Consider the following 66,770-nt stretch of genomic DNA (forward strand, 5'->3'; position numbering starts at 1 on the left):
GAACTTCAGACAGCAAGAGATTAATACATCACAGTCCAGAGGGCAGCTCCTTTTAGTTCACACTTAGGCCAGGGATGGTTTTCATGAAAAAAAATGTTCTTTCTGAAATGCAGAAGCTGCTCCAGTTTCCCCTACTGTGTTCAGATCTGTGACAGCTTTCCACCTGCCCACCTCTGATGTCCATTTTGGGCTGATCAGAGGATGCCAGGTGACATACACTCAAAGAGCAGGAAGGCTTCTTGTTTTAGCTGTCCTCCCCCCACCCTTGTTCCTCACTAAAAGGGCAGAAGCAACAAGCGTCTAATCAACTACACAAGCTAGAAGCAATACCGCAGATAGTGAGAGAGCACTGTTAGCAAATAAGATATTCAATATATTGAACCTCACAGTGCTACAGTTAGATTCCATAAGTGAGCCACCTAAAAGCAATTTCCTTAGCTTTGCTCTAGTTCCTACGCAAGGCCTGTTTCTTTTTTGCTTTGTAAAGATTGGGTTGATTAAACAGTGGTCAAAGTAAGGTATTACAAATTTTATAAAAAAAAAAACAAAAAACATATACTGCACAGGTATAAGTAAAAACATATGTGGCTGGGAAGTCAAGCCCTTCGATTTTATCTGCTCTTAGAAAATCTCTTCTTCATGCCTCAGACTGTCCAAACAACTCCCCAGTCTCTCCTATCTTTGCATCTTGCAGGTGCTGCATAATGACAGCTGAACAGTCATCACAGGCATTTCTCACAGCAGTGGTCAGCACTGCTCCTAACATTTTCTACAGAGGACTGCTGATGACTGCAAGCCGTGATTTAAAGACAACCAAGAACTATGATAGTCCCCTTTGCATCCTCCAGCCTTAAGGAACCTCTCTGGTAAGAGCCCAAAAAAGGGAAGGTCTTTGGGAAAGCCTTAAAACCTTCTGTCTGTGAAGGTTTAAGAAAGCAATGGTCTCTCCTCCAAAGGAAAGCATGAGCATGTATCTGGCTGAAGCCTGTTTTAGGGCCTATGTGGTATCACTGTCTCCCAAAACATTACCACAGATCAGTCAGCATTTCCATTCCCTGCAAAGGCTGACATTTCAGTAGTGTTTACTTCCTCCAGTGTAAAAACTAACCACTTTGATATAGCATGTCAAAAGGAAAATCCTGCTAATTTTTCATTATTTTTCTCTCAGGGCTGCTTTTGGCCAGGCTTGCACCCCCATAGGTGCTACCAGCAAGGTAGTAAGTTTTCATTTCAGTAGTAGATCAAACAGTGGGAAACCTTGGTGGCTTTTTTAAAGATATCTCAGCAAAGGTGGGACTTAGCAGACACCCAGTCTATTGGGTCTTAAATAAAGGTGTCAGCTGCATGTTATTTTAATTCTATGGAAAATCAGGAGACTTTTCAACAGACCTTCACATGACACATTTAAAGGCCTTCTTTTTAAAACTTATTTTTGATACCTGCTGGTAAGTATCCTTGCAACTCTCATCAGTCACAGTGACCATGCCACCAGAGTAAGCATTGGTAGACTTGGCTTGATCTTCTTGACTACTCTGTGCTGATGTTTTCCTCCTGTTAATTTGATTACCTTGTTCTTTATACCAGGAATGGTGTATTATTACAACACTGAGAGTATCATAGAATCATTAAGGTTGGAAAAGGCCTCCAAAATCATCTGGTCCAAACATCCCCTTACCACCAAGGTTACCCACTAAAGTACTACCCTTACAGTGACTATAAATCCAATGGGACTTCGTTGGAGGATGCAATGCTTTCACTTGACAACACAAAGGGCAAGGTTACACTTACAAAAGTGCTGGGGAATACATGTTTTTAGGCAGGGAGGAGGGGCCAGGAAACTGATTTTCTTGAATACATCAAGAAACTACACATCTCCCAGCACGAACAGACTGCAGAGAAGCTAGGAGCAGCATGCTGCAGCACTGAGACCTTGCTACCATACCCCAGATAGCTTTGTATGCACCTTGTATGTGGAGGCATTTTGAGGTGCTCTTTGCTCCTGTTTTTACCAAGTGCTTCTGAGGGCGGTATGACATTTTACCACAGATCCCGACAAAAATCACACCAGCATCTTCACATGACATACACAGCACAGGACCCTGCTACTCCTCTGCTACATAAAAAGCAAAGTGATTTAGAAGGCACAGAAGACCACCTTGCAGTTATACTGGTCCTCATTACAACTTCAGAAGGATGCTTCAGATACCACCTTATTCTTGGTGAAAGGACTAACAGGCTGCAGAAAAACATCTTCTCAAGAATATGATTCTTTAACTTAAATGCCCAAATGCCCAAGCTCTACTTGTAGGCATAAAGTCTATGCATATTAAAAAATTAGACTAGTCTCTAGTTACATCATAACAATATCAAAAAATAAAAAGTAAAAAAAAGCTTCAAAAGAAGAAAGGAAGGAAAATGCAGCCCAGAAGTAAATATGTTCTGTGAGAATTGCCAAAAAATGCCATGCTATATCTTTCATAGCACTAATCAGAAGTCTTTAAGCCTTCAGATGCCAGCTTATCCAACATACTACTTCTCTGTTCAGGATATGTGAGGATACCCATAGAATGCAACACAGATGTTTTTGCTCTTTTCAGATTTAAACATGAAACACTAAACTGGTGAGATGAGTAGATTTTTTTTCAGCCACCAGACTTAATTACAAAGCAGATGAGCTTGTCTGGCTGAGTTGGGAGAAGGGAGGAAGCAACCGCTTGTGCTAATGAATACTGAAACAGATTTGGCAAGTAGGCATACTTCAAGAATATTTTTCTCTTACGCTAGATTTTAAAATTGGATCATAGTCCTCCATCTTCCCATCCAGGGAAGTCTTACTCTAAAGTTAATTTCAGGAAGGTAACTTCTGCTGTAGCTCCTGACTCGTGTGGTCCATAGCAAAACCACAATTTATATCAGCTATTGGAGCCAACCCGTTGCTAGAGGGCTGCTGAGAAGGTGGTTAATCTGAAATTCAAATTCCAACACATTTTCTAGGTCTGACTTGTCTCCAGGCTCACAGATGTGGGGATGCCAAAAAAAAGAAAGAGCAAGTGAAAATAATTACTGTCATTATTTCTTGGCAACCACTTTTCCGGCTATATCACTTAGTATATTTTTGTATTTTACACGTCTACAGATAGCTTTAAAGGTATTATGTGTGTTTGACATGTGGAAGCAAAACAGATGCTTTGGCTTGGTACCAATTTCAGGTTTTTCACAAGTTTCCCACTTCCAGTAAAGGCTGTGACCAAGCAGATGTTTGCGATTGCACTACAGCAAGAGAAGTGGACTACACTCCAAAATGCAGGACACCATCCTTAGGATGATGTTCTCCATTGATTAAAGGTATATGGGGGTCCTCCTCAGCACTGCTGCCCCCCTCACTCCCCAACAGGATCAAACCATGGGCACGGGAGCCAAAACATCTCTGAGCACAGACCCTTCCCCTTTTTCTTCAGGTGGATGCAATGTAGCTGAGGTCATACAGTTTTGAACTGGGAGTACAGACACTCGCTTTTTAGTGCTAAGTTGATCTTCAGACTACTGAACAACACAAGCACCCACATTGTTGCTCTATGCCGCAGTTTTCCTTTCTAGTTTCCATCTGTGCCCTCTATTACACCAAAAACCTCAAGCAAACATGGTTTCTGCCAGAGGCTCTGGTTGTTTTGGTGATGCAAAAAACAATTAGTAAACCACAGAACAAGTCAGGAGTTTTACTCCATTGCCTTTGATACTGCCCTTTGGGTAAACAAAATCCTCACTATGTTAGGCTGATGTTGCATAGCAAGGTAACTTCTTCACTTGCAGTACAAAGATTAACACGTGTAGTTACTGCATACTGGGATAGGCTTTTTTCCTGCAATGGCTAAATCCACATCAGTTTCCCCTCCTCCTCCCCCTTTCTTTTTTCCTAAGAGTCACAGTAATAAGAGCACAGCTCAGAAAATACTGAATTGGCATTTCTAAAGCCTCTTGGCTGTGCCGCTTTTCTCTAGAGCAGCTATCTTTTTGGCACTGCCCTACGGAGACATAGTATGCATTGCATCACATGCTAATAGCCAGAAGAGCAACATTTATACTACTTTGTATGAATGAGATGCGAAGAAAAATAAAGTGTCTTATGGATAACTCAACAAGCTATTCATCTAACTGGTACTTAATTTATTTGATCTATAATAACAAAATATTTCCTCCTTTAATTTCATTATTTAAATTCAACAGATGACAGGAGAATATTGTAAGCAGAAATTCTGTACTAGAAACCACATTCCAGTGGTATTGAGAAATCACTTTCTTGTGGTGCAGCTAGAAGCCTGCTCTTGGAGATGCAAAGATTTCTTTTTCTCTGCAATAGTTTTCAGCATGGTTGAGATGTAGCGTACACTACAGAATAGACCTTATTTTGGATTCCAGTGAACCTCATGGGCAGTAAATCTTTTTTCTTAAGCAATTAAATTTCTGGCTTTAATCTTTCATTCCCTTGATAGAAGTGGTTTCCTGGATCAGGCTGAAAGCCAGAAAATAATCTGCAAAACAAAGGTTCCTCCCAGTTCCAAACTACATTCAATATTTCTCTTTCACTGCAATCATCCCTACTGATTTCTTTTTAAATCTCTTTTTTTCTCCACTATACTGTAAGAGACTAACTCTCATAGCTGGGAAAAATGAGCAAGTTTTGGGGCATGCCATTTTAAGAGATACAAAGTATATTTTACACTACAAATTTTGCCCCTTCCATTATTAATCATTAAGGAAAGTGCTAAAACCAGAAGGGATATTCACAGCCCTCATGCCTTGCTCTCATCTTCAGCATCTCACAACAACTTTAGTCTAGAAGGACCACATCCATGTCTGGTTCTCCTGTCTAATCTCTCCTTTCACATACATGTAGAGAAACCCCACTAAAACCTGATGTAGTAGTTGTTCCCTCATTTTGTAAATGAAAGAGTGCTGTTATATACCCACTGACCTCCCTCCCACCCCTAAAAATCTTGCATTATCCCATGCAAGACAGCATAGGAATATTTAAATATTCCTCTTAGTTTAAAAAGTTCTCACTCCATTACAATTTTAAAACTGTCTAGAACATTCTGGAACTTGACTTTAGGAGACAAGTTTTCATCAGAAAACAGTATTTGAGATATGACAGCTCTCACACCACATGGCAGTTCTCAGACTTCTGGACTTTGCATTGTGGTTTCTACTCACCTTTATACAGTTGGTTTCTGTTTGTTTTTGTTTTTTCCTTTGTTTGCTTTTTCCCAGGTGTGATTCAGCAAGCTGCTGTTTCCCCTCACACCTTTTCTGCTTTCACAGTACAATAACTTCAGCAAGATTAGTAGGTATTCATCACAGCAAGTCTGATCCCACACACCTTTAAGTTGTTGTATGAGCATTTTACTCTTGGGATGTTAAAGTAGGATACCATATAAGCTACCTGCATTTCCTCTTCATAGCCCCTTGTTCAGTTGCACAAAATGAGACCATATTCCTACAAGCATAATAGAAGAACTTAAAAGATTGTTAGACTGCAGAGGATGAAGGACTGTCTAAGATGCTACAACATACTTCTTACCAGTTAGAGTTTAAAACTCTTCAGTGTCCTTTCCAGGCTCTCTCTCCAGCATCAGCTGCAGCCTCAAAGTCTCTCCCTTACAAGCACTGATTCACCCAAAACATTTTTATGAAGGAAAACAACTAGGAAGATGCTGAAGTCATTTCCTAAATCATAGCCAAAGAACATCCCACTACACTTGTTTACAACCAGTGAAGGTACCTGCAACACTGCTGGCTGGATTTACTATTAAAGGAGGTGATACAATTAGATAAGTAGGTTTTATTATCAGGAGGAAAAGCCTACTGACTTCAAGAAGCTCAGACACTGACAGCAGGATAATTGCCTTATTTGTTTAACAATTTCAAGAAAATAAATAGTTGTCCTGAGTGCTCTAGGATCTGAGAAACTGAGGGAGCATGAGCAGCCATCAATTAGAGGAGCTCCAACACACACAGCACCTTGCGCATTGCCATGCTCCCACAAACAGTAGACTGAAGAGAAGCGGTACTCCAGTTTATCTATCAATTTGCTCAACACAGAAGATGCTGAGAGGACAGTCAGAACTGCAGACCATGAGCTTTTTTTTTTTTTTTTTTTTTTTATAAGGAAAGCATGGCTCTAAAGAGGTCAAAAAAGTAATTGGGCAGTAATACAATTGTGTAAGATTATATTAAAGCCTACAGTTATTCACTTTATTACATTTTGCTGTAAGCCAGTGAACCGATGATCTATCTAGCTTGAGTTTTATTTGGTTAAGTTTAGAAATATACAGAAAATGAACACTGTAGTGCTGTCTTTGGCTTCTCTTAGCCAGGGCAGAGTTCAGGATACTCTAGGCTAGATTTCCAAGCTATTGAGCCTGCAGAACAGAGTAGGCAAATAGGTGCTCAGAAAGCCTAACATTATTCCAGGTTAGATGCTGGCTTAAATACAGACTCTTTCTACACATCCCCAAAAGGACTATTGTTTTTACAAAAGCACGCTGCTCTCTCAGGGAGCTACTCTGCTGTGCTGCAGCAAGACCCAAGCCTGCCAGGAGATGTTCAGCCACCAGTGCTACCAAAGAACTGGCCACATGCCACCGGCATTCCAGGCTCTGCCTTATTCTGTCAGCCACTGGCAAAACATGGATTTAATCAGAAAATACTTGCTTCAGGTGACACCGTTGCAATGAGGAGAAAGAAAAAAAAAAAAAAAAAAAAAAAAAGATGGACAAGATAAGCTAAGACAATGATTGAGGAGCAGAAATATTTTCCACATTTTTTTTTCTCCTCAGCCAGAACAAAGCTAAGCCTTATTTCCAGGGAGGCCTTCATTTTATTCCCCTCAGCCTTCACAAACCCTCTTCTCTAAAATCAGCATACATGCAGATTAGGCAATAAGCTCAATTATATCAAACAGCAGGCATTTAATGTTAACTACCAACTTAACCTACCTTTTCTTACAACACAGTATTTTGTGGTCTTCTTGAGGGGACTTCAGAAGAGAAATAAAAGCAATTGAACACATACCAACTAGAAAAAAAATAATACAACCCTAAAAGGGAAAAACAGACAAGTCTGCAGAACCTGCATTCAACTCAGAGCATCTCAAGAGAGATGTTTTGCCATTCAGAGGCATTTTACCTGCCTGGAAGAAGCACAGCAGTAACTATTTGCCAGCTTTCATATGTATGGCTCCTGGCTACTCTTGACTGTGTAGGTTTTTCTTTTAAGTCATTATGCTGAAGGCCAGTACCTTGGCATTGAACTGTGGTTCAGTATGCCAGACCTCAAGAACCATGATCAACTCAGAGTGGGTTTTACAAGGCAGGATTGTTTTCTTCTTTAAGGATGTTGTCTAGAGTTTGGGAGCAGTTATGCTGTCCATCAGTCATCAACAAGATAGTCCAACATAGCAACTAAGTGGAAAGTAGCTACTGGAAGTTACATGCTAGAATTAGACCCAACAGCTCCTCTATCATCTCTAACAAGGTGGGATAATCTGAAAAAAAAAAAAAAAGAAAAAAGAAAAAAAAAGTCTCTACTCACTATACATCTTCTCTTCTAATGCAGTATTAATCTTTTTTCTATGTGAAAGGTTAAAAAAAAACAAAAAACAAACAAAAAAAAACACACTCTGCAGGAGTTTGAGGGAGGTGTTATGCATAGTAATGAAAGTATTGTCACTTTTTCCCAATCATCCTGTTTCTTTTTCTCCATCTTCACACAAAGAGCCATGTATTAGCAAGTAACCCATTCATCTGCAGATGCTACCTTTCCCACCCCAATGTTTTGCCTGGAACATAAGTAATCAGGAATTGTTGCTGCTCTGAATAAAGGGTATAAAGTCCCACAAACTACTGCTTTCTGGCTGGCATAGATGTTTAGGACATAAAGGCTGAAGAATATGCTCAGCACATTCATAGGCACACAGTCTACCAACATGAACGCGCGCAAACAAAAAAAAAAGTAAACCAAACATCTCTGTGATGTCCTCTCTCATCACTCAAGAGAGGGATGTGAAAACTCCACTCGCAATCTTTGCCTCAATGATGACAAGAGCATTCACCTTCTGTTCCTGACCAGTGGTGATTTACAAGCCCAGAGCGACCGTCCTATTTACCACACACAGAGACAGGCTCAGCATTTAGACTTGTGCCAGGCTCAGCTCCAGGACCCCAAGAGGGCTCTCAGTTCCCTGCACAATGGGAGGTCAAATAACAAACCAAAGATGTCCCTAGCAAGATACCACTGAGCCACATGGGAGAAATAGGTTAAAAATTCTATATATCAAGAGGGTTCTTGGTGTTTTCAAACCAGCGTTTTAAATATGCTGTTCTTTGAACTTGGAGGTCAACCTGAAACAGAAGTGCATGCTGAGCAACACTATGCAAATAGCCTCAGGCTTCACAACACGAGCCACCCCTGTCACTGATCCATCAAAATTAAAGCCCTGGGAATAAAAGCCAGGCGAGAGTCATGCAGCACGAGCCCTACCCCACTTGTCTGATGGCTTAAAGGCAACAAGAAGCAAACATAAGTAAGCTTCCTGAACTCCAGTGTTGTTACACAGAAGTGCAAAATTGGTGAAGTTTTTACGCATGCAATTCAGAAGCAAATTGTGCTGCATACACACTACTAACAAAAAATAACAGTGTGTCTCTGGAAAGGGCTGTTGCTAAGGTAAGGGCTTTTCTCTGAGACCAGTCCTTCATTCTTCTCTCCCTAAACAGCAGAGTCAGCCAACTGTTTGGTGTGAAAACAAATTCTCCCAGTGTGGCCACAAGCTGAGCTAACACAAGAAACATTTCCTCTTGCCCAACTTCTGCAGATGATGGGACTTGGTCCCAGGGCATTGTATTTAGTTTCAGCCTAGAGCTGCAGATCAGCCCAAGGCTGGGAATCCCACCCTCACCCTGGTATGAAGGAAACAGTGTTGAAAGGAAAGCATTTGGCTCCAAGAGGGAAGACTATTTTTAAGGACTAAACATTTAGCTGTTTAGGGTATAAACTGTGTAGAGGACTTTAACCAGAACGATGTATTTAACTAGAGGAATAACACAATTTCCCTCATTATATTGTAATTACTTTTGTTAACAAAGTTAAAGAAGAGTAGCAATTTAGTAGCATTTAAAAAAAAAAAAAAAAAAAAAAAAAAAAAAAGGCCCATATTTTAACAGAGCAATTCAGATCTGATGAAGTGTATATACATTTGTTTACTTTTGCCTTGGTACACTACTCAAATCTATCCAAGTAGCCATACTTCCGGATAGCAGTTCTGCTGTGGAACAGACATGCACAAGTCTGTGCTGAATTACAAAACAGGCATCAGATTTTGTAAAGATATGGGACATACTCAAAGAGGTCTGGTTTAATGCCCTTACTACAAAACAAAGATAGCATTCAGTGCTCAGATAAGATCGCCCACAGGCAATATATGGCACCTCCACGTCATTGCAACACAGAGCACATTCACGTAACCTTGTGGCTACCCGTGGCTGCACGACCCCATCTGACCACCATGACAAAAGTCATAGCAGCTAGAAGAGCATTTAGTGTTCTTCCTTCACATACAGGATGTTTTTGCACATGTCCCAGTTACCAGGGAAAAAAACAAAAAAAAAAACAAAAAAAAAAACACAACACTAGAACACAGAAGACAGCCTCAAAGTACCCATTTCTCCTACCTTTGGGGACCACCTAGCAGGAAAGCAGCTCTGCAGGAGAGGACCTAGCAGCCCTGGAAGACACCAAGTTGAACACAACTCAGCAACATGCCCTCACTGCTAAGAAGGCTAACAATAGTGTTGGCTGCATTAGACAAAGCATCAGCAGCAGGTCAAGAGAAGTGATCCTTCACCTCTACTCAGGGCTGGAGAGGTCACACCTGGAATGATGGGTCCTATTATGGGACCTCCAGAAAAAGAGTTGGACCACATGACCTTCAGACGCTCCTTCCTACCTTAGCCTTTCTGCGATACACAGGCTTTTCACTTTAGAAGGAGAACACACAGTGAATTTAAAGACTTACAACTATTTTAAAATTTTTGGGGGAATTTAAAGTGCCACAGCTGTAACACAAAGAGCACCCAGACAACTTAAAACCAGAACTTGGAGAGTATTAGGTGCCTAATGGGATATTGGGGAATGTCTAATTGTGTTATGCCTATACTACGGTCACTACCATAATTGCAGCAGTACTCTAATTCAGAATTCAGCTCAGTAACAGGATTTCAGCATTCAGTCTTTGCTGAGCTCCGACCTAATTCCTGCAGGTACCTGGGTAGGCAGTTTACAGTTCAAGCACAGCCATAGCGTACTTGAAATGCAGCAACAATTATAAGAACATTATAAATGGGTCTCAACTTCCAGTTCCTATAAGGAACCAATAAGGAACACTTATTTTCAATAAGGGGAATTTATTCCCAGTAAGGGGAATTCACATTTATAGTTTTTGAGAATCAGGCACCAAACTGAATAGCTCTTAGTTTTCCCTGGTGTTAACTGAGCTAAGCAAACAAAGGGCTGGACAAAAAATAAAGCTCACACTTTCATTAAATCTACATGTTTTTTCCCCCCCTCACCTTCAAATAGGGAAGATTTCTGTTCCCAGTGTTCTGGAACATGTGATGGGTCAAACAGGACAAGTCATTTTATGTATGTACAAGGCTGCCACCTTATCCAGCACCCACATACAGAGGCTCACTGGACCAAAAGGAAAGACCCTGCTGACACTAGGACTTGCAGGCAAAAGCCTTCATCACTCATTCTCCTGGCACCAGCCAGGAGCCTAGAGTCCTCAAAAGTTTATTATTCCTGCTTCCCAGTACACGGTGTCTCACCTATGTATTTAAACAACCTCCAGTTCAAAAAGAAAGCAGCCGCATGCTTATCACTGCAGGGGTGTGATGTCAAACTAACACCAGCCAGTTCTGGGGGAAAGTCCAAGCCTGCAAACACCAAGGGGAAGGAGCAAGGGAGGAACCATGCAACAAGTCCAGCACAAGCAACACAACTCCCAGGGGAGGAGACAGCCAAGACAGAGCTCACTAGAGGCATTTTTTTTTTTTTTTTTTTTTTAGCAGCCAGCTCTGCTGAACTAAACTGAATGGCCTCCAGCACAGCTTTGTCAGCTGTCCCTTTTCACTTCAGCTCTGTTCAAGTCTGAATTACTGAAGCGTTTCCTAGCTACTGAAGGCATCATGGTGGGATGGGAGCTAGACATCCAGGTGCCTTTGAGAAGTCCTAGCAAGTGACTTCAGGCTTCATATTACTGATTTACTTCCTTGTGCTTTGTATTTCCCTGCTCTGTCTCAAAATTGTTAGTTGCCCAATATTTTTACCCCCCCTCCTTTTCAGGAAAGCATTTGCTCCCCTCTCTTACCAGTCTCCACCAGAGCCAGTCAGTTTTCCACTTACCTCATAGCCCCAGATGGCTTCGCACAGTCATGCCAGTCTGCCCTAACAAAGGAATGGCATCCATCAGAAGATAACACCTAACTCTCCTCACCTATATATATATTTTTTTTTCTTTTACAAACTTTCTAGAGCTGCCATTTCTGCTTACACCCACATACAGCATTTTGCCCCTAGTCCAGGGAGCTCTAACACCCCAAAAGTTGTACCTATCAGCACAGCCCTTGAGGCCTAGAAGTTTCCTAGCACTAACTCAACCCAAGCTGACCCAACCAACCCCACCACCCACCACCCCTTGCAGACCCAGCAGCATTAAATCCTCTCCTGCCAGCTGCACAAAACCCACAGCCCCCCTGGCTCCTAGCCTTCCTATAGGCTCCTGCCAGGGCTGTGCTAATTCATATCAGCTGTAGCTGGGAACCAGCTTTCTCCCAGCTGATGCTTTTTTCAAGTCATCTCATCCTGAGATAACAGAGCTTAGGAGATGCCATTAGCACTTCTGACTAATATGTTTCTTCTTATGAGGGAAAACATATGGTGTCATCCTTCTTTAGGATTTTCTCTGGTTTACTATCCTGTATTGGGACCCTTAAAGGAACCAAAGCAAGCACTAATTCCTGTCCTAAGACTACACCACAGTCCTCCGTATTACCCTGAGAGGGGAACTACTGCTCCTCCTTACAAAGAACAGAGAAAGACTCCAAAATCTCTCCTCTTCCCAAAAGGATGGGTTGACTTGCTGAATAAATACTCTAAGGTCAGAACGTATCAACACCCACCCCAACTGAGGAAAACTGTTAATCTTACACAAAGGAGATACTCGTTCTCACTGAAGTCAATAGGATCAAAGTGCGCAAGTATCTCTGAAGCAGAGCATTGAGGAGACTGAGCCCACAAACACAAACCTTTGCATACCCAGTGGCAGAATTTGAACCTGTGTTTACATACTTGCACAGCCCTGTTTCAGCCAGGCTGCTGTCCGGCTACTAAAACACTGCTCTAACAACATGAAGAGGGGTTTTGATAAAACTTGGATAAAAATTGGGTCGGAGCTGAAGGAAATCCTCAGAAGTGTTGCTTTGAAAGGGTCTGGATGACTGAGATTTTATAGTGGATGATTAGAAAAACAACACAGCACTTCAACAGCTAAAATAGTGCCATTACATTCCCAGGAAGAGTAATTCAGTTCTGTGTGAGCCGGTACCAAAGGAAAACCATTTTCGTGAGTTAAGAATCATCCAGTCAACTTTCATGTACAGGATTAAGCTTTACATTTGCCATGACAGACCACAAATGATAAAAGAATTGTTCTGTGCTAGGATCACCATACAGAGAAGTTACTTTTCACCTATATTTCTTAAATTATTGTGTTTACCCAAGGTCATTCATGGGAAAAAAAGAATGTTTAGTCAAATACATTACTTAGCTGCAAAAATAATAGGGAATTTTGAAAAGGTGAGAAATGGAAGTACTGGGACTCAAATTTATTTGACTTTAATTTTCTCCTCATATGGGAAAACAAATGAGTATTTACATATTGTAAAGTCGAGTGTCTAGCCACCAAAATAATGTCATCAAAAAGTCATCAGGAGAAAATGTTTTATTATTTGGATAGATTTTTTTTTCTTTTTGTGGTTCTTTCTTCTTGAAACCTAAATAAACACTCAGACTGCAGCCACATTCCATCTATTAGAAGCTAGGGGAGGTTGTAAGCCCACATATTTAAAGTACCAAAGTTTTTGTTCTGGTGTGCACCAGAAGCAGGGCCCCAGGAGAGATTTCAGGGCCCCAGAGAATCACCTTTTCAGGCTGATTAAGATGGGACGCTGTGGGAAGACAATCCCAAACTTCCCTGGCTGGAGCTGGAGAAAAATAAGCAGTGTCAAGTACACCACCAGAAGGAAGAGGAACATCCATCCCCTGCCCTTGTGTGATGTACACCATTAAAAGCATGGCTGGACTGCAGCTACAGCAAGATGCCCAAGATACCACCTGGGAGATGCCACTTGCAAGTCCCAGCTTCAGCAAATCATCAAGAACTGCTGCTTTTTCTTCTGACTGAGAATTGACCCAGGTGACAGCAATCACACCAGCCAAACCTTGCAGTGACCCTGCTTATCATCCAGGTGAGAATGAGCTTTGCAGCTTGCAGTCTGCTGTAGATTTTCATGTAAGACAAGGCAAATGGCAATTGTCTTACAGAAACATCTTCTTAATTAGAAAATTTCAATAGGATTTTTCCCTCCTAGTGTCAGCTAGATATAAACATTGTGAAACAAACCCTTCCAGACATCAAAGCGAGAGTGATTGTTTCTCAGTTTCAGGCAAGGCAAGGCCTGAAACTGGATCCAGACCAGTAGTTAGACACATATTCTTTCATTTTTAAGAGCCATTGCCCAATGTAATTTCTCAAGGCCTCAAGTCTAGGTTCACATGAGCTTCGTCCCCCATGTTCCTCTCAGCGGCCAGTCCATTGTTTGTGAATGTCTCCAGTAAGCTGTTGTAAATAATTTACACAACCCTCAGCCAAACACAGCAGAGAGGGTACCACCACAGCCATGTGAAGAGCCATCTGAAGTTATAGCTGGGTTACTTCGCACATGATATGAAATGAAAAATAAAGCCATGTGCATTCCAGTCATACCAACTGCTCTCCCGACAGCACTTTTAAACAAATCTCCACTGTTCAGAGGACAGAGCAGAACTGGAGTCTGTCTGCTTCGATTTAAATCTGTCCCTGAATGATGTCCATGAGTTAACAGGGAGAATTACAAGGAAAGGAACAAATAAACATTATGAAAAGAAAAAGAAAACCAGATTTTTTAAACACTCAGAGGCCTGGACAGTTCCCAGGCTAGCGTCCATGTGTTTAAAAAAAAAACAAAAAACTCAGCAGCACTGAAGTGTTAGCTAGCTGTCTAGTCTATGAATCAGGTATAAATTTTCCAGGATAGAAGAGAAGGGTAAACCCTGCCACATGCCCATCCCCTGTGCTTTGTGTTATCAGGTGACAGGACACTGCTCCCTGTGGGCACATGAGCCCTCCTGCTGGGGCTGGCATAGTGCTTGTTCTCTCCAGGGAAGGGAGAAGATGTCTAGGAAAGAGCTTTTGTCTGTCAGTAGGGGCAGTAGACATGGTGGTTTAGTCAAATACAAAGAGCTTGCGCTACTGTACGTGAATGAGAGGTCTATCCACTACTGGTTTCTAGAAACAGTTCTGCCCTTCCTTTCTACTAAGGCAAAGATGCAATGAACTTGGTTCTGGACGTGCCTAACCTAAAGACTTTCTGGTTTTAGGGGAACAGCCCCATGGTTCTGTTTGTGCCCAGACTTAAGCTACTGCAAGACAAGAAGGCAGGCTCTACAGTCCCGGATTCCACAACAGGAGACATTAGAAATCGAAGTTCAGAAACAGAAAGAGCCACTGCTCACTGGTTGATGTTAATGTGCAGTGCTGAAACATAGCAATTCCCCACCTAGTGACCAGTAGGCCACTTAAAGGGTGTCTAGCTGGTTCCACGAAAAGCCATCTAGTTTCCAATTTGGCCCAGATCTTGTATTTACGTGGTTCAAATTTATGCCCATATTTAACGCAGGAATTTTAGAGCTCGAGTACAATTTGTTTGTATTTCTAATAGCTCTCTAGAAAATGTTAGACAAAGCCAATAAAATGAAAAGCTTTGCTCTCTCTCCTGAAACTCCTCTTCAGCTTAACCCAATTTTCCAAGTCACTTAGAGGCCTTTAAATAAAATGAAATCCTAATGATGTCGCTGCCATGAATAATTAATTGTTCTAGTACAATCTCTCAAACAAAATCCATTCTCATTAGATTAGAGTTTTTTTCAAGACACACGAGTTCATTATACCATTTTTACATCCTTCTTGTCTCTAACATTTCTTTATCTTTCTTTATCTGTGCCTTTTCTTTTTTGTGTCTGAGACCCAAGACTCCATCACCTCGGTAGCCTCCAAACCGATGTGCCAATGACCAGGGGAGAGGTCTCCTGTACAGCCACAGGCACACAGCAGCAGGGCTGGGACAGCAATTGTGACTGTGGCTTACAGGCAGCCTAGTGAGGTAGGCAGTTCACTGGGCACTCCGCTTCCCAGAGTTCAAGAACTCAAGCTTTACCCTCTGCTAATAGCTCTTGCCTTGAATAGTTTAAGAAGCACGTTTCAAGTTTTGTGCAAAATCTTTGTTAAAAGAATTTTCCATGTTTTAAGTGATAGGAGGTTAAAGAGCATTGCCATATTGATATTAATAACCATGTATCTTTTTTTTTTTTTTTTTTTTTTAGCCAGCATTTTAAGCCTCAGAGTAAAAAGGCTAACAGCTGAGCTAAGGATAGAGGGTCAAATCTACTGCACACAGGAACTGATTTGTCTAACATCATTTCAGCAGGCAAAATTTCAAAGACACTCAGAGCTTCATTTATCCAGAAATGAAAAACTGTTTTAAAGAGCAGTCATTCACAGTATCATTAATAATAGACTTTGTTACATGCAAAAAAAAAAATATATATATATATATCCATGTAAACACAATCCAACTTAAACTGCTGGCACCTAATAATTTTTTTCTCGAGTCTTCAACAGTCCAGAAAAATCCAGTGCCAGCCCAAAATATTCTTTTGATAGGGACAATAGTTTGAGGAATGAAAGTTCCCTGAAGTCCCCAAAGCAACTATTATTAGTCTTTTTGAAGATGCATAAAAATAAAATAAAATAAAATAAAATAAAATAAAATAGAGAAAATTGAGATTCTTCAGGACTCTAATTGGATTTTTCAGAGAAGTCTTACTTACTTTTAGTACTGAGGATAGATTCCAAGTCTGACACTTCACCTCTCACATGAAATATGTGACATATCAGTGGGATATGGTATCACTGGTATGATTCGTCGCAAACTCTGTAAGCACACACCAGTAACAGGGCACCAGACCAGAGAACTGAAAGGGACTTCTGCTCTGTCACAGGATTTCTCAAGAATCATGCTAAATGTACCTGTAACCTTCATCCCCATCACTCTTTTTAGGATGACACCACTTTCATAGTTAAGAATCATCTTCTGGCTCAAATTTTCATCTTTGAGTTTATATCCATTTCTCTTCATGACAGGTTTGCCCTTTACACTACAGGCTGTTTTCCCTGCTGGAGTTTATTCCCTTGATGTATTCACAGGCAACAACTGTGTCATTTCTCAACATTCATATTAGATGATTTAAACTCCTTAAGTCTCTCATGGTTAGTTCTCAAAATTCTCCTGGTCATCCAAGTGCCCCATCCTAAGTCTCATTCCAGTTTTGAGATCACCTATGGTGAAAGCGGGTTATGGGAACTGTATGCACTGCAAATTAACATCAAATTAATAGTGGTGTTAATAATTCCTGCCCTTCTGTCAGTATTTCATCTCAGGTATCTAAAATATCAGGACCACGGATACTTTTTTCATGGTTACTTCACACCTATGATTCCTTGCAAGCCTCTGATCACCTAACACGCCCAGCATTTTTTGACGGTTCCAAGCTGATACACTTTCTGTTTGTAACAGCAATTCTTGAAATTATCCACTCAATTCTTCACTTAACTCTTGGCATTGCTGCTTTTCATCCCCTGTTCTCTAGCCCAGTCCTCACTGAAGAGTATCACCAGCTTTTTCATGTTGCTGATGCCTCGTAACATCATGTCAGGAGCAAGTTTCATTGGCACTCAAGCCTGGCCACAGACATGTTCTGGCTAGGACAACCCTAACCACAGCATACAACCTAGCACTGGAAAAGCGAAGGAGACGTTACCGCATTATCCCCTGACTGCCCATGTTAATCTGTCCTTAAAGACGCTGCTAGTTTTTATGCAAGATCATGAATTGAACTATTCAATATGATTTTATTCCTCAAGGCTATGTTTCAAAACATGTCTCCAGCCTTGTGATCCCCCTGTCAACAAAATTTCTTGTTATCTCTTCTTTATCTAGCTGTTGTGTTCATCCCTATCTTATCCATCTAAACCAATAAATTCTCTCAAAGCACCATAAAATCCACTCTGCCAGACATGACATTTCATGTTCCAGCTGTCTCTGTAACACTTCCCTATAAAGCTCTTTTGTTCAAAGTCAAGAGAGGTTCCGCACTTCTGATGTCAAGTTTCAGTACTCCTCTACAGCCAAGTCCTTGAGCTCAGTACCCATAACACTCCATACTCCAGAAGTCACCTTGGTCCATTCTGCTGGGGAATGGGCATGAAATGGAACCTGCAAATTTTGAGTGCCCACCACTTCATCCGATCCATGCCTGAACTACACCTCTATACCATGAGGTATCTAGAATGTCAAGCAATATTTAACAGACAAACAACATAAGGATAATAAAGACACCACAGGTTTAGTGTCCAGTCACCCTCACACAAAATTCATTACTCTGGTTGCTGCCCCCCCCCCTAATCTGGAATAACTTGTCTTCATGTTTTTTGTGCCAAGGTCAGCTTCATATCTTCATTGAAACCAAGCAACTGACTGCTCACTTACTGCAATTAAAGGTTAAAAAAAAAAAAAAATCTCAGTGTAGACCCCTACAGAAAGTCACAGCAGATTCTGCTGATGTATGCAAGCAGACTGTACCGAACTGAACAGTAGCTGCTTCGATGTATGTGCAACTCAATGTGAGCCTATGTGACTGTACAGAGTGAGTCAGTCTCTTATCCCTACAAGGAAGGTCACCATAGCTATTAAATTACAATGGAGAAAAACATTAATGTAGCCATTAAAAATCAAAACCAAATTGATTTTTAGAGATGATCGTTATCCATATTTGCAATTACAATTTTTCCCTCTTAAAAATGGAAAATCCTATACAGACAGAAACATAGTGCAGTAAACTGGAATTTTTCTGTTAAATTTAAAAACAAGAAAACACCATTAATGCTCCTTGACCTAATTTCTTTGTCTTTTAGCATCACAAGAGCCAGAGAATATTAAGCTGCAGCATCGCCTATTAAGAAAGGCTGAGAGGTGGGGCTGTTCAGCCTAAAGACTCCGGGGTGACCTCATTGCAGCTTTTCAGTACTTAAAGGGGGCTTATAAAAGAAATGGAGAGCAACTTTTTCCTCAGTCAGATAATGGCAGGGCAAGGGGGGATGATTTTAAACTAAGAGACAGGAGATTTAGATTAGAGGTTAGGAAGAAATTCTTCACTGTAGAAAGGTGGTGAGGCACTGGCACACGTTGCCCAAAGAAGCTGTGGCTGCCCCATCCCTGGAGGTGCTCAAGGCCAGGTTGGATGGGGCTTTGAGCAACCTGGTCTGGTGGGAGGTGTCCCTGCCCATGGCAGGGGGTTGGAATTAGGGGACCTCTAAGGTCCCTCCCAACCCAAACCATTCCATGATCTGTGATGTGTACGCTAAAGAAGCAAGCTCTCAGATTAAGGACAAAATAAATTCCATGGTACTTCTATGGAGTCAATAAAGACCTACAAACTTGTTTCAATGATGCTACTACTTGCTCTCAGACACCTGATTTAAAAATAAAATTAATTGCATCTATGACCTTGTTATTCTTGGTACTGTTGACACATTTCAGATACTCAGTGATGGGCAATTATACCATATGAACTGGAATACCCTCACCAAGAAACACAGAAATGGAATAGAAATGGAATTTAACCTGATATCTTATGGGAGGTGCTTTCACAATCTCCCTCTCAATCAGTGGTATTTCATATTGCCAAACCCTTCACAATAGCCCTGATACAATTTAGAATCACTGGCAAGCCCAGTTCTTGAACTGACACAGAATTGCTGGGAGAGAAGTGGAGAGCAGAGGGAAAAGCACAGATTTTTCCAAGAGATCATTCAGTGCTTTCATACATCACAAGAGCCAACTCCCAACTTTTCAACAACAGCTCTGAACACACAAAAGAAGCCAGGATCTTTGTCCACAGTAACAGAGGCCCCAACAGCAGTATGAAACACTGTGCTAGCCAAAGAGAAGTCACCCTGGATACATGCAATGGAATGGAAATGCAAAGACAGCTATTGATTATTTTCTCTTTATCACACAGAAAAAAAAAAATAACTACCGTTAAGCCTACTTTTTTTTTTCCACAAGTTCTTCAGTTTGCTGTTTTCCTTCAATAAATACTGCAGTTCTGCTTCAAAACAAAGATCTCTAAACACAGCAAAAAGGAAAATACCCTCCCAAGAAACAGTTCCTCCTCACTATTCCCTAATATTCCCTAAGCATTGACATCTGAAACAGTTTTTCCACAGCTGCCGATGTTCAAGCTGCACCAGCCTAACAAAAATTAAAAAAAAAAAAAATCAAAGGACAAGAAAAACAAACCTCAACTGTATCGTTATCACTGCAATCTATGCCTCCCATTTTACACACAGAAGGTCCTTAACCTGCAGTCACAAAAAGGGAAACTAGGCCAGTAGAGGGTGGCAGAAGAAAATTTCCCGTTTCCCATCTTTTGGGTGCTTGTAGTCACCTGTAAGAGGACATAAAGCCCAACTCTAGACACAAGCAGTCCAAGGCAGAGAGAAACCAAAGGATATAATATTTCCTATATATACAAAGTTATGTACGTGTCTCATGCTTAGACTGTATTAGTTCATCTAAGCTTAACATTTGGGGGCCAGATATTTGCACAGTACAAGCAAGCCCAAATCCACATAGCTTATTAATTGGCATCATATAATGCACACCCACCAGATGAAGAGGGCAAACAGTATCAGGATTCTGCCTACAGTTTACTTACACATATTTCATTTGAAATGCAAAACTAAGATGTTGTCTACACCAGTTTAGTGCCTTAAAAATGCACTTTCCTTGTTCCTAAATTGGACTTTGGAACAATGGTTAGTTTCATAAAACAGCATCTTTGACAGCAACATCCTTTGAAGATGTTTCTGCTGCTAAGCAGTGCTGATGCCATGACATGCTGCCCACCTCCATTGGATCAGAAGATCTGCTCATGTGCCCAAGCTGGGAATTCCCCCTGCACTCGGCTCTGGTGAGGCCACAACTCCAGTGCTGTGTTCAGTTTTGGACCCCTCACAACAAGAAGGACATTGAGGTGCTCAAGCGAGTCCAGAGAAGGGCAGTGAAGCTGGTGAGGGGTCTGGAGAGCAAGTCTTATGAGGAGCAGCTGAGGGAGCTGGGCTTGTTCAGCCTGGAGAAGAGGCTCAGGGGTGACCTTATTGCCCTCTGCAGGTACCTTAAAGGAGGCTGTAGCGAGGTGGGGGTTGGTCTATTCTCCCATATGCCTGGTGACAGGACGAGGGGGAATGGGCTAGAGTTGCACCAGGGGAAGTTTAGATTGGACGTTAGGAAGAACTTCTTTACTGAGAGGGTTGTTAGGCTTTGGAATGGGCTGCCCAGGGAAGTGGTGGAGTCACCATCCCTGGAGGTCTTTAAAAGACATTTAGATGTAGAGCTTAGGGATATGGTTTAGTGGAGGTCTGTTAGTGTTAGGTCAGAGGTTGGACTCTGATCTTGGAGGTCTCTTCCAACCTAGATGATTCTGTGTATCAGACCAAGTAATTGTCACAGCCTTTGTAAACACCATAAAAATGACAGCCTCTACAGATCTCCATCCCTGCCTGGTGCCATGTTGTAGCACTGAATAATGTTACCAGTATTATATAGCACAGCACCAGATCTCTGGAGATACTGTCACCTCACTCTGCAATGGACCTCAAGCACTCAATTTGAATTCCAGCTCTCAAAGAAATGCAGTTAGCAAAATAACATTAAAAAGGTAACTGCTATCATCCATCAGCCACCACTTTTACTTGGATGACTTAAGATGAATCTTTGCTTCAGCAATTAAAAATAGTTGTTCTCAAGAGCAGTGTGCTAGGAAAACTGGTGCCATCTTTGGCATTATAATTAAGATGTAGGAAGACTAACTTAAGGCACATCAAGATCAAGTCAACCATGCTAATTAATATTAATTCTATAACTTGTTACTATAACTTGTGTCTAACATCCTACTTCTGTGTGACATAAAAAAAAATAAAAATCAGCATTAAAAGAATAGCATACAGCCCAATAAACTGGTGATTCCACATTTCCCAGAGACAGCTCTATGTCACAATCAGGAGGATGGTTTTCTTCAGCCACATGAAGACAGCAGGGTGTCTAACTTGCTACAGCAATACTTCACCAAGCAGGAGCATTACAACATGCATCTGAATGTGAGAACCCAGCTACTCAGAAACAGACAAGCTAGAAACTGTTCAGAAACAGCCTTGAATACGAAGCCCTTAAGCCAGAAAAGAGATGCAACAATGGGAGCAATTTCACAGTTCTCTTGCAATACTTTATCCACTTATTTCAAGCAGGACTTACTTCTGCTGACAGAACCCCAGAAGGGTTTGGTTGGCAGTTGTTCTTTTTTGTTGCTGCTGGTTTTTGTTTTGGAGGAAAGGGAAGCCACACAGCCCTCCATTACGTACGAGCTATCTCACAAAGATGAGTGCTATGCCCACTGCTAGCTAGAATACTTGGTAGAAGTGACAAAAAGTATTTTGAAACACACAATGTCCACCCAGTATGTTTACTAACATCAGCGCCTCACTGATGCAGGAGGACAAGCCCTTACCAGGCTTTCCTTCTATAAAAGGATGTAGTCACACTGAACCTGGGACATGGATTTGTACAAAGGACGTGTGCTCCTAGCATAAACTACCAAAGCCTTTGATATCAAAAGACAAACTTCTCCCTGGGCAAGTTCCACCTTCTGCAATGCATTAGGCCAGTACAACTCTGTATCAGTTTGCTCCAGAACATCACACTCTCTACACACATTAGAACCACTCTTGCTGTCTGACATCCAAGGCCAGATTCAGCTGCCATGCCATACCTTCCTGCTGGCGGGAAGGGTGCTTGCACAGGCTAAATTTTTTTGTTTTGTTTTGTTTTCCCAGGAGTCAAGAAATCGTGATAAAAAATAATGCTTTCTAAGGAGCATGCTTATTTGATACCACACAGTCTGAAGTCAGGCAGCTGCAGCAGCAGGGGCTGTATTGTGCCACCATCTAGTGGGGTATTTGAGAAGTGCTGCTGCCTGGCTGTCCTCAATCGGTGAGCGCAGTTTACCATCCCGGCCAGGTTTCTGTTCTGGTTGTATCCAGCATACCCTTAAAGAACGGGGTGACCTTAACACCTCCCTCAGGAAAGGCTCCTGAGAATTATCCTATCATATGTAACATGTTTTCTTATTTTGTCTATTACTCATTTCCTTAATTATCTCTGGTTAACAAATTAGAGTATCAAGTTCTCACAGGCTAGACAAATTGCTCATTTATTTTTACAGCAGTGTATTTTCACATCACTGTGGTTATTTTATCACTACAATTTAACCTTGCATCAGGTTACTAACCAAAACACTTCACAAAAGCCACACAAACATGCTAACGTTAACACAAATACCAGGTTCTGGCTTTCCTTTCTAACCAGCAGTGAAGGTCAGTACAGTCTTTCTGAAGAAAAAGAAAACACACACACAAACCCCAGCTTTTATAAATGAACATACCCACAACTCTGTTTACTTCTGTCCCTAACCCCTCAATGTATATTCTCCCTCAAAGGATTTCTATGAGGCTAAGAAAAATCACCATTGGTCTTTCTGGATATTTTCTGCTACTCCCATACTTATACCTAGCCACTGTGAGATTTAAACTACAAATTGCAGCTGCCCTGGTATAAGCTGCCTACTCCAAAAATGACTACTAGTTGTGCATTATTTTTTTCCCCCAGGGCAGCTAAACTATATAAAGGACAAAAAAAACAATCATCAGTAATTTATGAAAAAACAGTTTAAAAAAAATCATCGGATTATAATCCCTCTTTCCCTGCCACGGCTCTGAGAAGTTTTATTACAGGGGGGCCTGCAGACCAAAACATCAAGTGAAAGGTTACACAAAGATCAGCAGAATGACCACAGTCTTCAGCTTCCCTATCCCAGACCCTAACAATAATCCTAGCAGAGAAATTACATCAGTATCATGGATACAGTTTCTTTACCAAAAAAAAAAAAAAAAAAAGAAAGAAAAAACAAACTGTTATACAGCAACACTTCTCTATGTTGTTTAAACAAACCATAAAGCTTCAAAACAAGTACAAATTAGTGTCTTGGTAAACAAAGTGAAAATATGTAGTTGGGACGTTCTCCCACAGGATGCTACTTGCCTCTTTAAATTTTAAGGGGGAAAAAAGTTTACCAGTTCCAGCCTTTTTTTGGTACAGTTCTTCCAGATTCAGTATATGCTTCCCTCCTCCCCAACCAGCTGAACAGGCACTTCAGAGGCGCACACTCACGCAAGACCACTGCCATGCAGAACAGCTGAATCCTGGGTTTGGAATGGGACACATAAGATGTTTTTATTACTTGTTATCTTGTTACTCAAATGAGCAGCAGCTTTGAAACAAACAAGGGTTGTGATAAAGTAACTTGTGTCCCAGTTTGCATCATCCTGCCCATACTTACACTGCAATCTGAAAGAAATTATCCATATGTAGGACTATACAGACATTAATTTGCAGTTAATTCTCAAATAAAGCACCAAAAGTTACCCAACAGAAGTAATATAGCACCAGCCTGGATACTTTGGCACCTAGCTTGCACCAGAATAAATACAGTCCTGCAACTTAATGAACAAGGGCACATCTAGTTTGCTGCAATTGTACCTCTGATTGCCCATCCGAACATACCCAGAAAAGTCCCCTGAGTTCACAATCATTATGCTGAGGTAATTTTGAAGTTCTCTTGCAGTATCAAAGGCTGATAAAAAAAAAAAAGGCTTGTGCTAGAAAGCTTTTAGATTGTACAGAAACATGATTATTCATACCATACGAGAGAACTAAGTGATTCCACATCACCTGCTACCATTACCAACCTCACGTGCAATGATATGTTTTCCCTCTTCTGCAGCAATGGTAAGAAGGCAGTGGAGTACATCTGAAACAGGAGCCACCTCTTCCTAAAGAGCTGCTCTGTGTGTTACATGAACCGAAGAGCCACAGGGAGTACTGGAATACCTGCCCATAAAGGTCTCCAAAACAATGTATGAGTAGCATGAGAGGAGCTTACAAGCTCATAATTAAGTTACAGGAGAAAAAGGATCTTTAGCCATTATTTTACACCCAAAATTACCCTAGTTTATGCTATATTCGTTTGCTATACAGTGGTATTGCTAAATACCATGTAAATTGTGATCAAGAAGTTATTGCAAGAATGTAGACACACATCAGTTGCAAAGTATTTTTAGAGGAAGCACAATTCCAAGATCCCAAGAAATCATGCAGACCTCCTGCATTAGTACTAATGATCTTATCTGCCTCTTCACAGTATTAACAAGTATTATGGATGGAATACGCTTTGATCTAGTGCTTCTCTCTCTACCTTAACAAATTGTGAAGATATTGAATATGCTGGTATAGACATGCTAGATGCACAGATATCTTTTAAATGTTGAGTATCTGACATTTCATGTCTTTCTGTAAAGTGAAGGAAAGAATGAATTTCAGTCACTTTCTGTATTCCAAGATGGTGGGTGGTGCACAGGCATGTTACGGAACCATTAATACTAAGGCACATCCTGTGCTGCCCAAATCCTCCTGCCTCGTTTCATCCCATGCTACAGATTCGCAACCATTCAACATCTCGCTTTGCCTGTGCCATGCACTATGTAATTATTTTGTTTTACGCTATAGGACTTTCTACAAGGCTATACAGATATAACTGTTTTCCTAGGGTTTTCTTCTCTACCATGATTTATTACATATTCAACGCTGTTCAACTCTACGCCTAAGTCACTCAAAAACCCATAAACACAAAGCCCCGAGCCAACCAATTTTCATCAAGCTCTTTTGTTTACTGAGAAGAAAAAAGTACCTCTTACCTTAGCCTGCTCTTTAATGCTTGTGAATAATTATTCACAATCACATCCTCCCTCCTCTGCTTTCAACTTCCACTACTTTCTGCTAATGCTTCATCTCTTTTTCCTCATTTCTTACTCATTTCTCTCAGTAACCATCTTCTCACTTTTCCTCACTTAGATCTCAGTAAGAGTCTGGAAGCATAGAAGTGCAATGACGTTAAGATGTTCTCACTGAAATCAGGCTTCTTTACGTCATCACTCCAGCACCACAATCTGGTTAAATCACTCAGACCAACCTCCCTCAATACCTAACCAACTATCAGGATTTGCCATTTCACTGTCTCAACTCTGTGTAACCTATAATCAACCCTCTCCTTGCCTCAAGACAACCAAACAATAACCATTTTGCTCTTTTTAAGCAAGTTGGGGTTGGCAGTTTAAGAGCCACTTTCTTAATCTAGTCTGCTAATAATAGAAGCTTACTGCCAGAGCATGGAAAGCGAAGAGATACCTGAACAATTACAATGACAGCAAGAAGCAGCTAACACCCGTTAGTAGCTGGACACCAGTAGGTCATAACTGCACAGGTTATACAGACACTAACTGCAAGACAAGACAAAAACCAAGCTTTTGGGAAAAGTAGTAGGAAGAATCCATATACCAAATAGACAAAAGCTTGTCAATGCATTCCAGAAATAGCAGGTCTTATGACATCCTGGAGTGTCACTATGTGCCATCCCTTTAAAAACTTAAGTTCTTATAATAGTTCTAAAATACTGGTCAAGTTAGAACCATCCAAGGTAAAAGGATGAAAGAACCTAAATTGAGAGCAGCTCCCCACAGACACAAGGGAATAAAACATATCAAACATGATTTATTCATCATTTCTGCCTATTCAACAAATAAAATGCTTTAAAAACATCTCTATTTTTCCTTTTGAAAGATTTCAGTAGAATTGTTTTCTGAGGTACAACATATTCTCTTTAAACTGCCTAAAATCATTGTTCAAGTTTGTTTTTTCCAGCTTAAATTCAGTTCTCAATGAGGCCTGGAAATCCTGACAAATGTTTCAGAGTATAAAACTAAAAGGGTTACTTTAAGTTTAAATCTTTATTACACAACTTCAGCAGTTCGTCATGAAAGCAGAAAACAAAACCTTATTTGTCAGCTGTTCAGACCTATTTAAGAGCCTCGCCTTGTACCTGAAAATTAAAAGACTGCTCAGGTTTTCTATTGGTAAGTTTAACCGTATCTTTACAGGTATTTTGAAGTTCGGTAGGACACAGTCTCTTCAGAACTAGGGACAAAAAAATAAGTGAAACTTCTTGACTGATTACAATTTAAAAATAGCAATTGAAAACTGACAGAAGCACTATACTATTCTCACGTACAATTTTCTTTTTTTTTTTTTTTAAGTCTTATTTTATAAGGAACAGAAAAATAAGAAAACAGGTATCCTGATGTTGAGATTCTTCCTACTCATAATTGCATACGCACTGCTACAAACATAACACTGTAGTCAATATTAGTAATGCCACCATGATTAACTTTATTCCACTCTCAATCATATCCTCATCCTTCACAATGCACTATTTGTTTGCATTCAGATATGCATATAAACATCCAAAAGTTACCATAACAGTTTTTATTAAAAAAACTAATTTACATGTTTTCCCCCAGTACATCTATGTGTTTTTTTTAAAAAGTACTGTATGTATCAAACATTTAAGGTTTATCCCATCACTGCTGATTCTCTTTGAAGAGCTGTCAACCATCTCAAAGTTTAATAAACTTCAGTATAGCCTCAAGACAAAGCTTTTAGCTTTCTAAAGATATGAGAAGAGGCTTAGTATTTTGTGGCATGAAGACAACATGCCATTAGCAAGTAATCCTGCTGTTTACAGCATTCTTTTGGGAATGATATAAACTCCAAATCCCAAATGATAAGTCATACCCTGCATAAAACTAACACAAGATACACTGAAGTTATTCAGATGAATAGACAGCATTTGGAAAAGTCTGTCAACATTCATATTTTTCACAGCTCTTTAAAGAGGTAATGGTGCAGACTAAGTACAAGGTTTTTGCCTCAGCGTAATACACATCTGAAATTAAAAAACAAAACATGGAAGACCAATATTTTTACATTTCATTCTTCAGAAAAAGAAGAATCTTCAGGAAAGCATTTAGTAGTCCACTTGTGCTTAAAATATGCGATGCATGAGAAAGCCAAAAGAAAAAAATACACATTTTTGTACACCATGATCAAAAAGATAACAATATAAATTTTCTGAAATTGCACTGTATTTAAAACCGTCTACAATCTGCTCCACGTCTGCATATGGCTACAGAGACTGCCTGACAGTTCCTTTTCCGTTTCAATTGCCAACCTGCGGAGGCCCTTCAGGGATGAGTGACGTGAAGAAAGTTGTAATAAAGGACCAAGCAGAAGCCATGAATCCAGGCTGCTGCTCTATATTGGCATCTTCACCTGCATCTTCTCCACTGTCTTCATCAATCCCATCATCCATAAGTCGTTCCTTTAAAAACAGAAATTGAACAATTCAACTGCTTCTTTTCAGAGCTCTGACAGGAGTTAAGAGCAGAATTGCCCTACATTAATTTTTTTCAAAATAGTCTCCTGAAGAATAACTAGCACAGAGAATGTGTGATTGACAGTTAGTGATCGTCTCTATTTCACACTGGAAAGATACCAAATTTAAGCAGCCTGCGTAGCAGAGGATAATGCTGAAAGCTTTCTGGTTGAACCAGCTATATTTCACAAAGAAAGTATTTCTGTCCAGACATCAATACTCAACTATTACGAGGAAAAAAATGAAATAACATTTTCCAGCTTAATTTACCAATTCGAGATTTGTGCTACAGGTAGTTACATATACTTTACAATATAATACACAGAAGTCTTAAAAAGATACGTCTGCTCTTACCATCTCTTCAAGATCAGGATTATTTGCATTTTGCCCATCACGGTTCCCTTCCACATTATTGGCTGCCTGTTGCTGGCCTCCCTCTTGCCTAAAGGGGAACCATCCAGCCTGGTGTCTACATAAGAAAATGGAACAGCTGAAAAACCTTTCTTTTGAAAGGAAGAGTTATTTTCTCCTACCTACTGCAGTAAGTTCTTCAAGTGCTTGTAAATGGATGAAGCTCCTTGCATTTTTCCAAATGTTTAACTTCTAGATAGAACGGATGTTCTTTGATACCTGGGTTAAGAAAAGTTTTGCTAGGTTTCAGCAGCACTGTTTGTAGCACCCTGTGCCAGAGATGCATAGTTTACCACAATTAGCTGATGAAATGTTTAGAATACTGGGGGCTTCTCTTTCCCATTTTGAAGTATTTACATTTTAATATTTTTAAAGGTAGCTTTAATTTTCATAGTTCAAAGCTGATTTTCAATTTAAACTTGAGCTAAGGCTTGAACCACATTACCATTTTAAACTAAGTAAGCCTCTCCTACATCTTCAGATGTCTGTATTTGAGTTTCAACTACCATTCCTGCATCAGAAACAGAACAATCCATGCAAGTATGCTCTTAAAGTCACAAAGATCAGACTACACATAAGTAAACTGTCAATGAATGACAATAGTCCAAAACTTTACTGTCATTTCTCACTTTTTACATCATTAAAGTATTTTGTTTCACTAAATAGTGAAACAAAACCTGTTTTAGTGGAGGACTTGTTAGTGTTAGGTCAGAGGTTGGACTCGATGATCTTGAGGTCTCTTCCAACCTAGAAAATTCTGTGATTCTGTAAAGGAACTGATGACTACAGTACTGATACATCTTAATAAAATGGTCTTCATGATACATCATTAACTTTTTTTTTTTTTTTAAGATGTCCTTGTAATTCTGCCAGATATGACATCCACTGTTAAAGTAACCTTATCTCTGCTTAACACAATTTACTGCAAAATTCTATACATTTAATGTATAAATGAGTAACAGCTCTGCAGCTTTCCCTGCATATTCAAGCAGTGAAGTGTTGTTTTTTTAAAGTTTACACAAGCATACACTTCAGTTATTACATGAAATTCCCTCCTCATCCCAACATCCTTAATTTTCATCCCTAAATTCTACATTTCTACAATATTGACCTGTAAATATCACCAATATTTAAGCACACTGTGTTTTAGGTAGTAACCAAGTTAGTGTAGAAAGTTCCAAGAATTTTTTAAAAAAAAAAAAAAAAAAAAAAGGCTTCTCTGCTCATTTGAAATCCAGATTTGTACACACCATACAAGAGGAGCAGAGCCTAAACTTTCACATTTAAAACATTTTTCAAAGTTTAAAAGAGATTATACGCTAGCTGTGTATATATACCCGTGTATCTGCTCTGCAGCTGTACTTAACTGTTGTACTCACAAATAAACCAGTAGCATGGCTCCCATTACCATGACAAACCGACTGAAGGAAGAATAGAAGTATACAATGCTCAGAAGAATAGCCGCTCTAGAGAATGTGTACATCCAGTCCAGCCAGTCCCGGTTGAAGTCCTCCTCATTAACTACTGGGCCTCCCTGTGCATTCATCTGAACATTTGGGTTCACAGGCCTATTCTCTTGGACAGCTACATTTGGCACTGCTGCAGGCTCATTTGCAGGAGCATGTTGTGAATTTACAGCCTGAGCAACTGAAGATCTCACTGATTCGGTTCTGGAAGTCACTTGGGCTGAAACAGCAGCTTGGCTAAAAAAAAATCAAATAAAACTTTTGTCAAAAAACATGCACCAAAATGTCTAAACCTATTCTTGCCTTCTTTCCTACACTACTGAAAAGAAAGTTTCAGACAATACAAATCAAAACAAAAAGCACTTTTTTTTCCTTAAATCTTTACTTCATACAACTATTTAATTCCAATTCAAAACTGGATTTTGTATTCTGTTGCACAAAATTTATCACTATAAAAACAGCACATCCAGACAAGCACAAATACTTTGATGCTGCAAACAATATTTAATATTTTCCGTAGTGTAACTCACACTACCCAACATAACGCAAACTTACTATTGCATGTAGTACTGACGTGCATACATTTGTTGCCACCATATCATCTGTAAGGGACTGAATGCAGGATACATAGGTAATCCTCCAGCAGGTACACCTTGGCCTGGAAACTGGTTGCCTATATTGCTGTAAAAGGAGTAAAAGACACATATTCAGTTCAATATACTCTAAAATGCACTTAATGCTAGAAGTAGCATTCTTCATTTTTCCCCCTAAAATGACACACTGAAATAACACAAACATGTAGCAAGATCATCCAACCCATTCCAAAAGAGCATGGAATAAATTAGTAAGTGAAGTTATTTCTATAGAAAGAAGACTTATGATTTTGTACTTAAATGTCTTGTCACTAGCTGCGTCTCTGGGATAAACAACACGTTAACAACAGAAATGTATTCATTTAATTCCTTTTAAGTTCAGGTCAGCCTTACAGGAACTGTAAATACAAAACTTACTATCCCTATAGCTTTCTTTTATAAATGAAACCTGAAATATCACTGATCACAGACACGAAGAACTACACAAAAGCAAAGACAGCAAAACTAATTTTCCAGATACAGCATCTGAAGACCACAACAAAGAGAACACCATAAATAACTCTTACCCCTTAATACTTTAATTATAAGGGATTCTCCTACAGGCTTTTAATTCTGTTTTACAGGCAAGAGACACAAAGCTCCTATACATCAATTTTAGGTTTGGTTTTGTCTGCTTTTAAACTTCTTAGCCTCTCTTACCTCCTAGACCATATAGCATGTTTTGGCAAGATTTCCAACTCTTTCCCCGAAGATTTTGATGTAGTAAACTGTAGTATACCAGGACATCTTTCAGGACAGCATGAGAGTACAAAGCATGAAAAGTTTATTCAGACTGCAGGTAGCAAAAGCTGAGACTGCTGTAATTGTACTGCAGACTGCACCTGTTCCCTAAGTAAGGCACTCCCTGCAAAGATATCACCGAGAGATTTCATTAGTCTACCAGGCATTCAGATATACAAGACATGCCCAGAAAGAAAGGTGGGGGGAAGACATTAAAATCTTTTTCCATCTTATACATGAAAGAATATTTCACTAATTCTGGACAAGAGCCTGCTATGCAACTCCATGCATGATCTCTGCTAAAACTGTTCGTTATTTTTGAATTCAGTCACTGCTTGTTTTGACAGTAGTTTGGAAAAAAAGAAGTAGTGATAAAGCAAAAGCTATGCTCCTGATACCACGGAGATATATACAGTACTCTGCTTCTTTGAGCAACTGAAAGGGTGAACTGGTAGCCCTCCATGTTTAAAGAAACTCCATGAGGAGTTTCTGAAAAATTCATGTAATATAACAGCAGAGCTTTCAAGCTCCTATACAAAAAAAACAATCACACTTTTGTCTTTATGGTTGCAAAATTTAAGAATGTTTTGCTAGCCCTTGAATTGACAAGCACTTTGATAATCAAGATTCCTCCAAAATTCAGGAAATAACGACTCTCAAAATGTAAAGATAGTCTTCTACATGGGTATCCTAAGTTCTGCGTCATGACAAATCACAGAGCAATATCTCCATTACAAGCAGGAAGAATTCCGTATGGGGATGAAAGCAAGAAGAACCACTGTGTGACCACACTTATCTCCCTAGCTCAGTCACCAAAAAACAGTGCTACCTCAGAACGCAGCAGTAAGTTCTGCAGGAATTCACCTTCCCCTCCCCGCCCCCAAGAGTTCTCTTTAAATGTACTGAATGGAGCTCAACAGAAATTGTGAGGTCTTAAATTAATAGCTCCAAACAAACGTGTTCTAGGAATACAGAATTTGAGCCTCTATTTTCTTCCAAACTTTCTCAAGTTGCTTTCTCAGTATCTTAAAGCTTAAGAAGAGGTTGCAAAAAAAAGAAGCTAGCCAAGCAAGACAAACCACAGAAGACTCCAGTAATGTTCTTTCCTCCCTCATTAATGTATTTTAGCATTTTGGTGATTTTTGTTTGTTTTTGTTGTTTTGTTTTTTTTAAGACTGCTTTTCTAGAAGATGTGGCTTTTTGAGAAGCATGCCAACTTTTCAAGTTCTGATAACATTAATGTGGAGAAGTAACATCAATACTCAAAAACTGGTTTCTGCATCAAAAAAACAAAGGCAGATTTTGTCAGTGACCTAGCTATTACAACTGGCAGACTATCAAGTTAATTTAAGAAATTAAGGAAAACTCCAAACACAATGCAGAGTATTCCAGTGAGAAGAACGTCTCCAAAGGAAGATGCTCTTCCCAGCCAAGCAAGCTGGCTAGCTCTTAGAAGAAAAAGGGAAGTAGCACATGCTTTCTCCTCATCTTCTTCTGAAAGGAGGAGAAAAATGCAGTATTTCAAGAGATTGGCAACAACAGCACAAGAGCAGGGAAGCAAAATTGCATAGGCACAGATGTTTCAAAAATATAACACAGCAGACTGCAGAAGAATAGTTAGGTACGTCAAAAAAACAGGTTTTAGATTCAAATGCAGAAGTAGCTTCAGAACATTCTGAAGAGGCACACTGCTCTTTAAGTGACTATAAAGCCCAGAATTACCATTTTTTGGTATTTGGAAGAAAACTAAAATGATCTAATTGGAATATATTTTAAAGGTAATGTTTCAGAACACATTAACATTTTGCAGTTACTTAGGTGGTGTCATCATGAAGCTATTGCTCACCACCAGTGGAAAAAAATATAACTGAAAGTTGTAACTTCAAACTTAGAAGCTCAGTCTTTATCATCTTGCACCACTGATAATAACCGCATTTGTTTAACATCCTTTAACCCACAAAGATGCCTCATTTACTATCAGCCTCACATGAGGCTGAGTATCAACTTCAAGTGCTATTTCAATATCTTCCATTGTATATTTGCTACTTTTAGAAAATACAGAGTGAGCAAGTGCTACTGAAAGCTGGCATTTGTGTGCTGGAACATTTTGTATGCTGTCAGTATATCATTTTGTTGTCTGCTTTCAAACATTATTATGTAAACAATATGAAAACATTTTATTAGGTGGGCTACTCAACTTGACAAACAATTTCCCTGTCTTCATGTTTCTTATCTGTTTATTGCTTCCAAGTACTCCCTAATCTGAAATGCAAGCCATTTCAGGACTGAGTCTATCTGTTCAGATTGTACCTGCACAGAACAGTAGGGCCTTGAACTAAGTCCATAGGAGCAAACAACACCATGCTTACTCTCCACAGCACAAAATTGACTTGGTATAGACTACTTGTTCAGTCCCATCTCAAATGTAGATGTTTAGAAAATACCATTTACAAAGACTTTAAAACAGTACATTTTAAAAATCTGATTTAGCTGTTTTCTCAAAGGGTATTCAACTTGGACACTGAAGTCTTGCACCAGAAACCAAGACACATCAAAACCATCACTTAGCTACCCAAAGTTTATATTTCTTATTTGTATTAGCTACTTTACTAATGAAAGTGTTGCAAGACACCCAAGGAATTGGACTCTCACATACATCTTCCAGTGTCTGGAGACACTTTCCCATCCATCAGAAGAGTCTATAATTCATCACACAGCTAGAATAAAACTGTGTTTAGTCATGAAACCAAAAAAAATCCGTTAGGCAATGCAAGTTTCAGCTACAGATCTTCATCGTTCTTAACAAGCCTCGGTCTGTGTATAAATTACATTAATACTTAATTTCATTGCCCCAAATCACGTTTAAGAGTGGCTGAAAAAACAGAAGGCATTTCTTGTTGCTGGAATACAGGTAGTAGCATGCTGAAGCAAGAACAGATGCATCTATCTGAGAAGACTACTGACAGCACTAAGGAGGACATTTCAAAAAGACAGTGGACTACAACAGGTTCTAGCCCAGACTTACGTGTTTAGGGTAGAGCCAGTGCCTATTAGTCCAAAGCAAGGATATACTTAAGGGTCTGATACTATTCAACTAAATTGCTTTTACAAAAAAACAAACAAACAAACAAAAACAACCACACACACTAAGATTATTTAGGGTGCATCTCCTCTGGCATTTCTGATTTCTGTTCAGATCAGGTCTGTGCTCTTGAAACTAGTCTCCCAGTCATTTCCTCTCACTAATTTTTTTGGTTGCACCACAGAACGCTCTCAGATCACCACCTGGATTCCTTTTAAATTACACTACGTTGAAAGATATGATTCAGACATTCCACTAATGCACTTCAACAACAAGCATGCAACTGTGTCAGCTGATCAAATTGGACCTAGTCCAAGTAAGACAGAAAGCCCTGAAATACACGCAGTGCTGATGTCAGGTTCTCTGCACCTCCTTCAATCTACAGAGCCACTCCTCTTAGTCCACATCACTTGCCAGAGACATAGCCTTAGAATAACTTAATAAATAAATATGCCCTTTTAAACAGTCATGTCTTCTGAACTGATTCCTCCTCTGTGTATTTGACTGAGTTACTCCAGCTAAAAGGCTGAACAACAGTTCTGTTGTCTTTCTCAAGTCCAAAGGCTATCCAGCTCGTCATGAATACTTGAACTCATGCTCAGGGTACATTTTTGTGAAAAGCTAATTAAAAAAATTAAACCTCCTTAGAGATGAATAATGCAATATGCACAAAAATTGCTTCCAGAATTAATTTACAGTACACTGAACTGCAGTCAACTTAGCATCACCCAGGTTTGTCACAAAGGTAAGCATAACTACTTCCACAAAGATTAATGTGGTCAGAATAACAGAGTACTCCACCCATTGCAAAAGCACTATCTTCCCAGCAGAATACATGAAAACTAGTAGTAAGACTAGCAAAATCTACACAAATTCTAACAGGAGAGTAACTGAAAATGCATTTAACTTCAGTTAAATTAACAGTTCTTAACATGTTTTCTTCCCAGTGACAGAAACAATTGCTACTGTTAGTAGATTCATAGATTGTCTTTGTGGGTGTCCCCTGCCACATTCTTCAAAATCCCTGGAAAATAAACAGCACTATAGTAGAATGCCTTGTGAGAAGAAAGTCTTGAAAAGAGTTCCCTGAGGAAATGAAAATTATCATATCAGAACGCACTATCCACCCTAGGAAGAAAAATCTTTAAAGGGGTTTGTAAAGCTGTACAGGTCATGCAGGCTAAAAGAATCTTAAAGATGCTTTTTAAGTGGGGGAAAAAAAAGGAATTTTGGAAGTTAAATACCAGATCTAATCAAGAAGTATACACACTTGTTATGTATGAAAATATTTTAACTTTGTACATTCACAAGCACTTGCAGGTACTCAAAATACCTCTAAAAATAACTGAATCCAAAATGGACAAGTGAAGAGTTGCATCCCATTAAAAAGTCAAAAAATAAGAACCATCACATCTGGTAACATTTTAGTCTCGATTATTACAATAGAGGACTAGAAAAAGCAACCAGACAATCATTTGATCACTTACATTGCTAACTACATCCACTAGATAAACATTAAAACTGCCCTCATCAACAGAAAGTTGAAAGCAGAAAGCATTAAATGAAAGAATAGTTTGAAGGGGAGCACCAAGAACACTTACTCTTTGAATGATTTCTGTCTTAAAACATTACTATTCATAGAGATTTATAATTGTGACTTATGCTTCAAGATGAATTAGCCAAATCATTTTGCAGAGTATGCAGGAATCAGTTGTAACAGAACATTTAAAAAGAGTACGGAAAAGATAAGGATTGTTTTAATCTCACTTACCCTTGCATTAAATAAGGGAACTGGTGGCTTGGTATGGGATTGCTTTGTGCTTGTGGAAGATTACGATGCCTCACTCCATCTGCACTAGTGTTCGAAGATGTAGATGAAGCTTCTTGGTTGGATGAGGCAGCAGTTGATCCAGAACGGTCCATATTCTTTAAAATAAATAAAATTGATGCTGGGGATATTTTCACTACAGTAACAAGAGTTTACAACCATGTCTTAAGAAAACTTTTATTGTGCATATAAACAACAGACAAGCCTACCGGGGTTTTATTGAATCTGGCAAGCTTTTAGTAAAAAAAAAAAAAAAAAAAATGCACTCAGGTGCACGTATAAAAAAAGTGAAGTTTCAAAAAGCTGCACTGAACTAAAGCTTAATTCAGAAAAAGAGTACTTAGCAGCAACAAATTTTAGAGGCTATCGTTAACAAAAGTAACTACAAGCTCAGGTTATGAATATCACAGACAAGTTCCTGCTGTATAATAAAATACCCCTCCCTCTATCCTTGTTTTCAGTTTCCTCTTCTATTTTTCTTATCAACCTCTTCACTGTGTCAGCTGCACAATCCAAATTACTGTGCCAACTGTTTGGGTTGGAAGAATGAATAACAGAAGAGTAGCTGAGAGCTACTTCAGCTCCAAGAAACCCACCTAAATAGGGTGTCAGGACTTCAATGCTTTCCAAGATAAATACTTAATCCTAGAAAAAGAACAAACAGCTGGCTCTCCTAGGTTACATGTCACCAGAGCAAGACTGCAATTTGGCCATGGAGATCATTAATTTAGTTTTATTATAATTCCCCATACCCTATTACTAAGCATTATTTTAATGTTTACTCAGTAAAAAATCCTCTTCAACTTTGACAACCCAGGAAGTGAGAAGCTGCAATTACGTAAAGACATCCATATCACATTTGCCCTACAAAGGAAAACAAGAAAAATTTACCACTAGACAGGGGGAGAAAAAAAACAAATGCAAGAATAAAGGGCATTCAAGCTTTGGGATCAATGTGTCTTTCAAAGTATTACAAATTCGATGCCGTGCACACTGGCTGCTTTGAGCAGTCACTAGAAGTTATTTAAATTCATTATTTACAACAATGTAGCAATAAAATAACGGAAGCCCTCTCTGTATTTCCATTGCTGTTTGCAAGCATGGACAACGTAAGTACTATTCACTCTCTTCAACTGTTTAAAGTGCTACTTTATCTGTCTGTTGCACAGCAATCAGAAACAGTACCCCATCTATAGAAGAACCAAGCTTATTATTGAAAAGCTAATCAACCCACCACTGTCAAAGACAGTGTACGCTGTCTTTTCTAACTAACCTTCACAAATCTTTTACTGATACTACCAGCTCTGGAAAAAGCCAGGAGAATTACAATGATGATGACCAAGTCATCAACTGAAATATTACCTTCATTTCTGTTAAAAACAAGTACAACTAAAGAACACCACCATTTCCCAATTCCAAACAGAAATAAGGGAAGGGTGAACAGAAGAACTGCAAACACACCAAGAAAAGGGTTCTTTGAACAATTAACTAAAAAAATAAATTGAAAATGACAACTTTCTACACCTCATCACCTTACAGACTATCAACACTATGACTACCTTGAAACTGAGTAAGTACAGTCCAATTCTTGTCAAGCAGAATTAACACAGGCCAAATACCACCTCTCTTAAAACAAGGGCACTAAATTGACTGGTCTCTCTTCAGTAGAAGAGATATTTGCACAACTAATCAGAACTCAGTTTAAAGTCTAAATACACTGGTCAATTTCTGGCAAAGATACAGTCCATTTTTCTTTCTCTCCATATCCCTGTTCCATAAAGAAAATGTGGAAAAGAAAGAAAAGCACTACTTTTTCTAAGCTATATAATCTAATAAACATGATGGTGTTACTATTTGAAAGGTCATATTTGTTTAAAATTACATCCTTAAACAATCAAGTCTAATTCTACAAATTCATATGACATACTCTACTTTCACCACACATTTTTACAGTCAGATTTTAGGAATGAGAAAAGAACTTGCTGGAAAGCTTCCTTGCTGTAGAAGAAATTTATGTCCTGTGTATGAAAAAAAAACTCACTGAGCTACTGCTGGAGGTTGAAGCTCCGTGACCACCTCTACTGGTGCTGGGTTTTGGAGAACTTGGTGGTGTCCGGGAAGTACATACCAGATGAACCATATGATATTCATCTTGCTAAAAATCAAAGAGATTGAAGAGCTAAAGTAACAATATTTGCAAAATTTACAAGCAAAAACTGTGTTTTAATATCCACCTTCAAAGTTTCCCTTGTATTCAGTATACATGCATTAAACAAAACGGACACCACAAAGCAAAAGTTGAGCCTAGAACAAGAGAGGCTTCCTGTTTCTCAACTAAAGTTTTCTTAGTAGCTGTCCACAATCACATACTAAGCATTCACTTACCCCCAGTTTCCTCTGAAATTGCAGTATAGCAGAACCAACAGAAAACCACACAGAGAAACATGAGAAAGCACAGATGAGGCTTTGACTTTTATTTTGGGAAAACCTCACTGTTTACAGTGCTCAAAGTTAAGAATGCCTCCATTTGCGTTGAGATTTAATAAGGAGCATTATTCAATAAAATTCATGGTAAATGAGAAATGTAGGAGCTGGAATTCTATGAGCAGTCCAAGATAAGAAAAAAATACCAGCTACTGCCTGTGCCTCACTGTAGTCTAAGCTCAACTCAAGCCTATCCTGCAGGCACCACCCATTCAAAAAGTCCCTGCAGATATTCTACGCCCAAGAAACACTATTCGAAGTGTTAAACAGGGCTTCGGTATTTCTAAATGCTTGACAGCAAGGAAGGGAACAAGTGGCACCACTTCGAGCCACATCAGCAATGCAAGTAATCAGCCTACACCAATTCTTCATGAATATGCTCCCACATCGAATATGGATGCTGTAACAACTTCAACCCAAAGCTATTCTACTATGTCAAATGAAACCAGCCCATTATATCAGCATGCCTGACGCTCATATGGCCATAGCAACAAGAACAGTTATGACTGTATTTAAATTGCATGCTATAGCTTCCTAGTAACGACATTTTATGTACAAAAATACTAGAAAAAACATCCCCTTCTGAAATCAGCGTGGTGCAGTCAAGCTGCAGTATTTAACGTGATGGCATTTAGAAATACTGCTTGTTTTCAACTAAAAAAATAAGTGTGCTTTCCACATTTTTAAAGGTTTAATCTTTAGGAACAAAAAACTAGATAACTGCTTTTGTACATCATAGTGCAGCCCAGCTGGCACAGCCTATCCACAGCCAGACTTTTCAGCCCCTCTATATATAGCAGCTCCTAGTGGCAAGCACAGCCTTGCTGTCACACAGCCCCTTCCTACCAGCCGGTGACAGCACGCAGTCATCAGAGAGCACTGAACACCAGCCATCAGCTTTGTGACCAAGCCTTTCACCTAACTACTTACCTTCTTTCTCCAAAAGGCCTTACGCCACTTGGAGAAGTAAAGGAAGGCAGAAATATTGACAAGCTTACAGTGTACAGCTTTATTAAATAGGACAATTTAATGTAACATGTTTTTATTCCATATACAACGTGTCTGATATCGCTATGCTTAAAGAGTCCCACAACATCCAGCCTCCATATGTTTTTTTTTTGTTGTTGTTGTTTTCTTGGTTTTTTTTTTTTTTTTTTTTTTTTTTTTTTCCTAAATCAGCAAAATGACACCACTCAGTATCAAAAAGCAAGTAACAAAACTAATTTGAAAGACTTCGTAAACCCTCTGATAATATCAGGAACTTAGAGCTAGACAATTAGGAAGAATACAGCAGAGAATTATGTTTAAATTCAGAGCAATCACACATTTTTGTACAAAAACTCAAGCACAAAGAACAACTTTTCTTCCAACAAAAGTTTTTAACTTTGTACTTATGATTAATGAATAAGTTTCTGTAACTAAACCCAGGGCCTGTACCTATTCAAGTGCCTTTAAAATCAAACATACCCCCTGAATATTAAAGGCACACATTAGTCAGAAGTCTCTCCTCTAGCACGTAAAACAAGGCTTGAAGTTGTTTGTTGCCTAAAATCAGTCTGCTGTAGACAGGCCAAGTGAATTTAAGGGATTCAGACTGCATTTTGCCCTTCATTAGCACAGCCATGCTGTGAGCTATGTTAGATAGACATTTTCATGACATTTAAACATTACAGGATATAGACTGGATGGCAGTATTTCAGGTGCAGTTCTGTAATAAACTACACACAGTAAGTTTTAGTATTTTGGGGGGTAAACAGATAAATCAAACTTTGTAAAGTTTCTTTCACCATCTAGACTGCGAAGAAACAACAGCATTAGCCTGTTCAAGCAACACTCAATGTTCCTCTGCATCTTTTTCTTTACATTTCACATAGAAATTCAGTTAGACGCTTTTACTAAAGCATTATTCTCTTTTGGAGACCTTCCTCTGTATTAACATAAAAACGTAACTGACTCTGCAGTTTGCACACTGATTTTAAACTTTAGAAGTTTGCCAAAAGAAATATTATTACCAGCACTCATGTACTGTACTACAAAGCTTATATATTTAATATTAAAAATTGTAATAACAGTTTAATGAATATATTTTCTAAATAGAGCTATTGATCCTGGCCTGTTTACAGGAAATTTAAAGAACAGTCAACATTGCACTATGTTTTCTATTACCACCAAAATCAAAACACACAAACTTCTTGACAATCTTAAATATCATATCGACTTAAGTATCATTGTTTTATACATTAAAAACTTTAACTTAATCAAGTCCCTATTATTTTGTAGCATCCAACCAAGCTATTTAACCCCATCAGAGAACCAAGTGCATGTATTTCAACATTTCCTACATAAGATTCCATGTGTACTCAGGGCTTGGTTTTCATTTGGATTCTTTAGGTAACACGCTATGTCAGACTACTAAAACTATTGGTTTCCATGATAAGCCAGCAAAATAAAGGAAAAGAAGTTACAAAAAGAAAAAAGGCAAGATCAAGTTTGTAAACATTAGCAGGAACAGCTAATACATCACAAAGCCAGGACAGTAAATAGATTTCCCAACAAAACCATTCAATTTAGAAGTCTTTTCTTGCATATGGATACTTTATCCTTATTTTGCTTACACAAGCGCTGCTTGGTTTTTGTGTTTTAAATGCAAGTTCTTGGATTTAAGTAAGTACAGGAAATAAAACCATGTCCCAAACTAACAGAATTCTGTTAAATGATCCCACTTGAGTCAAAGCAGGAACTGTCCAAAAAAAGTCATTGTACATTGCATATTAACTGTTTGGTACTTGGATAGGCTAATCACTCTCACCAGTTGGAAACATCCCTCAATCCACAAGTATAATCCTACAAACAAGGGATACTTGAAAACACATTTTCCAGAATATATCAGCATTATATGGTTGGTCACATTCTACCTTATCAATAAAAAATTGAAGTTAAACAATACAAATCTAAACTCCTATTTCCCAAAAAGTGTTTTTGCTCAAAAAAAAAAAAAAAATCATATGGTGTTGATATAAAGCTTACTTTTCTGAGAACATCTTTCAGCTGCAGGTGATCAGGAAGCAGTCTGCCAGAATACACCAGTCTCTGATCCTTTGTAGACTAGGAGATGGGACAAAGAAAGGAATTTAGCTTTTTCCAGCTGTACAGATATACAGCTGGAGATAACATTTGCAGATGAGTAAAATCCCTTATAATTCCAACCACCAATGGACAGCCTTTAAAACACTTCAGAGGCCTTGCAACTCCAACTAACAAATTACATCTGAAAAATGCTCTCCTATTATGCACTCAGCAAGAGTGCCGTTAACAGTTAACATCATTTAACTGGCAAATGCTCCTCAAGAAAACTATTACATATATTTGAAAATTCCTTTCTTTTCAGTAAGTTTTGCTCTTCACCCTGCTCTCATTCCCACACACTTCTTGGGAAAGTAGATGGAAATGTTGCTGGGGCAAGGAAAATAAAAACAAATATTTAGTAGAATGATAATTAAAACGTACAGGAGATGGGCCTAAGTTTCAATCTCTTTCTGTAAGGAATTTCTGACCATTCCCAAACCCTTTCTCCCACACCTACCCCACCCATCAAAAAAAAAAAAAAAAAAAAAGAAAAAAAGAAAAAAGGAAAAAACGAGAAGAAACAAGCAGCAAAAGGACTTATTTTTAAAAGGGAGTCTTCAAGCTTTGGAAAGCTTTTTTCTTGCCTGGTCTTACACTTCTACACTTTAATATTGCTTAGTGAAAAAGTTTATTTTTTTAAAATGGTATGCTACTCACACAGCAGTAACGTTTAACTATTCTCAGCTGAGAAGATCATAACAAAGTTCTTGTTACATGGAAACTGCATTTGGGAGTTTTCCTATCTACAGGAAGGTGCCCAGTACAGCAAAGCATCTAAATAGCATGCTGTAACTTTGTGAATGAACAGTTATTTAAAAAAATATATTGAAAGAACTTTAAAGAAAATCCAATTATTACCAATGCAAGTTCATTTTAACTACTTTCTTGCATTAAAAAAAATAATCCAACATCTTTTTATCACTTGACGAAGTGCTAACCTAACCAAATGCTAGATGAAGAAATCTGGCCTACCATCAGTGGAACGGATATGCATTATCAGCATGAAATATTTGAAGAATTTCCCCACCATACATCCAGCTAGTCTTACAGCACCTCTCCCCTTTCTCTTGCATCCTTTTGTTACCGATTCTGCAGTAACAGGCATGCTAATACTATGACCCAAATTGCTGAAAATCAGACCTATAAAATCAAAAAAAAAAAAAAACAAAAACAACAACAAAAAAACTTTCCCAGAAGTCTTGACATTTTTTCTTGCTGTAACCTAATCCAGCAGAAAACAGGAGAGTTATAGAATGTGATTTTGCCTTAAATATTCTAGTCATATCACAAGATTCTCTGGTCATATCACAAAATGCTCTAAACAAAAACTGTAAGCATACATTGGATGAGAAGTTTTTGCTTTTAAAAAATCCAAATTCACATTAGATGTTCACGACTGAACACACACCTTTAAATAGGGAGAAAAGGTTCAATACTATATGCGGCAAGTTAGCTGCCATCCCTTATACCAAAGAATCATTTTCTTCATTCTGCATTTTTCTCTATTTTAATTAGTGACATAATAAACCATTTTATAAGTCTCACAACACAGAATTGTTAATTTGCAGCTCCAATGGATAAATAGTGCAACAAATTGAAAGTCATCACTGCACTATTTATATTATTTTAAAAATTAAAATAATAAAAAAAAAAATCAAAAGAAGCCACTCTCTCATACCAAACTAAGTTCTTTTGAACTACGCCATTTTGTTGCTTGCTCCTTTCAAGCAAGAACAGGCTGGTAACAGGATACAAGTTTACTTGCATTTTGTATCTTGGAAAGGCCTTCTTAGATAAACTAGAATTTGCTGCATGTATCAAGAACACAAAACTTTAATTTCCTAGGTTAGAAGCTTGCTGCTTTGATCAGCAGAACCAGAAGAAAAGCCTCAGAAACCCCATTTCTGGATCCTGAGAGAAATTAATTAGAACAAGGAAGCAGTTGAAACAAAACAAACAAGAAGCCCTAACCCAAATACTTTGTATCATCATCCAGTAAGGATATGGCCACACTATTTTTGCCTGTCCCACTAATAATGCAGCTTCCTAATCAGGTTAAAATGGCCCTGCATATCTACTACATAATCCTGAGCAGTGCATTTCACGTCCCTTAAAAAAAAAGAAAAAAAAAGAAAAAGAAAAGTTTACTTATGTTTAATACTGATAAACATTAAGCCAGGGACACTAATGCAGGAAGATGAGGTCTTAAACCCTATGCTCCTCCTTACCTAACGTAAATAGCTAACCATGCATCACGCTAATAGTGGAGGGCTGTTAGCGTTAGGTTGGAGGTTGGACTCGATGACCTTGAGGTCTCTTCCAACCTAGGAAATTCTGTGATTCTGTGAATTACCACTTGCAATTCTCAGGGTTAAAGCCATCCTGGAATTCTGAAGCATGGGTTTGTTTTTAATGCCAATGGAAGAAAAATAAACAATAATTGTTTAGTAATAGAATAAATAATTCTTGTGATAAACAAGAACACACAGACATTCACATATATGCCAAAGCAAATGGAATAGGCATTCAACTCATCCTCTGCCAGAGATTCACTACCACGGCTCCTGCTTCGAAGAACAACATTTTCACTGCTAGACCAAATTCTGAACCATGACAGAAAAAGATTTCAAAAATAATTATAGTAGTGGCCTCATTTTCAGAAGAAAACTCAGAACATCAGATGAAATGATTCTAGAACCTACAGGTTCAAGGCTCATACCTGAGATGGATAGAAAGAGATGGTTTCCTGATCATAATCCCAAAATTATGAATTTAAAATCAACAATTCATCAGCTTTTTTTTTTTCCTTCTTCCATTTTTCAAGCAGGATTCTTTCTGCAGTGTTTGGTCCAAGTTAAATACACCAAGAACATTATCAAAACAACCAAGCCTAAGATGATGCAACAGCTTGCTTTAGCATACAGTCTCTCATCTATCCCCACTTTCAGTTACAAAACATCTGCTACTTTGGTCACTCAGCCCCTCTGCCACAGGGAATAAAACTCCAAAGAACCGCATTTGGTTAGATCTGTGGGCAAAACACATGCTAGCTGACAGGTACATGGGACAAGAAACAACGTTAAATCAACGATTCTGGCATAATCAATACAATCAATGTGCTGAATGCAAGATCTGCCAGATCTGAGACATACAGGTTTGTTTTCTAAGTTTTCTTTTCTTAAATAAAGATTTATTTTAGGGAAGTTGTAACTGGAGTACTCTACAAAAAAAATGGTGGGGGGAGGGTGGGAATTACAAATATCAACTTTAGTATAGGCCTGCAGACTAATTTAACACTGATTTAAACCCATCTAGCCTATTCAGTGACTTACTAAATTAAGTATGCCAGCTTTAACAATGATTAACCCAATTTAAATCTGCCTATACTTGGCATTTGTACATACTTAAGTCATCCACACAAATTAATCTAGTAAAATCACAAACAACACTGCCTCAAAGCCTAACTTCTCCCTTGCCTATGTCAACTATCTCATTTTATAATAATATACTCTTAATAGATACTGAATTCAGTAAAAGTATTTACAGTTACCATCGGTTTACCAATTAGAAAAAACACTAATTTACCAATGTGTACAGGAGAATAAGGTACAAGTCACACATGAGACTGTACACCAGCAATAACAGCTGATTCCTATTTTCAAGGGTTCTTAATTTCAAGAACACTGCAATACATGTACGAAGCATCTGCGTTCTGATGTACTCTAGCACTTTAAAATAGCGCAGTAATATAAGTTATTTCCAGTAACTGCCACATTCATGGAAAGTAGAAATCTGACTGATATGCTTTTGACACTGCTCAAAAAAAAAGAAGTGCTCTTAAAAGCACAAAGTCTTAAATAAATCTGAAAAAGTAATAAGATTATGTCAAAAAACCTATCAAGACAAAGATAATTTTTTCAATTTTACCATACGGAGAAGACAACTTTCTTCACCTCCCATATTAGATCAATTGGAACAGATCTATGAAATAATAATCCTGTGTTTAGTTACAAGTAAAGCTAGTAAGTACAATAAATCCAAATTAAATTGAATTAGAGATAGCTTTCGTTAAAGAAACTCTTCCGTTCTTTAATCCAGAATAGTTTGGGGAGTATTATGAACTACTCTTGTGAATTTTAATACAGAGAGGCATGCTGAGGAATCCACTATCAACAGAAGAAAAGACATTTCAAGCAACCAAAATTTAATATTGTAACTCAGGTTAAAGCAATGCAACATGAAAACCTCTTGTTCGTTAAGGATTCTTCCTTAAAGCCCAATTCACCAAGATCACTGGATGAGTCAGAAAAATAGCGTTTAAACACAAATACGTCACAGGAGGGCATTCTGGCAAGGAAGCAGCAGCCAACTGAAGTCACTTATTTGTTTCGTTTACTGTGGATCTGCTCTCAGAGGAGAATTACCGAGAGCAACAACAACTAAATCCACAAGTTCTTAAATATCACTTCACAGAACTCAATCTATCAGCGATACTGCCTAAATTGATAACTGCTGTTCTCCTGCTTTATCCAGAAGGAAGAAATCCTTTTCAGACACAAAGATATTGTTTACTTCCCCTTCTACCCTCCTCCCCACCCCCAAAAAAAGAAACTAACAATGCCAATAGTTAGTATTCACCTATTTCAACAAAAGAATCATTTACCATATAAATGGAAGCTTTGCCTGATGTTTTGCACAGCAAGGTCTAGCCCCTACATGCTGCTGCAAGGTAGAGGGAGAGTCAGCGCTGCCTTTATATGGTTTTCTGGAACAAATCTTCATAAAATCAAATGCACTGTTCTGTAGCACTGCCGTTTAGCAACACTAGTTTTTCATAACTGCTCGATTCAGAACTTAGAGAACTTCAAAATAAACTGCGTTTTCCTCGGGGACTAAAGAGCTGTAGATTTTTACGCAGTTTCAAAACAGCCACAACCTCTGTACAAGTTCGTAAACAACTGAGGAAACTGTTTCCAGCCCTGACTCGAAAAGCATCACCCCAAAGGAAAAAGGGCAGAATTCTGGAAGGATTGCCCAACTGCATGTTTTAAACAACATCATCAATAATCACCTACCTGTTCCGCCACCACCTAGTGAACCTGAGGGGGTCATTTTAGCTATACCACTGGAATCAGTTTAGAGAGAGCTGCTATATTTACAGAAATGTGTGTGCAAAATAGCTACATCCCAGCTCCTATGGAAGCAGAGCGTTAATAAACATCTCCAGCGCTACCACCTTTCAGAATATTGTTTTGATGGTGCAGAAGGGCAGCTAGCCTGCTCTTGTTTAAAGCAGAGAGCCAGCCGCTGCTCCCCCAGACAGGGCTCTGGGGAATCGGGTCCGGTGCTCGTTGAGGATCGCCCAGCCTAACCCCTGGCCCGCAGTCCAGACCCCGCGGCACCCCCGCCACAGCCGCCCCCACAGCTCACCGGCTTGCTGGGGTACACCTTGGAGAGGTGCGACTTCAGCCTGCCCACGGTCCAGTCCAGGAAGCAGCTGATGGTCTGGTCGGTGTACTTCTGGTTGGGGGCCTTGATGATCAGGGTGACCGGCGGGCCCACGACGCCCTGCTCCATGCCGACCCTGCCTCTCAGCTCTCCCCCTCCCCACCCCCCGGGGCCACGCCAAGCCGCTGGAAGATGCGGGAGCTCGGGGCGGGCTCAGCAGCCGGGGCCCAGCTCCCTGAAGCAGCCGAGGACGCCCATGGCCAAGCTCGCTCCCTTCCTCTCGCAAAATGGAGGCCGGAAGCGCGGCCTTCCTCCTTCTCCTCCTCCTCCTGCCGCCGCTGCCCCCGCACGCCGCTGGGGGGCGCAGAGCGCAGGCGCCGGGCGGGGAGGGGGACACAAAATGGCGGCCGGGAGGGTGGGGGGGGTCGAGGCGGGGTGTGTAGGAAATGGCGACCTGGCGGGGTCGCCAACCAGCCGTGTCACAAGCCTGGATGGCGGGGGTGGGGGGTGCCTGCCTGATGTCACACAAGAGGCCTGTGTACAATCATAAAGCGGGTTTCTGGAGTAGAGGTTTAGCGCTGCAAAACTTGTCATCACCCACATGATTTTCAGCTTCTGAGAAGAAAATCTGTTAAAGAGTAACCTTCAAATCTGACAGACAAAATGACAACGAGGAAGGGAAAGTTGGTGTTTCTGCAGGTGATCCCTGCAGTAAAAGCTGTTCTCGTTAACTAGATCTAAACAATAACTTGATTATAAAAATACTTTGAAGTATCCATTAAACCAAGAAACAAAGCTTTCCTTCTATTTCCTTCAATCTTCAGATGTAATGACAGAAAGCACAAGACTTTCTGTCAGGTTTAATTTTTCAAGAAGAATCACATAATCACAGAATATCCAAGTTGGAAGGGACCCACAAGGACCATCTAGTCCCACTCCTTGGTCCCCAAAGGACCACCCAACAAGAAAGAAGGGAAGGGAAGGGAAGGGAAGGGAAGGGAAGGGAAGGGAAGGGAAGGGAAGGGAAGGGAAGGGAAGGGAAGGGAAGGGAAGGGAAGGGAAGGGAAGGGAAGGGAAGGGAAGGGAAGGGAAGGGAAGGGAAGGGAAGGGAAGGGAAGGGAAGGGAAGGGAAGGGAAGGGAAGGGAAGGGAAGGGAACATATGTCTGAGAGCATTGTCCAAATGCTTCTTGAACTCTGTCAGGCTCGGTACTGTTATCATTGCCCTGAGCAGCCAGTTCCAGTTCCTGACCACCCTTTTGGTGAAAAATCTTTTCCAGATACCCATCCTGACCCTCCCCTTTCACAGCTTCAAGCTGTTCCCTCGGGTCCTCTCTCTGGTTCCCAGAGAGCAGAGCTCAGCGCCTGTCTCTCCGTGCCCCTCGTGAGGGAGCTGTAGACAATGATGAGGTCTCCCCTCAGTCTCCTCCAGGCTGAACAATCCAAGTCGATTGTGTCCCTTTAATGCCAAGGAATCAAAGCGTTTTTTAATCTCAGCAGTATGAACAACAGGCACAGAAAAGGTTGCTGATAAAGAGGGAGCCCCAAGGAACTCCGATGTCTGGAGGGAAAGATGAAAAGAGCCTGAAGGAGTATCATTACCACGCAGGACCTAATTCTTTCTTTTAAATAAAAACAGGATGCAGACAACAGCTAATGAGAGAATTCGTGAAAGAAGAGAAAATAAGTCTTAATCTTTGTGTTTATTGACTTGTAATTAAATGTCCCTACAAGCCCTCCTTCGCAAACCTCATGTTCGAGATGGAGCATGGGACCTCTGTGTTTCTATAGCAGCTGTTATTCCTGAGATGGCTTATCAAATCATAAATGTGGACAACTGGTACTTGACAACACCTTCAGATACATTATTTAACATGCTCTTATCAGTTTCCCAGTACCCTCCCTTGTTATAGAAGAACAATTATTTGCATTTGAAATTCTGAACATACTGTCATTACCAGGGCATGCAACTTGAATTCCCAAGAATTTCCAGGAATAGAATAGAATTTCCAAGCACTAGTCAAATATTTGTACATATGGTGTTGCACCAAAATGGATTGTCTAGGCGAGCACTTGCAAGGATTAATACACAAAAATCAAGGCAAGTTATAAGTTTTACGTTTAGGATGGTTGTATTTGTATTGCTTGACAATTCACTTCTCTACATACAGAGAGTGTTTCCATAGCACATTGCCTACTATGAAATACACGAGTCTTGGGATGACCAAGAAATCTCCTGAGCCACAACCTAAGAACAATAAGCTCTCTTACATGGTGCATTTTAGAAACTGCACGATATGCTAGTTCCAGGAGTATGTCCCTGTACCTTGCACAGGCTCTCGGGGTCAGAAATACAGTTGTGGTGATCTCATTGTAGGACTAAAATTTCAAAGCTAGTAAAAAGAGTCTGACATTAATTTACATTCCAGAAAACATTTTTTGAATATACATTGTGTGGCATTATAAAGAATCACACCAAGAAAGCATTTTGTATTTTAACATACAAGATAAGTCATTATTCTTACTACTTGTCTGACTTGACACACCATGACAAAACCACAAAAACCTTTTTGCATTTATGTTATCTTTGCAATCTCTGTAGTTCAGAGAAAAAATTACAGCAAATCATCTTCCAGAAGGTGAATGCCAAGACATTTTTTTTTAATAAATTAATTCATACATTAAAATGTTATGAGAGACTGAGGGAACATCTTCTGACTTAAGTGCTTTGAACAGGTACCTGATTTGAGAGTTTAGGTTTCTCATGCAGCCTGTAGACTATCATTAATCTATGTCGATATCCATTTATCAAGTTGAAGTAGACCAAAACCTCAGGTTACTGCCAGTAAAATATCTTTTTTTTTTTTATTAGAGTGATGAGTGTGCAGTCTAAAAACTTTGGACCACATTTTTCCTTCACTACCCTAAACAAACCAGTAGGGTTCAGCCTAGGAGCTGTAACATGAAGCAAAACCATAGCAGTTACAAGCTGCATTGTAACTATCAAGTTCAGCTTCTTATACTATTTATACTAAGAGTTGGGGTCATGTGAAATTACTGACCTGTAAGTGGGATCACAACCAGAAGGAACTTGAGAATCTGTATGCTCAGAAACATTAGTTTCCTCCAATAAGACTTTTTAAAAAACCTGCCTTACCATGAAAAGATGACAAGGATTCCCACATTCTTTCTGCAGAACAAACAGCTTTGAGGAAATCAGCATTTCAGACCCTGCCAGGTTTTTCTGTTCTAAATCTCAGGATTTACATTTTGCTTAATGATCTGGAAAACCTGATGTACAAGGAGGAAAGAGTGGGTTTGTGCTGGTTTACTCCTTTCAGGTGTATATATGAAGCCAGAGAGGTTTATTCCTTAAGAAAACTAAGGGAAAGGTCATATTCACATGGGTTTTCTTACGCTGGAAGTGTAAGTGTTCAGCCCCTCTGAACTAGAAATTTTGCTAATTCCCAGCAGTACAGTAGGAATTTCCATAATGGATTTCCATGAGCAAAAGTGTCTCTGGAAGTCATTTGTTGCCATATTAGCAACACTGACAGACAGGTTTGACTACATGCTTGAGCCTTTCACCAAGTGGTATACAATTTGTCAGTCCTGATATTTCTGTAAGTAAACAAGCCAAAAAAAACATATGTATTTAAACATAATAATGGGCTTCTCAGTTGTTTGTCAGGACTTACACAGCAATGCTTTCTATTTGGAGCAGTCAATCCTCCCACCAACCTTTGAGCACAGTGGCCAATTTCTGTCAAATTTCAGAAGGGGTAGCAGTGGTAGATATTAAAATACTAGGACTTGAAGGACAAGGGCTTCAAGGAGTAGGGCTTCAAGGACTCAGTGGGTAGTGAGTGAGAGAGAGAGAGAGAGACCTTACAGGCTCTGTGCTGATGAGAAAGCTAATGAGCTTTCTCCATTCTAGCCATCAGAGAATTCAAATGGAGCATGCTGAGGGAGCTACTCTCACTTTCACTTGCAAATCACCTGCAAAGACAATGACACCAGTCTGCAATAGGTGGCTGGTAATGGACTGCAACATGGATGTTCACTTCCAATGAGTTCAGCTGGGCTGTACGGTTTCAACAGGTAACTTAGGGAAGAAAATGCTGCAGGACCAGGTGCCTGGTTTCCAGCGGGGACATGAAGACGTTTTCACTGACTAATTCTGAAAACATGTCTTACTGGGTGCAGTGTCACTAACACAGGCGGTCCAGTTGGGGACAAACATATAAGGAATAACTTCTTGAAAAGGTTAAACGAATATGTGATTCATCTGTGGATATTTTTGTCCTGCTGATAGCTTCAAGATTCGAAGAGGAACAGCAGCTATCTGTAAATTTTCACTCGCTCTTACATGTGAGGTGCTTCAAAAGACACAAGGTAAGAAAATGTCTTGATATTTTATTGTTTCAAGAAAAATCAAAGAGAAAATATGCTGCTTAAATAGCTGCAGGGATAAGGAAGATTGAAGTGAGCAGTAGCTTTCTGAGACAGAGCTTGAATGGACCCTTCTGTACCCTCAATATTGCAGAATGAAAGAGCTAGACCATTGTGTATCAGTGTCTCAGATCAGATCTCTGATTTGATCTCACACGTGGAGTATTGTTGTGTAGAACAACTTTTTACTTACAAATCTAGTATGGAGTTTTATTTGGATTTTTTTTTTTTTTGCTATTATTTCTTCCTACTGCACAGGCTCAAATTAAACCTGCTTTGGAGGCAAGTCAGCATTGCTACAAAAGGTGATCTCTTCTGCAGGGCAGTGAATAAAAGAAAATCTAGTAACATAATTGATTTTTAACTTTAAAAAAGCCTTTGACCTTATTGCCCATCAGAGGCTGCTAAGGAGATCAGTGCTCTGATCCAACTGCTCCTTTCATCCACAGCATCTTTATTCATCTGATGCCCAGGTAACGTTAAGGGACCCAGCAGGCTGCCCACATTAAAGAAATTGCAGTCAGATGCTACACAGCCACTGATAGGGTAATCTATGATAAAGTGACACCGAGACCTGAAATACTACTCCCAAATGCTACTCTCTAAATATTTCCTTGTTTTCTGTTATTTGCTTGGCTTACTTTTGAGGTTACAAGCCCTTTGGGGCAGAGACCATGCTCCACAGCGCCTAGCTGTAGACCAGGTAACTAGCCCGTTGTGCTCCACAGACAAGTATGAAATGAGGTAGGTGCAGAACAGCCTGCAGACTCTGCGTTCATTTGTGCATAACATCCTTGCACAGCATGTGCTGCCCCAGAGTTCTGGGTCCCATAACTACAGAAATAAAAAATCACGAGGGATATCTCATAAATTGGGGCCCTTTTTCTTAGCTCTTTTTACAATAGGTTCTAGTTAGTCCATGAAACTTGTTACCTCAAGATGCTGCCAAGTCCTATCATGGGAGCAGTAAAAGGAAGAAATTGGTTAGGGAAGGGCACAGCTTACAGGGGAATGAAGCAACTTCTCCCTCATCTAGGAAGTGCACAGCAGAAAAGATACCAGTTTTATTCTCCGTGATATACAACAAACCAAGCTGAAGCATTGCCTACGAGGGTATCATCCCTTCCACCTCCAGGAAGCAGTGATGGACTCGCCTGGACCAGTGGCAACATACCAGTTACTGTCATTGGAGAGACATCTCCCTTTTGACTGTGTTCAGGCTTAAAAACTTAGGAAGGAAAGTGAGCAACTTAATGGTGGCCAGAGTTTTCCATGCTCCAAGGAAAAGTTCTGCAACCTGATAGGTTGCTGATGTACATTACAAGGCCTCTATCACATATTTTGAAATGGTTTTATCTTATCTTGCATAAAGTTTGTGCCAGCATCTCTAATTTCAGCTCCAAAACAGGGCCAAAACACAGATACAGGCATGTGGTGGCACAAAGCCAGATAACTAGCACCTGTGCAGTAAGCATGACATGCTCCGGATGCCTTAGATTTATATTCACTTAAAGTGTAGTTGATCAGTAGCTGTGTGCTTGCCATTTATCAGGACAGGCATCATTTGATCTGCACCATTGCAGATCCAGTCAGGTTGCTAGCTATCCAGAAATCCCAGACATGAGGCCAAATTCCCGTTTTTCAGTTTGCACAAAATTTAGGGGGTGAGAGCAGGAAATGACATGCATGGAAAGAATTAAAATATGTAAGTAAATACCCAGCTTTTTTATTACAGAACAGCTCTTCCACTAACTGCCCGAGCACCATTTGTCCCCAGGAGCTTTCCCATCTCCTGGGACATGGCGTGAAGGAAAGGGCCAGGGCAGAGCAGAGCAGCATTGCTACTACCAAGCTTTCTTTGCCATGATCCATGCTCAGTGTGGCCCAGCATGAGAGCCTTCTTCCAGCAGCGTATGAAGGACAGGAGATGGAGTTAGGTGTGGGATTACAGAAGTGTCCAGGTGGGGATGGGGTAGGGGAAGCAGAGCAGTGAAAATGCTTGGAATTAGCAAGGCAACTGCTCACAGCTCTGGTGTAGTCATTGCTTCATGGCAGTATCCCTCCTAGCTCCGCCCTTCACATTTCTGTCTCCCATGCTACTGTACACCATGTGTCAATGTTCCACAGGTTGAAAATAACCCCATAAATAATGGGGTTGAAAATAACCCCATAAATAATGGTGTTGTTATCTCAACACTACTTGTTGAGAGAGAATACAAATTGCAGAATGTGCCTTAGTGAGGGTGAAGAGGAAAATCTTTTGAGAACTGCCATTTCTCATGATTATGAAATGTCTTAGCTTATGCATTATAGCTTTACATATATGGCTCATTATTTATAGCAGAAATGACCAAATGCATGCTAAGTGCCATCCAGACCATAGAAAAGGAACCATGGCTCTTCAGAAGAATTCATGATTTTTGAAGTTCCAGTCCTACAAGTTTGCAAATCTCACTGCACATGACTAGGGACTTACAGACTCAAACAATTAACTTAATGCATGAACAATTGCAGGAAACTCAGTGCATCCACTTGTGTTTAAGTATCTACAGAGTCAAGATCCAATTGTTCCGGAAATCCATATATTTTGAATATTTATAATTTGTTCTGTCTGAGCCATTGTCTCGTCTGTTGTGATGACACTCTCATTTATTTCTGAGTGGAAACAAGCTGTTTTAGGTTTTGCTTCCAAATGCTTCCAAATATTTTGTTTCCAAATGCTTCTCTATGCTTGTTTGTCTTTTTAGGTGTCACCCTGACATCTGTCCCCTGGAAAATACAGCCTTCTCAGCCTGAAATGCTATTCGTGTAGTTATAGAAGATTTTAGAATAGCACGATGTTTATCTCCATCCATTAAGTATCATGCCCTTATTTAAAGTTTTACAAGTTCACGAGTATCATAAGGAGAGTCTCAAGTCTGTTAAAGTCTCAAATGCTTGTTGCTTATATGTATGGAGCTTCACACTTTGTTCTGAATTTCTATAGTAACACATCATATGCAATAGCAAGACAGAATAAAATAATCTAGAAGTGATCTTTTAGCTGTAATTCCTGATGCCTTGGCTTTTGGTTGTTCTACAGATTGTGAAAGGGGATTTCAGCTTATATGTTGTGTAAGTGATAGGGATTAAACATAGTTAAAATTTCCTCAGAGTGACACATCAAAGAGAAGCGTTAGTTGTATAAATCTGGATGCTCCAGTTCCAGCAAGGGTAGGAGCCATATGTGCCTATGTAGGTCAGTGAACTCCTGCCACTTCTGCCTGCAGAGCGCTTTGAGCTTTCTCAGACATGCTGGAGGTTGCTCGGCTCCTCCTAAACGTAGGGAGGATTATAGGACTTCATTCACCTTTTGTAAAAAACACATTCTGTAAGCTGTTGTGAGGCTCATTGTGCAGAGCTGATGACTCTGGTCAGCCTTGATCCCTGCAGTCATTTCATAGCAATGTAAGACTGTTTTTATATTTACACAGTGTGCTGTCTCACCCTTTTTTTTTTTGAATGCCTTTTGGACTGCTCAACCAGCTACTTGTGCCCCAAGTGTGCCAGGTATTTTCTGTCAGATTGCTGACACAGACACTGTTCCTGCTGAGCCTTACAAGATTATAAACCAAAACTTTAGTTCTAGTCCTTAAGGACTAGAAAAATCTTTTGGCAAAGGGGAATGTCCTGACATCCATCCAGGATCTATGTGCAATATAAACTGTCTTTGAGAGTGTTATTTCATCCACTTACATTCAATTTCCATTTTCATGTCTTTCGTTATAGTCGTATGAACTCAAAATGTTCTTCATCAGTTGTTTGTTTTAATAGTCTGTGGCAGGACATGCACTTTCTGCAAGATTGCAGGGTCTTAGGATCTGCAAGGCTACACATCAAGTGACATACAGGGTTTCATACGTCAGCCTCCATTTTCAAGCACCTGAATCAATCACCCAACCTATGACCAGCTCTCAGATAAATGCAGTTTAAATATCCTGCATAATACCTGAGTCAAACGCTTATTTTGCCAGCTTGCTCCATCAGCATTGTGTTGGCCTTTCTCAGTCACCAGTGTCCGGAGTGACACCCTGACACCTACAATGGGATCACGGTTCATCAAACACCATGCTGCGGTGTCAAAAGTGGAACAGGAAAGCCACAGACACCAGGGAGTATTGTCTCATTCTTCCACGGAAATGTGTGTTGTGATTAGGATTCCCTCTTGTCCCTACACAGCAGCAGAGGCAGTGGGAGTGTCATGTCAACTGCATGATGTGAAGCCATCTTAGCTTGTAGAGAGGTGTTTATGCACACAGCTACCTAACCAGATGTCAAAGCAGTGAGTAATAAGGAGAGCCAGCAAGTTACTAATCAGCTAATAACTGTGTGCTGCAGTAATTAGCTTCTGCCGAAAACCAGTTTTCCACAGGCCACAATTTTAGGATGGAAATAAGAGACGGAGTTAAATGACAAGCGCATAAACATGCTGTGGTTAACTTTGTCAGTCAGTAGATGGCTGTATTGCTTCTAGCCATCTTCGGGGAAGAAAATTCCACTTCCACGGCCAGGAAAGAGAGAGCTGCTTCCCGGAGATTTAAGGAGCCACTGACAGTGCCTGCAGACCTTTGCACTTGGTTGTTTTAAAGTGGTTCAACTTGCACACAATATCATTCCTCTATTTATTTTTATCTAGTTATTTGTTAGTTGCACAAAATCTTTTTAATGCTCTGGTTGAGCTGTCTACCTGTTGCTGTTTCGTATGCCTTAGCTGAAGGAATTACCACCTGCTCTTGACATCTAACTTAATTTCACAGCAACAGGTTGCAAAATCACAGATATGCCATTGTGGAAGAGTTGGGTATTTCCACTGCTTCAAAATGAGCTGTGAGTTTTTTCAGCAATGCTGTGAGCTTAGATCTGGTCCATATTCACAGTCACTGTCCTCATTCCTTCCGCTTCTCACCTGCTGGCCTAGCGATAATACGTGTGTGTGGCTTCCTGACAGTTTAACACACACCGGTGCTCACACCACCAAAATACAATTGTTTCATTGATTAGCCCCAGCAACGAGTTGTAACTATTCTTTCCTTCCCAAAAAAGCAGCCAAGCCAAATTGGAATTGTAGGCAACTGCCTGGGCAGCAGGAGGAAGCTTGCAGTGTTAAGCTCTCTCTATTCTGTGGATAAAAAAAACAGCATTTCAGTAACCAAGAAAGTCTATTCATGAGTTTTCTCATGCATTAAATGGCCACACAAAAAAACTCTCCCCTCTGCCCTAAAAACACAAGGCAGCATGATGCCAGAAGAGCTCAGTGGTAGAGGAATTTGTGGCGGACACAAGGAGATTGTATTGGCCACAGTGGAAAGAACTGAAAAAAGAGTCACATTTATTCTTTGGCAATTGTGGGCAAGTACTTGCAAAAAAAGCCTCAGATGTAAAAAGCTCAGGAAAAGACAAAAAAAAAAAAAAAAAGTTTCAGATTTTCAGTTGCAGGTGGATTTACATTCAGAAGGTGGTGACATGACCTGAGCTGTTGGAGTGCTGTCATGGCACAAGGAAAGCAGCCGCAGGATGGATCTGCAGTCCTCTGAAGGCACTGGGAACTTTGTTATGGGTTTCAATAGGCTGTGGAGTGATGGAGCTGCCAAATGTCACGCATTTTACTGAAGCTAGCAGGGACCTTCTCACGCTGGCCTGGCTCTCAGCTGGATCCTCAGGCACTCAGCGGTGGGAAAATGTGGCAGGCTTTTGGCTTGCAGTGCTGTCTTGGGGCTGTTGGGGGCCCCTGTGGCTCTGCCCCTGAGGCAGGTAATCAAGTCCTCCCTGTAACTGCAGTATGCCCAGAAGCAGTGGACCCGATCCAGGCCAAAGGAACCAGGATAAAGGTTCCCAAGATGATGTCTGCAGCCAGTTACAGCAGCATTTTCCAACATACCTCCAACATTTTCCTCCACCAGTAAAATAACTTTTACTTGTAGAAAGTCCAAGACTGAGAGCATCCACTGCTCTCCCCATGCAGCAATGCCTTACCCATGAAGCAACCTCTGAAATCACCTACATACTTGCCTCTGGGGGCTCTCTGATTCCCTGGTGTTGGTTCTGGCAGGCTCAACAAGCACACCTCTCCATCAGTCCCCTTCAGCACCTGGCCGGGACCCTCTCCAGGATTGCACTGTCCTGCACTCCTGCTCCTGCATGGCTTAGATTAATGTGTCCTGCTCGCTAATCTGAAAATTGTTTGCAGGCAGGCATGTGAGCGCAGGAAGTTTTTTGCATAAAAGAGCTCAGAGGGAGCGGAGCGCGTTTTGGAAGCGCTCTTTCAGCCCCAGGCTGGGTCATCGTAGAGGAGAATAATAGTAACAGAATCAAAGAAGCAACACTGTGTGAGGAACATCTAACGTTTCAGCTCACAGACAATCAAGGAGTGACTGCACTGCATGTGAATGGCCAAGGTCTGGAACAAGACAGGTGGATTTAGTTTAGTGTAGGTTTCACACTGGATGGTAAGCAGACTGCAAACAGATTGAAATAGCAAGGGAATTTACCTACAAAATGCCACCTTACACAGCTGTGAGAGCATGGGAAATTAAAAATTCACATTAAATGGGAGGTCAAGAGAGTTATTTAACCTTCCTTGGACTGGACACACATGAAAAACATGTGTTAGACAGTTACAGGCCTTAATGAATGCTGACCCATTTTGCTGTTTAAAACATTCTGGAACTTCCATGGAGACTTATCTGATGCCACCTATATATAATGACCTAGATTTTAAAAACAGTTGGGAAGCAGACGCCTGGAAATCTGCTGTGAATTTTAACATTTTCCATACAAAGATTGAGTGTAAACCTGCAGCTTATTTTCCCCTTGGAAAGACTAAATGCTTTCAGGACTTCTCAGATGCGTAATTAGGATCATCTTGTCTGGGACATGATCACGAAGTGACAGCAGGGTCATCCTTTTGCTGCCAGATTCCCGTCTTAAAGGAGTTCCCGGTAAGCACAGGTTTAAAGTTATTACTATCTAATAACTGTCTAGTTGTCTGTATGGCATAGCTTACTATGTTTAGTAGTCTGCGTGTCAGAATCCCAAAATCCACTGGCACTGTTAGTACCTTCTAGCTGAGTTATCACAGTTATCAGCAAATTAAGTGGCAAAGGGAATGAATTGCTTTGCCAAGATGAAGCACTCTGAATAAAGCAGACGTGATGGTTAGGATGAAGCAGTTTGTGATGGCTTCCCCTCTCCTCAGATTAAAAGGCTTCAGTCATCAGGTTTGTCTTCCCAGCAATATCCCCTGGAAGTCATTCAACCATCCAAAGCATGGACTATGTGAAGTGGCATTTCTAGAGTTCAGCAGGCAGGCTGCCAAAAGAATCTCTTCTACTCCCATTACATAAATTTCTATGAGTTGGGGAAACCAAATTAAGCGATTGTACAAAAGAGAATTGCTGGCAGAAAATATTTGGGAAAAAAAAAAAAAAAAAAAAGGAAAGTGAAATGCCTCCTTTTGTATTTTAAATAGGAAAAATATGCCAGAGCCTCATAGGCTCAGGGATCAAAAGGTCAGTAGAACAAAAAGTAGTAAGCCTAAAAAAAAAAAAATAATAATCTAGTAGGAGGAAAAAAGGAAATTTGTAAAAATAAGCAAAAACAAGTTAAAGGGTAATTAGTGAGATAAATAATACTGAATTTAAAAAAATATATATGTTTCAGCTGACAGCAAAGGGACACAAATATGTTTTTAGTGGAAGCCAACCAAAGATAACTAAAAACTGGTCCATGGGAGAATAATTGACTTGATTGTCACAGCTATTTAAAGATGAGCTTTGAGATTATGAAAACTGTTGTGGGATACTGCTGAAAGGCCTCATTAAAATAAAGCGGGCATTTCTGCTGACTGCTAATGAGAGTTTCCTAGGAGAAAGTTTGTTCCTGAAAACCTTTCTGCAGAGCTTTTGGAAACCTGTGTATACACACAACCAGAGGGAAGCGGATTTACTATCTGCACTCTTCTCCCACTGTTTCATCAAAACCTTATTGAATTCCAGCCTGTTTGTAAAATCAGTGCTCATTGTAATTCCCTGCAAGGCTCTCGAGTGCAATCCCTGTTACACAAACAAGCGTGATTTCAGACACAACAATTATGTCTTGAGAAATATCAGACCAGATCATCTTTCCCCAGGACAAATGGAGACCAGGAAAGATAAAAGACTATAAAAACGTGTTATCCATTTTAGCAGATGCCAAGGAAAATTCTGCATGATAGTAGGAATATTGACCAAAGTCAGGACGAATCTTAAAGCCATTACTGCTGTGCAGAATGATGCGCTAGCAGACGTGTGCTGTGAATCGGAACATACCAGATGCTTGTTCAGATGCATCTTTGTAAAAATGAAGTCTAGCACAGTGAATTTTACAGCTTCAGCTTCTCAGAAGAGCATGCTTTGAACTACTGCCCATAAATATTTGGTGGTTACTCTTGCAACTCTTCTTATTTCCTGGCAGGAGACCTTTAAGTATGGGATGGTGTTCCTTGAGTCTGTTCAAGTCCAGCATCAGAGGAGACTTCTGCCTGATTTATGCCAGCCCAATGGTAGAACACTTTTTTTTTTGATGAGGCAAGCATTAAGGACTTGTGAGTGGCAAAGGGCTGGACCAGGTGGAAATAGGCAGGCCTGTAGCCCTGCAGAGGATACACACAGCCTGAGCAGAAGGGAAGCAAAAGCTAGGGATGGGCAGAAAACCAATAGTGCCAGACCTAGTGCTTTAACATCACATGAGTAACATCTAGTAATTTTCACTTAGCTATACGTGCTTATGACTGAATCACATAAAAATTTTGCCAAAGCCTCGTGTCCTTTAATGCACTTTTGCAGTGGAGAGTTTCCACTTCAGAAAAGCCAACATGGTGCAAAATATTTTTTGTTTGTCACTAATGTTTCTTAACTGCAAATAGAACTAAACTTTTTTTAGTGTATGCTGTAGTTTCCAGAGTGATGGTTATAACCTATCATATATTCCAACTTTAAGAATAACTCAGGAGGTAGAAAAGCCATACCCACTTCTGCATCCAGAAGGATGAAGATTCAACTGTCTCATTCCTCACCGAGTCATCTGCCCAACAATTTATAGTTCATTCACCCCACAAACATGACAAGAGTCAATCCCCACAAGTTAAACGAACCACATCCTCTGTGAATATACCGGCCCCCAGCCATCTGCAGAAGGCCTGAGAAAACAGAGGCGGTAGCGTAACCCAGAAGGTCAGTGAACTGATGCTGTCGGACCCACACTGCTTTGGAGTCAGAGGTAAAAGAAGGGACCTCCAGGCTGTGAGCTTTATGGGGCAGTTACTTTTCTAGCTATAGCTGTACATTCAGCCTAAAGGTGATTCAGGGCTATGTTAAGTCTTCAGCTTTTCACACTTACTTGATATTTCCTAATTACGATTCCACTCAGTGACAGGCAGATTGAAATTCCTATGATCACTGTTGTAGTTGTTTTGCAGGCTTCCTTTATCTGCATAAACATTTCCTGTCCTGCTTTCTCATCCTCCCCCAGTGCCCTATAATGGCTTCCTATTACATCTTTTTTACCATTTCTTTTACTTGGGTCCAAATTGTTTTTCACTGGTGACAGCTCTGCCTGTGATATTTCTTGCTTTAGAAATATGTCACAGCTTCTCACCAAGTGAAGAGGCTTTCTGTGTGCTAACAAATGTTTTAGGGAAAAAAAAAAAAAAAAAAAGTGTAGCTTGATGTTTAAAATTCTTGACTGCATCTGAATTTGACCAGAGCTCGAGTGCATCTGGGTCGTTGTATTCTTTTGGTGGCACCGCTCTCCTCCGCATGCTCACAACACAGTGTTCTTGTTGCACAGGAGATCCTCCGAACATTAAAATAAACTTTCTTTTATCATTACTTTTTCCCAGAAGACTGCTATGCTGGCATTTCAACCCTGTTGCAAGAGTTGTTCTTTACATACAAGTTATATATTACACCCTTTTGTAATAGATGTATGCGACTCTTTTTTACAGCTGGGTAGGTTATTATATGTGCAACATCCTTGGTGTGCTTTCGATATTGTGTAGGTGCTGTAATACTCTGGGCTTTATACTTCATGCTATAATGGTTGGTCTGCACAGCACAGTACAGAGAGCTAGGTATAAAAATTCAGGTGGAGCAGCGAGCACGCTATGGAGCTTGCAGCCTGGCTGCGAAAGTTACAGACCATGCAGCAAAACCCAAGAGAAAGACCAAGGCCAAATAATGCCAGCCTGAAAGTCAGATCACTACTGTCAAGTCAGAGTCAAGACAAAAAAAAAAAAAAATGGAAAGGAGTGTTAGGAAGGAAAGTCTGTGTTATGGGGAGTAGGGGAGGCAGTGTGTCTTGAGGAAGTCCTGGGAAACAAACCTGAGTGATGTTTGTCCGCAGCCTCATTGCTGTGCTCTAACCCAAAAGCATGCCTACTGTGACAGCTGCATTCATTCAGCTCTGCTCCCTCTCCCTAGTGGCCTTAAAACTGTATCAGTCACTTTTACAGGCTTTGCTTTGCATTATCTTCCTCTCCAGACATAACATCTATGTATATTCCCTAGCTACCACCACTGGTCCTGTCTTCCTTGTCAGCTCTCCCAGCCTTCTGTTTTTTCTGTGCCTTCCATCTCGGGTGTTATAGCCTCCTGCATTTAATCTGCAGCATGTTTTGCTGCCAGTCACCTAAACCATACCTCCACCCCAGCCGAAGGGGTTCTCCCAGTAACATTAAAGGTGACTCGGGTTCTCTTTTGTGCTTTTTGCTGCAAAAAAAAATTTGAAGTCTGGTCATTTTGAGCTTCCTTGAAGGCCTTTCATGAAATACTGGTTTGCAGCATGTAACTGCATCCACCTTCTCTGCAATGGTGAGGGGCTGCATCCTACGCACCTGGCAGGTCTCAGTTCTTATGTAGAGATTTCATTAGTAAGCTCATCGCTAATTCATACGCCTTCCTATCATAAATGTCATTGTTGTGCATGGCCAACAAATAAAAGACAGAGTTTTCTGCATTGCTTCACTAAAACAAGGGCCAGTTATATCCCAGACAGGAGAGGAGAAAGGCTGGGGCCACCCTGTCACCCCTTTGCAGTATGTTGTATGTGATTTGAGAGGAGCCTGCTGAAAATATGGCTTTCAACAGTTCTGAGGACTGGATGGCTGGCATGCACCTACCACAGCTCTTCTCCTTAGAGGAATTAGCGGATATAATATAGTTAAAGTGGGGGATGAGGGTGATAGTTTAGCAGGCAATATGTCACTGCTTCTGTTGAAGGAAGGCTCGAGTAAACAATATGCATTTTGCAACTTTTTTTTTTTTTTTTTTAAATCAAGCAGTGATCTTCTGCTATTTTTTTCTTTTTATTTCTTTGCCAGATGAATTTCTGTCGCAAATGCATGTTCTTCACACGCATTCTCCTCCACTCATCTGAGTTTCATTTCAGTCGTGACCATTACATCATCTCCTCTCAGCAAGTACCCTTGGAGTGGCAGGGAGGGAAATGCAGTCCTTAATGGGGCTGCAGCCTGTCCCGTGAAAGGCTGCACAGAGAAAGATCATTGTTCTGGCTGAGAGCAGCTACAGCATGTGGAGTCACTAAGCTGCGGGGAAATATTCTGACGCTGTCCCATTTGCCTTTGCAGCTCCAGAGATGCACAGCTGCATGGGGGAACGGGTAACACTTCTGAGCAGCTTTCTGGCCAGTTTAAAACGTAGAGCATCCCTATCTTCCACCTGGAAATAAAGAGCTGCGGGGATGGATGCCACGGTCCCAGGAAGGAGGTTGGTAAGATGAGAGTTGTGTCAGACGGCTTTAAGGGTGTCCGAGCAGCAGTCAGCATGAAGCACGCCCTGAATGCTGATACCCGTGGTTGTCTCTCATCCATAATCTCTCCTTAGCAACTGATGGAAGGAGGGGAAAGTCGTGATTTCCTAAACGGGCTGTACCATCTGTCAGCACTACTCATCCTTTCTTCAAACTTATTTTGAGTTAGCTTTTTCTCTCCTTCTGACACTCGCTCTTCCCAGGCTTGGCTATAGCCTGGTGAGTATGCTGTTCAGTACAAATCACCAGGTGCATGTAGCTGTTCACCTCTGAGGTCTGAGGTATCTCACCAAGTGACATCCCACCAACACCAGTATTGACAACTGGCTTTCCATGAGGGGACGTGGAGCGAGGCGGATAACCACTATGGCCCTCTCCGATGTTTCTGCAGGGAGTGCAGATAGTTTCCATCTTCAGAATGACCCCACTGATCCCTGAGAGCTTCTGTGGAGAAGCAGCAATATCCTAAGTTCATTTGTGTCAAAAGCTGCTGATAGACCTCACAGACTTTTACCAGAGATAACAGGATCATATTCCACAATGGCCTTCAACCATGCTAAGAAAAAATTGGATTCTTGTGAATGGGGGGGAATTACTAAAACTGGATTATTCATATTTTGTTCTTACTCAAAAAAAAGAAGTGATTATACAATGCAACAAATATGATTCTTTTATATTTAAATGTGATTCATTTATTGAATAACATCTGGATTACGTCTGTGTGAAGAAATTATGCAGTTGTGTTTTTTTTTATCCCATGCCCGTTTTATTAATTTTTCTTTTGCATATACTTTTTTTTTTTTTTTTTTGGCTCTTTATTTTCCTTTTGCTGTCAGTAGGGCTTTATTTTAAAGTTTTAGTTTTTGGAATTCCTCTCTCTTCAACAGCGCAGTAACCCTCAAGAGGTTAAAATGACATCCTCATACACTCAGCATACTAGACCCAGCCAACCAAAGCAAAGCAGTGTGCAGATTCAGGACAGAACTAAAATATGCAGCAAGCTCCCAAGGAAAAGAATAAAGAAGTTAGTATGGCAAACAGTGAGAAACTAAACAAACACATTCAAAACACAGCCCACGAGGGAAGCAAACACACACCGAGTATAATGAGGAAGGAAAAGTCAGGCTAGGGCCATCCCCACTCGTTGGCAACACATGAAGAGAGTCAGCAAATGCAAACTGCGTGCTTTTCTCCAGAAAGAAAGGCTTGATTTTCAGAAGCACTTCTGAGGACAATTTTCTGCTTCCCGCTAGGAAGATCACTTTTTCAAAGTCATCCTCTGCAGAAAGTCAAGGCGAGTACTGGAGTGTTGGTTTAGTGCTGTGTCTTCTGAGGAAAAATTTATTCCCACTAACTGTGGGTAATTAGAAAGGAAGAAAGCGTTACAAATTACCCGTGGAACTTACTTAGAAACTTATCTTTAGCATTGTATTATGTGCTGACAGCAATAAAGCGGAAGAAACTCAGTGCTGGTGGTTCAAGAGGGGAAAGCTGGAACAGGAAATGTCAGGAACAGCTAATGTGGTGTGCAGCCAGTCAAAGCACAAATCCCGATACATGGATGTTATAGATGTATCTGGAGCAAACACGTACACATGTACATATATGCATATGTATGTGCATACCTCTGCTATGTAGAATCATAGGCAAGAGGCAGGAAGACAGGAGAAGAAAGCATCCTAAGTGCTCCAGCCCCCTGTTCACACATTAGACTTCTTTTAGCCCACCCACACAAAGCCCTTTTTGTCTATGTTGCTACTTTTGAAAAATCTGACCATGCATCCTGGCACATGGGAAAAAGCTAGTGGTTTGCTAAAGCTCTTAGGGGGTTGGTCTGCTTTTTTAATCTGTTGTTAGATGTGCTCAGAGGCTGGGAAAAGAAACATATATTTTTTTTATATATTTCTCAAATTGCAATCAAAATAAATAAATAGCAAAAAGGAACTCACTGGCAAATGTACATTATCTATGTGCTGTTATAGTTCTGCTAGCAAGCACAGAGTTTTTCAGAGGGGAGCAGCCAAGACTCAGGGCTTAGAAGAACAAAGCAGAAGAAATAAGAAAGAAGGGAGCTCCAGCCGATGCCTCCAGCTCAAGCATCTAATTCATACAGAATCTTTAATATGGAATCACAGAAGGGCTGAGGTTCCTAGGAGAGATGCTCTAGTCCATTGAGCATCTCAGCGACCCTCCATACAACTCTCCCCAGTATGTCCAGGTCTCTCTTGTACTGGGGGTCCCAGAATTGGACCCAGTTCTCCAGGTGCGGCCTCAGCAATGTTGAGGCAGCAGTGACGTATTCTGAGCTTGAGGAAGTCTTTCATATTTCTCTCTGACACATGGAACAACCAAACATTTTACAGATTTGTCATTTAAAGGGTAACAAATAACAATATATATTTCTTGATCTATATCCCATAAAGGAGAAGGTATTCAGAACAGGGGACTGAATGAGCCTATTGCTTCACATCACTTTCAATTCTATAATTTTCACAGCCAGAATAACTTAATGGGAAAGCGACACAGGTCATCAACACACACACACACACAAATGTGAATGTCAAGCAGTAAGAAAAAAATAAGTAGATTGGTGATTGTAATATTATAGGGAGAATCAGAGGCTTGCACTTCCTGAAGCAAATGCTGTCAGCAACCAGGTCTCACAGCATTTGAACCAGGGGAACTGACAATGCAAATGAAGCAAAGTGAAGTGAAGTTCAAGTAAAGACCTATTGCTGAGGGGTGGAAAGGTTTAAGCACAGCAAACGTCTCAGCTTGACAATATAAATTCCTCAAAGACTCAAACAGAAAGGGGCAATTACTGCTTTATGTTCCAGTTCTAATCTGAAATTATAGGATAGCTTTCTAATGAGGGGGAACATTGCTGGAGACAGCTGTGGTGGATGGAGGGGAACATTGCTGTAATTACAGGTCCTTATGCATCGGTGTCAGAAGTTCCCAAGCACCAAACACCTCCATAATGTTTGTTTTTGCAGAATCAAACAAATCTCCCAATTTGCAATGGAATGGAAACACTCAAGTATGTGAGCACTTCAACCAGATGGTGGCACAGGCTGGGGCAGGGTAGGAGCACACTAAGTGGGCAGAGGTAAGGCAGCACACTGAAACCCTAACTCAGGCTGGGGCTGCAATAATGGTGGTCAACCAGAGCCAGTATGCCAGTGGTAATTGAGGGAGAGAAAACAAATAAAGTAAATGGGGGGACAAAGTTTTAGGCAGACCGTCTGATATGGAAGAGTCCAGAACAAACTCATTTCCTCCTTGCAAGATTACTGCTAGCAGCAAGGGCGTTGGATGTTTCATG

At 40.2% G+C, this 66,770-nt stretch overlaps 1 protein-coding gene across 4 annotated transcripts; it reads right to left on the reverse strand.

The window, feature by feature from the left end:
• Positions 1-26,732: 26,732 nt before the first annotated feature.
• HERPUD2 (HERPUD family member 2) lies at positions 26,733-47,528 on the reverse strand. 4 transcript variants are annotated; one of them, XM_082754001.1, is made up of 8 exons: positions 47,134-47,525; positions 41,605-41,682; positions 38,135-38,248; positions 36,037-36,191; positions 30,366-30,491; positions 29,724-30,047; positions 28,288-28,402; positions 26,733-27,879 (listed from the first exon to the last, which is right to left on the reverse strand). In XM_082754001.1, the coding sequence occupies exons 1-8, from the start codon at positions 47,278-47,280 to the stop codon at positions 27,718-27,720; spliced, it is 1,221 nt and encodes a 406-aa protein (XP_082610127.1). In that variant the 5' UTR covers positions 47,281-47,525; the 3' UTR covers positions 26,733-27,717. The 4 variants fall into 4 exon arrangements, with proteins under 4 accessions (XP_082610127.1, XP_082610129.1, XP_082610128.1 ...); XM_082754003.1 differs by lacking the exon at positions 38,135-38,248 and having other exon boundaries at positions 47,134-47,528; XM_082754002.1 differs by lacking the exon at positions 41,605-41,682 and having other exon boundaries at positions 47,134-47,526.
• Between the last annotated feature and the right edge of the window lie 19,242 nt (positions 47,529-66,770).

Source organism: Aythya marila (genome assembly GCF_965140915.1).
Source record: "Aythya marila genome assembly, chromosome: 2".
Taxonomy (NCBI): Eukaryota; Metazoa; Chordata; class Aves; order Anseriformes; family Anatidae; genus Aythya; species Aythya marila.

Bases quoted from the DNA above. Each gene is read 5' to 3' on its own strand.
- HERPUD2 (XM_082754001.1), bottom strand. From the start codon at position 47,280: ATGGAGCAGGGCGTCGTGGGCCCGCCGGTCACCCTGATCATCAAGGCC. The intron at 30,048-30,365 runs GTAAGTTTGCGT...ATTTTTTTTTAG, and splicing joins CGTCAGTACTACATGCAATA to CCAAGCTGCTGTTTCAGCCC. The intron at 27,880-28,287 runs GTAAGAGCAGAC...CTGTTTTTAAAG, and splicing joins ATCCTGATCTTGAAGAGATG to GAACGACTTATGGATGATGG.